General features: G+C 42.9%; 2 protein-coding genes across 2 annotated transcripts; both read left to right on the top strand.

The window, feature by feature from the left end:
• The first annotated feature begins 58,179 nt into the window (after positions 1–58,179).
• On the top strand, positions 58,180–59,084 carry LOC125511366 (ABA-inducible protein PHV A1-like). The gene is made up of 2 exons (XM_048676718.1): positions 58,180–58,672; positions 58,802–59,084. The coding sequence occupies exons 1-2, from the start codon at positions 58,253–58,255 to the stop codon at positions 58,880–58,882; spliced, it is 501 nt and encodes a 166-aa protein (XP_048532675.1). The 5' UTR covers positions 58,180–58,252; the 3' UTR covers positions 58,883–59,084.
• Positions 59,085–60,119: 1,035 nt separating this feature from the next.
• Positions 60,120–61,054, top strand: LOC125511365 (ABA-inducible protein PHV A1-like). The gene is made up of 2 exons (XM_048676717.1): positions 60,120–60,638; positions 60,765–61,054. The coding sequence occupies exons 1-2, from the start codon at positions 60,213–60,215 to the stop codon at positions 60,864–60,866; spliced, it is 528 nt and encodes a 175-aa protein (XP_048532674.1). The 5' UTR covers positions 60,120–60,212; the 3' UTR covers positions 60,867–61,054.
• Positions 61,055–72,089: the final 11,035 nt, after the last annotated feature.

Genomic DNA, 72,089 nt, shown 5'->3' with positions numbered 1-72,089 from the left:
AAAGAGTAATGTTCAGAGAAGGGGTAATCATAATCACGACAATTTTTATAAATATAATCACTACTTTTTATAGCATAAGTATCATCACAATAATCATCATAAGTAGGAGGCATGCCATCATCATTATAAACTTGCCTATCAAAACTTGGGAGACTAAAAATATCATCTTCATTAATCATAGCTTCCCCAAGCTTGGGACAAACATTAATTGCAGCAAATATATTCTCAAAAACATCATCTTCATCAAACATAGCATCCCCAAGCTTGGGCCTTTTCATATCATAAGCATAATCACTCTCATCATTAATAGTATGGATAGCACCAATAGTATAGCAATTATCATATTCTTCCAAGCAAGTGCCAAAAAGATTTTCAAGATCATAAGAAGTATCATTATCTTCCACAATTATATTTTCATGAGGCACAATAGTAATAGGAGGAGCATTATTTGGGAGAGATATATTTTTACCTCTCTTCCTTTTTCTTTTCCTCTTCTTCACCACATCATGTGTGGGTTCAATCCTCTTTTTGGAGCTCCTTATTAATGAGATTGGTTGAATAGGAGGCTCCTCCTCATTACCCGATTCATCATAAGAAATAATAGGAGGGTATTGGGGAGTCTCTTCCCTTTCATTAGTATTCTCTTCATCTTCTTTTTTTTGTTTTCTTTATGTAATTGGCAATATAAGGGTTATCAATACAATTCACCGCACAATACATATAAATTTCCTCTAGATCAAATCCAAGAAGTTTATAATGGGCAAATTCTGGAAGATAATTAGTTATACATTTCATTTCTTCGTAACTCATAGCAAACTAAGTTCATTATGATGTGCAAGGGAAATCAAGTCATCGCAATATTTGGACACGATACGATCATGAAACAATTTGCATTGGGTATTGAAATGATCATGTTCATTGCAAAGCTCACAAGTATGGCCAATATAATTTAAAGTTTCAGCACATTCATCTAGCCTTTCTTGCAATGATTTAGTTTCTAAGTACTTATGCCTCTTGCAATATCTACCTTCCCTATTTGGTGTGTTCGTACAAACCCAATGTACTCCACAAAAATTGACATGTTTATAGGAGACATTTTCATCATAACTAGTGCAATCATCATTAGTATCATGGATATTCAAAGAATTCGTACTAACAACATTGCAATCATGCTCATCATTCACATATTTAGTGTCAAACATTTTATGGATTTCTTCTTCTAGCACTTGAGCACAATTTTCCTTTCCATCATACTTACGAAAGATATTAAAAAGGTGAAGCGTATGAGGCAAACTCAATTCTATTTTTTATAGTTTTCTTTTATAAACTAAACTAGTGATAAAACAAGAAACTAAAGGACTCGATTGCAAGATCTAAAGATATACCTTCAAGCACTCACCTCCCCGGCAATGGCGCCAGAAAAGAGCTTGATGTCTACTACACAACCTTCTTCTTGTAGACGTTGTTGGGCCTCCAAGTGCAGAGGTTTGTAGGACAGTAGCAAATTTCCCTCAAGTGGATGACCTAAGGTTTATCAATCCGTAGGAGGCGTAGGATGAAGATGGTCTCTCTCAAGCAACCCTGCAACCAAATAACAAAGAGTCTCTTATGTCCCCAACACACCCAATACAATGGTAAATTGTATAGGTGCACTAGTTCGACGAAGAGATGGTGATACAAATGGTATATGGATACTAGATAATAGTTTTTGTAATATGAAAATATAAAACAGCAAGGTAACTAATGATAAAAGTGAGTGTAAATGGTATTGCAATGCTAGGAAATAAGGCCTAGGGTTCATACTTTCGCTAGTGCAAGTTCCCTCAACAATAATAGCATAATTGGATCACATAACTATCCCTCAACATGCAACAAAGAGTCACTCCAAAGTCACAAATAGCGGAGAGCGAACGAAGAGATTATGGTAGGGTACGAAACCACCTCAAGGTTATTCTTTCCAATCAATCTGCTGGGCTATTCCTATAAGTGTCACAAACAGCCTTAGAGTTCGTACTAGAATAACACCTTAAGACACAAATCAACCAAAACCCTAATGTCACCTAGATACTCCAATGTCACCTCAAGTATTTGTGGGTATGATTAGACGATATGCATCACACAATCTCAGATTCATCTATTCAACCAACACATAGGACCTCAAAGAGTGCCCCAAAGTTTCTACCGGAGAATCACGACGAAAACGTGTGCCAACCCCTATGCATAGGTTCATAGGCGGAACCCGCAAGTTGATCACCAAAACATACATCAAGTGAATCACGTGGTATCCCATTGTCACCACAGATACGCACGGCAAGACATACATCAAGTGTTCTCAAATCTTTAAAGACTCAATCCGATAAGATTACTTCAAAGGGAAAACTCAATTCGTTACAAGAGAGTAGAGGGGGGAAGAAACATCATAGGATCCAAATATAATAGCAAAGCTCGCGATACATCAAGATCGTATCACCTCAAGAACATGAGAGAGAGAGAGAGAGAGATCAAACACATAGCTACTGGTACATACCCTCAGCCCCGAGGGAGAACTACTCCCTCCTCGTCATGGAGAGCACCGGGATGATGAAGATGGCCACCGGAGAAGGATTGCCCCCTCCGGCAGGGTGCCGGAACGGGTCTAGATTGGCTTTTGGTGGCTACGGAGGCTTCTGGTGGAGGAACTCCCGATCTATTATGCTCTCCGATTGTTTTAGGGTACGTGGGTATATATGGGTGAAAGAGATACGTCAGGGGAGCCACGAGGGGCCCACGAGGGTGGAGGGCGCGCCCAGGGGGGAGGGCGCGCCCCCCTACCTCGTGGACTCCTTGAAGCTTCCCTTACGTGCACTTCAAGTCTTCTGGGCTTCTTTCCTTCCAACAATGGGTTCCGTGAAGTTTCAGGTCAATTGGACTCCGTTTGGTTTTCCTTTTCTTCGAAACCCTAAAACAAGGTAAAAACAGAAACTGGCACTGGGCTTTGGGTTAATAGGTTAGTACCAAAAATAATATAAAAGTGTATAATAAATCCCATAAACATCCAAAATAGAAGATAATATAGCATGGAGCAATCAAAAATTATAGATACGTTGGAGACGTATCATTGATTCACCTTCTGTTTTGAGTAAGGTTGCGGCACCTAAAGCTGCTTCTACTATTAATTCTGATATGTCGCATGTTATTGATGATGCCACTTTTGCTATGCATGATACTTATGATGAAACTACTTCTATGCTTGATAGTACTATGGCACTAGGTGAATTTCTTGATGAACAACTTGCTAGGGCTAGAGAGAATGAAATTATTGAAACTGGTAATATTGATGAAAGTGATGATGAAGATTCTCCCCCTAGATATGAATTACCTGTTGTGCCTGAGGGCTATGCTATGGATGAAGAAACTGCCAGAGACTTTATTGCTTGCAATGATAGGAGTGATCTTAAGAAACTATTAGCTAAGCTGAAACAAAAATCTCGAAATGCTAGAATGAAATATGATCCTGCTTATGCTACTTCACCTATCTTTGTTACTGATAAGGATTATGATTTCTCTGTTGATCCTGAGTTAATTACCTTGGTTGAATCTGATCCTTTCTATGGCTATGAATCTGAAACTGTTGTGGCACATCTTACTAAATTAAATGATATAGCTACCCTGTTCACTAATGATGAGAAAACTCGCTACTATTATATCCTTAAGTTATTTCCGTTCTCATTAAAGGGTGATGCTAAAACATGGTTTAATTCTCTTGATCCTAGTTGTGTGCGTAGTCCCTAGGATATGATTTATTACTTCTCTGCTAAATATTTCCCCGCTCATAAGAAACAAGCTGTTTTAAGGGAAATATATAATTTTGTGCAAATTGAAGAAGAGAGTCTCCCACAAGCTTGGGGGAGGCTTCTCCAATTACTTAATGCTTTGCCTGATCATCCTCTCAAGAAAAATGAAATACTTGATATCTTTTATAATGGACTAACCGATGCTTCCAGAGATTACCTGGATAGTTGTGCTGGCTGTGTTTTCAGTGAAAGAACTGTTTATCAAGCTAAAATTCTATTGAACAATATGCCGACTAATGAAAATAATTGGACACTTCCTGAACCAACTCCTAAGCCAACTCCGAATTAAAGGGGTATTCTACTTCTCAGTCCTGAAGATATGCAAGAGGCAAAGAAATCTATAAAAGAAAAAGGTATTAAAGCTGAAGATGTTAGGAATTTACCTCCTATTGAAGAAATACATGGTCTTAATTTGCCGCCTGTTGAAGAAACACACGATCATGATAACCTGACACAGGTAGTAAAGGTAAATTCTCTCTATAGATATGATAAAGCTGAAGTCCCTCCTACTAAGTTTGCTAGCCAATGCTTGGATGAATTTTATAACTTTATGGTTAAGCAAGAAGATTTCAATGTTTATGTTGGTAGATAATTGAAACATAATGCTTATATGATAGAACACTTGAGTGATTATATGGCTAATGTTAAGGGTGAACTTAAACTTATTAGTAAACATGCTTCTATGGTTACCACTCAAGTAGAACAAGTAGTTAAAGCTCAGAATGATTTGCTCAATGAATTGAATAGTAAAAACAATGACTTTGTTGTTAGAGTTGCAACTAGAGGAGGTAAAGTGACTCAGGAACCTTTGTATCCTGAGGGCCACCCTAAGAGAATTGAGCAAGATTCTCAAAGAGCTAATGTAGATGCACCTAGTCCTTCTAAAAGGAAGAAAAAGAAAAATGATAGGACTTTGCATGCTTCTAGTGAACCTGTTGTTGACACACCTGAGAATCCCAATGATATTTCTATTTCTGATGCTGAAACACAACCTGGTAATGAACATGAACCTAGTGATAATGTTAATGATGATGTTCATGTTGATGCACAACCTAGTAATGACAATGATGTAGAGATTGAACCTGTTGTTGATCTTGATAACCCACAATCAAAGAATCAACGTTATGATAAGAGAGACTTTGTTGCTAGGAAGCACGGTAAAGAAAGAGAACCATGGGTTCAGAAACCCATGCCCTTTCCTCCTAAACTATCCAAGAAAAAGGATGATGAGGATTTTGAGCGCTTTGCTGAAATGATTAGACCTATCTTTTTGCGTATGCGTTTGACTGATATGCTTAAAATGAATCCTTATGCTAAGTATATGAAGGATATTGTTACAAATAAGAGAAAGATACCGGAAGCTGAAATTTCCACCATGCTTGCTAATTATACTTTTAAGGGTGGAATACCAAAGAAATTTGGAGATCCAGGAGTACCAACTATACCATGCTCCATTAAAAGAAACTATGTCAAAACTGCTTTATGTGATCTTGGAGCCGGCGTTAGTGTTATGCCTCTCTCTTTATATCGTAGACTTGATTTGAATAAGTTGACACCTACTAAAATATCTTTGCAAATGGCTGACAAATCAACTTCTATACCTGTCGGTATTTGTGAGGATGTGCCTGTTGTGGTTGCAGAAGTTACTATCTTAACGGACTTTGTTATTCTTGGTATTCCCGAGGACAATAGTATGTCTATTATTCTTGGAAGACTCTTTTTGAATACTGCAGGGGCTGTTATTGATTGCACCAAAGGCAATGTCACTTTTCATGTTAATGGTAATGAGCATACGGTACACTTTCTGAGGAAACAACCTCAAGTTCATAGTATCAATTCTATTGGAAAAATTCCATCTATTATTTTTGGAGGTTTTGAGTTTCCTCTACCTACTGTCAAGAAGAAATATGATATTCTTATTGTTGGGGACATGCATATCCCCATTGAGGTAACCTAGTGTTATTCGAAAATTCTCCGGTTCCATGTTATTCGGAATGAGTTTGTTAACAAGACTTGATCAACCTTGTTAGTGGATTCCTTTTGATGAGCATGAGATGGATGAAGTTAGAAAACACAACTCTCTGTACCCTCTTTTTACTTTCTGTTATTTATATTAAATAAAGCAAAATTAGTATATTCGGTCTGTTTTCTGAATTATCCATGCAATAAAAAATACCCCGAAAATAAAAGTTCTCCAAATACCCTGAAATTTAAATATGATTTTTTTGAATATTTGAGAATATCTGGCACTGAGAACACAGCAGGGGGAGCAAGCACCTGGCCACGAGGTTCCAGGGCGCGCACCCCTGCCTCGTGGGCCTACGGTGGCTCCCCTCCACTTATTCTAGCCACCACACACTCCTTCCTCCCAAAAAAATCACCAACCACCTCAAGCACGAGTTTTAGCTCATCTTGCTACCATTTTTGATCTCCTTGCTCAAAGCTCCCTTCACAAAACTGCTTTGGGGGATTGTTCTTTGGTATGTGACTCCTCCAATGGTCCAATTAGTTTTTGTTCTAGTGCTTTATTCATTGCAAATTTTTGCTGCTTAGGTGACCCTATTCTTGAGCTTGCATGTCAAATTTATATGGTCCCAAGTAGTTCTAATGCATGATATATCCTCTAGGCACTTGTGGGAGTAGTTGCTATCAATTTTGTTGAGCTTGGTTCACTTTTATTTTGAAGTTACTAAAAATTTCAGATATTTTCAGAAAAAGATGAAGAGATTTTTGAGGGGCTCATCGAGACGAAGCTCGAAGGATAAGCAAAGTGACGAGGACAAGAGGCCCAAATATAATCTCCCTCACACCGCGGAAGTTCGGCCGTGTGAATGGCCTTGTGATAATTTCTTGAGAGCAGCCGGGATTTTTGATGATTTTTATGAGTTGGCTGAGAATGCAGGCCTCACCGCCTTCCTCCACGACCAACGCGAACAGTATCTCTTACTCACCAATATCTTTGTGCAAAACATTCATTTCCATGCTAGGAGCTCACCACCCTCGGTGGAATTTTATTTATATGATGCGCATAAGGAGATGTCACTTCGTGACTTTTGTCGGATTTGTTTGATCCCTTTTGAGGGCAGTGTAGAGGAACCGCATCGTGACGATGTGGAAGGGTTTATTGATACAATTGCTATAGGGGAAACGAGGAAAGTTTCCGATGCAAGAATCACTAGCATACATTTTCCTGTTTTACGTTACTTTGCAATATTTGCTAGTAGATCCTTAATTGGTCACGGAAACTGTGGCAAACTTAGTGCCCCTGATATTGTTATTTTGTGCCATGCCTTGTTCCGTGATGACACATTTAGTATGGGAGCTATTGTTGCAAAGCTGTTGAACCTTAACCATACTAAGGGCCCATCTTGGGAGGTATCTTTGCCTTGCGCCTCGCTGCACACTTTAACATACCTATTAGGAATTATGAGAAGGAAGAGAAGTTGCTACCTCCTGTTTTTTTAGACTATAAGAGTATGGTAGCACATGATTTTATTGTTAAGAACAAGAAAAAGGAGCTTAACTATAGACTGTTATTTGATAAAAATCACCCTGAGACTATTACTCTGCCTGCTCATTCCATGTTTGACTTATGTGCAGGCAAGTACCTTGTTCCGCTGGAGGCCATTCACACCTACCGGAACCCCACCTCAGCTACAGAGCCAGATCCGGAACCACAATTTGTTCCTTCATGCCAGTCTGTTTACCAGTGGGATCCGGAGGAGATGGCCAGCCAGTGGCAACCTGAGGCTTCATCATAGTATGACCCCAGTTACAACTTTGGATATCCGCCAAGCCAGCCGTGGCCATAGACCAACTTAGGCCAAAAGCCTAAGCTTGGGGAGTACATATTTCTCACCGACATTACATTCCTGTTCACACACACATGCTAGTTGTCGGTGCTCATACTTTTTCATTGTATCATCCATGCTAGTTTATTTCCTTTTTATGCTTTCTTCTTGTGTGTTTGATAAACCTTAAGAAAGACCAAAAAAATTAGTTGTAGCTTTCAGCTAGTTTACTTTCCATGCTTATAGTAGTAATTAAAAAGAAAACCCAAAAAGATTTCTCATTCTTCTTTTGCCTGTTGGGAGCTTTCCCGTGTAAATAGTTTTATCTCTTTCTTGTTCTTTGGGGGTTGAGAGGATAAGACCATGATTAAAATGTTGAGTGGCTCTCATATGCATTATTGTTGATCTAACAAGATCCCATATTACCTTGTCTTCTCTCCTGAATTGAATGCTTGCAGATTCCAGCTTAGTCCAATGCACGTGCACTGTTATTATTATCCACACTATTCGGTCGTGCAAGTGAAAGGCAATAATGATGATTATATGATGAACTTATTGAGATGAGAAAAGCTGGTATGAACTCGACCTCTCTTGTTTTTGTAAATATGATTAGTTCATCATTCCTGATTCAGCCTATTATGAATAAACATGTTTTTTTGATAGACCAGACAGTGGGAGAGGCTCCCACTGTGTTTGCATTACTCAAAATTAGGATACAATGTACATGGTGCAGTTACAGGGTGCTTATCCTCCACTTTGGGAGGGATTAGCAGCTACTTTTTTATGGTGGAAGGGTCAAGGGGGTTCAAAGTTTTGTACAAAGGAGAGAATAAAGTCTCTCTTATCAGTCTTAGTTCTATGCTGGAGGAGGGTAAAATCATGCTTAAAACGTTCAAGCCAGGATAGCAAAGTGGGGTGATGCTTCTGAAGTGCTTGTTGTTCCTCTCTTTCCAGATGCTCCAAGCTGCCTGTAGGAATATTTCCATGAACATGGGTTTGTTCCAATTTTTTGCTGCGTGACTAATCCATTGAAGTCTGGGTCCAGTGTCTTGCCATGTGATCCCAAGGATGGATCAACATTGTTTACTGAAAGGGCATTGGAAGACCATATGTTCCACGTCCTCTTCCATTTGTTGAGCACATAAAAGGCAAGTGTAGTCATCTCCAATGGTGTAGTGTCTCCTATTGAGCATATTGCGTGTGTTTAGGCGATCAGAGAGTAGCAGCCACCCAAACACCTTGATTTTCAACGTCGTCTTCGCTTTCCATAGCCATTGGTATGATTGATGTGCATGCACATCCCTAAAATAGAACTTGTAGTACCTGTTTGCTTTGTATTCCTTTGATCCCCAACAGTATGTCCAGGTGTCATGGGGGATCGGGTCATCATTGTTACCAACATTGGTCATGTTTTGTTGCAGCTCACGGACTTCTTGCAGTGCTTGAACTGAGAGTGGAAGGTGAAACGTTTCATGCAGTGACGTGGAGCCCAAGAATGCTTTAACTGATACATCCTCATTTTTTGCGTAGGAGAACGCGCGTGGATATGTTTCATCCAATGTGTTGTCCAAGCACAGATCCTTCCACATAAGTACCGTGCTGCCATCATGTACATTTGCTTTGGATATACCTCTGTAAATCTGGGTAAGCTTGAGGACATCCCTCCACCAGAAAGATCCGCAAGCCTCCGTGGCATGGGGAATCTTGTTTGTGTAATAAGTCGACCATATGAGCTCCACCCATGGCACATTGTGTCTGTTATAGAATTTATGTAGGTACTTGAGGAGGAGAGCTTCACTTTGTATACACAGGTTTATGATTCCAAGACCACCACACTACTTTGGCTGGCAGACCATGCTCCAGGCCGCCAGCGAGTTACATTTGTCCCCTTGTTCTGTCTTTTTTGTCCATACGCATTTCCTTCTTAGTTTGTCGAGAAGTTCTAAGATCTTTGGTGGCAGTTTGAGAGTGCACAGAGCAAAGATGGCTAGGGATGTAATCATTGTGTTGAGGAGTGAGAGTTTGGCTCCATAGGACATCAATGCGAGTGTGCTTGTCATCCGTCTTTCCATCGTGCAAACTAGTGGCATGAGATCTTAAACCGAGGGCATGGTTGTCCCAAGAGGTAGCCCTAGGTATGTGAATGGCATGGATCTAACATTACAGCCAAAGATAGTAGAGAGCTCATTATAGCAGCCGGCATCACAATTGATTGGAATTAGAGTGGATTTGTGGAAGTTTATCTTCAGTCCAATGGAGGAAGCATAGTCAGAAAGGATGTCTTTAATCGTTCTGGCTTGATCAGGGCAGGCGGGGAGAATGATGATCGTGTCGTCCGTGTATTGGATCACGGGATAATCATTTTGGTTCTGTCGTTGGAATGGAAGATGGATTCTTCGTTGTCTAAAGGCATCATTGATGGCAGCTTGTAGGAGGTCAGCCGCAAGCACAAAAATCAAGGGTGAGAAGGGATCGCATTGGCGCACCCCACATTTACAAAGGAATTGTCTACCTGGGACACCATTTAACAACACCGCCGACTTGCCAGAGGAGAAGATGCATTTAACCTAGCAAAGCCACCTATCATCAAAGTCCATGTGTTCCATAATCGTAAGCATTGCATCATGTTCAATCGTGTCAAATGATTTGGTGAAATCCAGTTTTACGAGGATGATTTTTTCTTTGGAGGCTTGGCACTGGTGGATATACTCGAACGCCCAAGCTAAACAGTCATGTATTGACCGGCCTTTGAGGAAGCCATATTGATTTCGGTGGACAATTTTGAGTATAAGTTTCTGGAGTCTGTTTGCAAGTAGTTTGGTAAGAATCTTGAGACAACAATTGAGCAACGTGATGGGTCTGAAATCAGAGACTGTTTTCGGGGACCGAACTTTAGGAATGAGCATAATAAACCCCTCATTAATACTTTCAAGATTGAGTCCCCCCTCATAAAACTGATTGGAAATCTCATAAAAGTCCTCTTTAATAATATGCCAGTATTTTTTGATGAAGATACCAGAGAATCCATCTGGACCAGGTGCACGATCGGCCGGCATTTCCTTAATGACAACATCAATCTCCTCCTTTGTGAAGGGAACAGTAAGTTGATCTAATCCCTCCACTTTTTTGATGATGTTTTGCAGGTTAAATTTCATTTGGAATTCTCCTGACTTGCCCAATCTCTCTTTAAATGTTTGGTATATGACAGCCTCCTTGCTGGCGTGGTCCTCTACCACCGTACCATCTGATATTTTAAGTGTTGGTATTGTGTTCCTTCTATATCGCTCTGACGCCAAGGCTTTCAGAAATTTGGGGTCTTCATCACCAAATTTGACCCATCGAATATTTGTTGGTATTATGAATAAACATGTTTGCAATGGTAGCTAGAGATTATAGTTGTTTATGCCATGCTTAATTAGCTAGGAGCTTATAATGGTTTACCTTGCGTGCCAACATGCTATTAAAATGGTTGTGATGTGGTATGATAGGGTGGTATCCTCTTTTGAACGATTCGAGTGGCTTGACTTGGCACATGTTCACGCACGTAGTTGAAACAAAAGCAACATAGCCTCTACGATATTTATGTTCATGGTGCATTATATCCTACTCATGCTTGCATTCGGTGTTGATTAATTTTAATGCATGTTCATGACTGTTGTCGCTCTCTAGCTGGCCGCTTCCCAGTCTTTTTCTAGCCTTCACCTGTACTAAGCGGAAATACTGCTTGTGCATCCAATTCCATAAACCCCAAAGTTATTCCATATGAGTCCACCATACCTACCTATATACGGTATCTACCAGCCGTTCCAAGTAAATTTGTATGTGGCAAACTCTAAACCTTCAAATAAACATTCTGTTTTGTATGCTCGAACAGCTCATGTATCAACTAGGGTTGTCTGTATCTTCCATGCTAGGCAGGTTATTCTCAAGAGGAGTGGACTCCGCTCCTCACTCACGAGAACATGGCTGGTCACCGGGATGCCCAGTCCCATGCTTTAAGCAAATCAAATCAAAATAATTGCAAACAAAACTCTCCCGGGACACTAGTTAGTTGGAGGCACTCGTTGTTTCGAGCAAGCCATGGATTGATGCTTGTTGGTAAGGGGGAGTATAAACTTTACCATTCTGTTTGGGAACTGCCTATAATGTGTGTAGCATGGAAGATATCGAGATCTCTCGGTTGTTATGTTGACAATGAAAGTATACCGCTCAAAATATTATTGATATCTATTTCAAAACCAAGCTCTGGCACCTCTATAAATCCCTGCTTCCCTCTGCGAAGGGCCTATCTATTTACTTTTATGTTGAGTCATCATCCTCTTATTAAAAAGCACCAGTTAGAGAGCACCTCTGTCATTTGCATCCATTACTATTAGTTTACATTGAGTATGACTTGATTGAATCTCGTTTACCATGAATTACAATGTGTAGTCAGTCCTTGATCTTTAAAGGTGCTCTGCATTTATGTTTTTTGGTCTCAAAAAGGGCTAGCGAGATACCATCTTGTTATATCATATCATGATTGTTTTGATAAAGTGTTGTCATCCGAGATTTATTATTATTGCTCGCTAGTTGATTATTCCATTGATATGAGTAAACATGAGACCTAAGTGTTATTGTGAATATGGTTAGTTCATAATCTTTGCTGAAAACTTGAATGCTGGCTTTACATATTTGCAACAACAAGAGCAAACAGAGTTTGTAAAAGTTTTTCTTTATCACTTTCAGTTTATCAACTGAATTGCTTGAGGACAAGCAAAGGTTTAAGCTTGGGGGAGTTGATACGTCTCCGTCGTATCTACTTTTCCAAACACTTTTGCCCTTGTTTTGGACTCTAACTTGCATGATTTGAATGGAACTAACCCGGACTGATGCTGTTTTCAGCAGAATTGCCATGGTGTTATTTTTGTGCAGAAATAAAAGTTCTCAGAATGACCAGAAAATCAATAGAGAATTATTTTGGAATATATAAAAAATACTGGAAGAAGAATCCACGTCAGGGGGGCCTCCACCTGTCCACGAGGGTGGGGGCACGCCCCCTGCCTCGTGGGCCCCTTGACACTCCATCGACCTCAACTCCAACTCTATATATTCACTTTCCGGGAGAAAAATCAGAGAGAAGGATTCATCGCGTTTTACGATACGGAGCCACCGCCAAGCCCTAAACTCTCTCGGGAGGGCTGATCTGGAGTCCGTTCGGGGCTCCGGAGAGGGGAATCCGTCGCCATCGTCATCATCAACCTTGCTCCATCACCAATTTCATGATGCTCACCGCCGTGCGTGAGTAATTCCATCGTAGTCTTGCTGGACGGTGATGGGTTGGATGAGATTTATCATGTAATCGAGTTAGTTTTGTTAGGGTTTGATCCCTAGTATCCACTATGTTCTGAGATTGATGTTGCTATGACTTTGCTATGCTTAATGCTTGTCACTAGGGCACGAGTGCCATGATTTCAAATCTGAACCTATTATGTTTTCATCAATATATGAGAGTTCTTGATCCTATCTTGCAAGTCTATAGTCACCTATTATGTGTTATGATCTGTTAACCCCGAAGTGACAATAATCGGGACCACTACCGGTGATGACCGTAGTTTGAGGAGTTCATGTATTCACTATGTGTTAGTGCTTTGGTCCGGTACTCTATTAAAAGGAGGCCTTAATATCCCTTAGTTTCCAATAGGACCCTGCTGCCACGGGAGGGTAGGAGAAAAGATGTCATGCAAGTTCTTTTCCATAAGCACGTATGACTATATTCAGAATACATGCCTACATTACATTGATGAACTGGAGCTAGTTCTGTGTCACCCTAGGTTATGACTGTTACATGATCGATCGCATCCGGCATAATTCTCTATCACCGATCCATTGCCTACGAGCTTTTCATATATTGTTCTTCGCTTATTTACTTTTTCGTTGCTATTGTTACAATCACTATAAAACACCAAAAATATTACTTTTTCTACCGTTACTTCTGTCACCGTTACCACTACTATCATATTACTTTGCTACTAAATACCTTGCTGCAGATATTAAGTTTCCAGGTGTGGTTGAATTGAAAACTCAACTGCTAATACTTGAGAATATTCTTTGGCTCCCCTTGTGTCGAATCAATAAATTTGGGTTGAATACTCTACCCTAGAAAACTGTTGCGATCCACTATACTTGTGGGTTATCAAGGCCCTCCAGAAGAGAGAGCCTGACCCTCACCCAAGGAGGGCGCCGGGCGTGCCTTCCTATGCGAGGGAGGGACGCGTCCCAGGTGTGGGCGCCGATCCTGAAGTGGCGCCATTGGAGACGCCGCTCTCCTGAGGCCCTGTGCGGAGTAGTTGCTTCTTCTTCTTGGGGACGGCCTTAGGAGGGTACTGTACACCCTCGTTGTCGGGGTCTTCGATCGCTGCGGCTTGGAAGGCGCGCTCCAGGGAACACACCACATCTCTTTCTTCGTAGGGGACCGTGATGATTCCGCCGCTTCCTAGCATCTTGAGGACGTTGTAGCCGTGGTGGGTCACTTCCATGAACTTGGCTAATGCTGGGTACCCAAGGATTGCGTTGTACGGCAGACGGATGTGGGCGACGTCGAAGTCGATGAGCTCAGTGCGGTAGTTGTCGCGTTGACTGAAGGTGACTGATACGTCCATTTTGCATCATGCTTTTATATCGATATTTATTGCATTATGGGCTGTTATTACACATTATGTCATAATACTTATACCTATTCTCTCTTATTTTACAAGGTTTACATAAAGAGAGAGAATGCCGGCAGCTGGGATTCTGGGCTGGAAAAGGAGCAAATATTAGAGACCTATTCTGCACAGCTCCAAAAGTCCTGAAACTTCACGGAAGATGTTTTCCACATATATAAAAAATACTCAGCGGAAGAAACTCACCAGGGGGGCACACCTTGCCCACGAGGGTGGGGGCATGCCCTACCCCCCTGGGCGCGCCCCTACCTCGTGGGCACCCTTGTGGCCCTCCGGTGGCCATCTTCTGCTATATGGAGTCTTTCCATGGGAAAAAATCATGAGCCATCTTCTCGGACGAAACTCCGTCGCCACGAGGAACCTTGGCGGAACCAATCTAGGGCTCTGGCGGAGCTGTCCTGCCGGGGAAACTTCCCTCCCAGAGGGGGAAATCATCGCCATCGTCATCACCAACGCTCCTCTCATCGGGAGAGGGCAATCTCCATCAACATCTTCATCAGCACCATCTCATCTCAAAACCCTAGTTCATCTCTTGTATCCAATTCTTGTCTCTGATTGGTGCTAGTAGGTTTCTAGTAGTGTTAATTACTCCTTGTAGTTGATGCTAGTTGGTTTAATTGGTGGAAGATCATATGTTCAGATCCTATATGCATATTAATACCCCTCTGGTTATGAACATGTTTATGCTTTGTGATTAGTTATTTTTGTTCCTGATGACATGGGAGAATTCTTGCTATTAGTAGTCATGTGAATTTGGTATTCGTTCGATATTTTGATAAGATGTATGTTGTCTCTCCTCTAGTGGTGTTATGTGAACGTCGACTACATGACACTTCACCATTGTTTGGGCCTAGAGGAAGGCATTGGGGAGTAATAAGTAGATGATGGGTTTCTAGAGTGAAAGAAGCTTAAACCCTAGTTTATGCATTGCTTCGTAAGGAGCTGATTTGGATCCATATGTTTCATGCTATGGTTAGGTTTACCTTAATACTTTTGTTGTAGTTGTGGATGCTTGCAATAGAGGTTAATTATAAGTGGGATGCTTGTCCAAGTAAGGGCAGCACCCAAGCACCGGTCCACCCACATACCAAATTATCAAAGTACCGAACGCGAATCATATGAACGTGATGAAAACTAGCTTGACGATATTCCCATGTGTCCTCGGGAGCGCTTTACATCATATAAGACTTTGTCCAGACTTGTCCTTTGCTACAAAAGGATTGGGCCACCTTGCTGCACTTTGTTTACTTTTGTTACTTGTTGCTCGTTACAAATTATCCTATCACAAAACTATCTGTTACCACTTATTTCAGTACTTGCAGAGAATACCTTGCTGGAAACCGCTTATCATTTCCTTCTGCTCCTCGTTGGGTTTGACACTCTTACTTATCAAAAGGACTACAATAGATCCCCTATACTTGTGGGTCATCAAGACTCTTTTCTGGCGCCGTTGCCAGGGAGTGAAGCGCCTTTGGTAGGTGGAATTTGGTAAGGAAAATTTTATATAGTGTGCTAAAATTTACTGTCACTTGTTACTGTGGAAAGTAATCCTCTGAGGGGCTTGTTCGGGGTATCTTCACCCTGACAAGTAGAGAAAAGAGTTGCTCCTCAACCTACTCAACCTACTGAAAATGAATATGAAAATGAAAATGCTTGCTTTGAAATTCCTGCGGGTATAATAGAAAAACTGCTAGCTAATCCTTTTCTAGGAGATGGAACAAAACATCCTGATGAACGTCTGATATATGTGGATGAAGTTTGTTGATTATTTAAGCTTGCAGGTGTACCCAGAGATGTTGTTAAGAAGAAGGTCTTCCCTTTATCTTTGAGGGGAGATGCATCGACATGGTATAGGCTATGTGATGATATGAGGTCTTGGAATTACAAACGATTGAAATTGGAATTTCATTAGAAGTTTTATCCTATGCATCTTGTTCATCGTGATCGCAATTATATATATAATTTTTGGCCTCGCGAAGGAGAAAGCATCTCTCAAGCTTGGGGAGGCTTAAATCAATGTTATATTCATGCCCCAATCATGAGCTCTCAAGAGAAATGATTATTCAAAAATTTTATGCTCGGCTTTCTGGTAACAATCGCACCATGCTTGATACTTCTTGTGCTGGATCTTTTATGATGAAGACTATTGAATTCAAATGGAATTTATTGGAAAGAATTAAACGCAACTCCGAGGATTGGGACCTCGACAATGGTAAGGAGTCAGGTATGACACCTAGTTTTGATTGTGTTAAATCTTTTATGGATACCGATATTTTTCGTGAATTTAGCACTAAATATGGACTTGACTCTGAGATAGTAGCTTCTTTCTGTGAATCTTTTGCTACTTATGTTGATCTCCCCAAGGAGAAGTGGTTTAAATATCATCCTCTCATAGAAGTAAAAGTAGCTGCACCTATTAAAGTTGAAGAAAAGACTATCACTTATAATGATCCTATTGTTCCTACTTCTTATGTTGAGAAACCACCTTTCCCTGTTAGGATAAAGGATCATGCTAAAGCTTCAACTGTAGTTCGTAAAAGCAATATTAAAACATACACACCTCCTGAGCAAGTTAAAGTTGAACCTAATATTGCTATTGTTAAAGATCTCTTGTCTGATAATATTGATGGGCATGTTATTTATTTCTGTAATGAAACTGCTAGAATTGCTAAACCTTGTGATAAAGATAAACCTAGACCTGTGGTAGGCATGCCAGTTATTTCTGTTAAAATAGGAGATCATTGTTATCATGGCTTATGTGACATGGTGCTAGTGCTAGCGCAATACCTCATTCCTTATACAAAGAAATTATGCACGAGATTGCACCTGCTAAAATAGAAGATATTGATGTCACAATTAAACTTGCCAATAGAGATACTATTTCACCAATGGGAATTGTTAGAGATGTTGAAGTCTTGTGTGGGAAAACTAAATATCCTGCTGATTTTCTTGTTCTTGGTTCCCCACAAGATAGCTTTTGTCCCATTATATTTGGTAGACCCTTCTTGAACACTGTTAATGCTACCATAGATTGCAAAAGAGATGTTGTTACTGTCGGTTTAGATGATATGACTCATGAATTTAATTTCTCTAAATTTAGTAGACAACACCGTGAAGAAGAATTACCTAGTAAGGATGAAATTATTGGTCTTGCTTCTATTGTCGTACCTCCTAGTGATCCTTTAGAACAATATTTGCTAGACCACGAAAATGATATGTTTATGAATGAAAGAAGGGAATTAGATGAAGTATTCTTTAAACAAGAACCTATTCTGAAAAATAATTTACCTGTTGAAATCCTAGGAGATCCCCCTCCACCCAAGGGTGATCCCGTGTTTGAGCTTAAACCGTTACCTGATACTCTTAAATATGCTTATCTTGATGAGAAAAAGATATATCCTGTTATTATTAGTGCTAACCTTTCAGAGCATGAGGAAGATAGATTATTGAAAACTCTGAAGAAGCACCGTGCTGCTATTGGGTATACTCTTGATGATCTTAAGGGCATTAGTCCCATTCTATGTCAACATAAAATTAATTTGGAAGAAGATGCTAAACCAGTTCGTGATCATCAATGCCAGCTGAATCATAAAATGAAAGAAGTGGTAGGAAAGGAGATACTAAAGCTCCTTGAGGCAAGTATAATTTATCCCGTTGCTGATAGTCAGTGGGTAAGTCCTGTCCATTGTGTCCCTAAGAAGGGAGGTATTACTGTTGTTCCTAATGATAAAGATGAATTGATCCCTCAAAGAATTATTACAGGTTATAGTATGGTAATTGAATTCCGCAAATTAAATAAGGCAACTAAAAAGGATCATTACCCCTTACCTTTTATCGATCAAATGCTAGAAAGATTATCCAAGCATACACATTTTTGCTTTCTAGATGATTATTCTAGTTTCTCTCAAATACCTGTGTCAGCCAAAGATCAATCAAAGACTACTTTTACATGCCCTTTTGGTACTTTTGCTTATAGACGTATGCCTTTTGGTTTATGTAATGCACCTGCTACCTTTCAAAGATGCATGATGGCTATATTCTCTGACTTTTGTGAAAAGATTTGTGAGGTTTTCATGGACGACTTTTCCGTCTATGGATCTTCTTTTGATGATTGCTTGAGAAACCTTGATCGAGTTTTGTAGAGATGTGAAGAAACTAATCTTGTCTTGAATTGGGAAAAGTGCCACTTTATGGTTAATGAAGGTATTGTCTTGGGGCATAAAGTTTCTGAAAGAGGTATTGAAGTTGATAAAGCCAAGGTTGATGCTATTGAAAAGATGCCATGTCCCAAGGACATCAAAGGTATAAGAAGTTTCCTCGGTCATGCCGGTTTTTATAGGAGGTTCATTAAGGACTTCTCAAAAATTTCTCGGCCTCTGACTAATTTATTACAAAAGGATATACCATTTGTCTTTGATGATGATTGTGTAGAAGCATTTGAAATACTTAAGAAAGCATTGATTTCTGCACCTATTGTCCAGCCACCTGACTGGAATTTACCCTTTGAAATTATGTGTGATGCTAATGATTATGTTGTAGGTGCTGTTCTAGGACAAAGAGTTGATAAGAAACTAAATGTTATTCAATATGCTAGTAAAACTCTAGACAATGCTCAAAGAAACTATGCTACTACTGAAAAAGAATTCTTAGCAATTGTATTTTCTTGTGATAAGTTTAGACCTTATATTGTTGATTCTAAAGTAACTATCCACACTGATCATGCTGCTATTAAATATCTTATGGAAAATACAGATGCCAAACCTAGACTTATTAGATGGGTTCTCTTGCTACAAGAATTTGATTTGCATATTGTTGATAGAAAAGGAGCTGAGAACCCCGTTGCAGACAACTTGTCTAGGTTAGAAAATGTGCTTGATGACCCACTACCTATTGATGATAGCTTTCCTGATGAGCAATTAAATGTCATAAATGCTTCTCATACTACTCCATGGTATGCTGATTATGCTAATTACATTGTTGCTAAGTTTATACCACCTAGTTTCACATACCAGCAAAAGAAAAAGTTCTTCTATGATTTGAGGCATTACTTTTGGGATGACCCACATCTTTATAAAGAAGGAGTAGATTGTGTTATTAGACGTTGTGTACCTGAGCATGAACAGGAACAGATCCTATGCAAGTGTCACTCCGAAGCTTATGGAGGACACCATGCTGGAGATAGAATTGCACATAAGGTACTCCAATCTGGTTTTTATTGGCCTACTCTCTTCAAGGATGCCCGTAAGCTTTTCTTATCTTGTGATGAATGTAAAAGAATTGGTAATATTAGTAGATGCCAAGACATGTCTATGAATTATTCACTTGTTATTGAACCATTTGATGTTTGGGGCTTTGATTATATGGGACCCTTTCCTTCCTCTAATGGATATACACATATTTTAGTTGCTGTTGATTACGTTACTAAGTGGGTAGAAGCTATTCCAACTAGTAGTGCTGATCATAACACTTCTATTAAAATGCTTAAAGAAGTTATTTTTCCAAGATTTGGAGTCCCTAGATATTTAATGACTGATGGTGGTTCACATTTTATTCATGGTGCTTTCCGTAAAATGCTTGCTAAATATGATGTTAATCATAGAATTGCATCTCCTTATCACCCTCAGTCTAGTGGTCAAGTAGAATTGAGTAATAGAGAACTCAAATTAATTTTTCAAAAGACTGTTAATAGGTCTAGAAAGAATTGGTCCAAGAAACTAGATGATGCATTATGGGCCTATAGAACTGAATATAAAAATCCCATGGGCATGTCTCCGTATAAAATGGTCTATGGAAAAGCATGTCACTTACCTCTCGAACTAGAACACAAGGCTTATTGGGCTATTAAAGAACTTAATTATGATTTTAAACTTGCCAGTGAGAATAGGTTATTTGATATTAGCTCACTTGATGAATGGAGAACCCAAGCCTATGAAAATGCCAAGTTGTTTAAAAAAAAGTTAAAAGATGGCATGACAAAAGGATACAAAAGCGTGAGTTTAATGTAGGTGATTATGTATCGCTATACAACTGTCGTTTAAGATTTTTTGCAGGAAAACTTCTCTCTAAATGGGAAGGTCCTTACATTATCGAGGAGGTCTACCGTTCCGGTGCCATAAAAATCAACAACTTCGAAGGCACAAATCCGAAGGTGGTGAACGGTCAAAGAATCAAACATTATATCTCCGATAATCCCATAAATGTTGAAACCAATGTTATTGAAACCGTAACCCCGGAGGAATACATAAGGGACACTTTCCGGAACGTTTCAGACTCCGAAAAGGAATAGGTATGTGGTACAGTAAGTAAACCGACTCCAAAACAGTTTTTAAGGCAATATTTCTCCGTTTTGGAATATTTAGAAAAATAGAAAAATAAGCAGCAGTCCGGGAAGGACACGAGGGCTCCACGAGGGTGAAGGGCGCGCCCTACCCTACTGGGCGCGCCCCCCTACCTCGTGGGTACCTCGTGTGCTCTCCGGACTCCGTTTTCGTACACGACACGTATTTTGGTCAGTAAAAATTCATTATATAATCTCCCGGAGGTTTTGACTCCCGTATCACGCAAAAATCTCTTGTCTTTGTTTCGAGCTATTTTCTGTCAGGGTTGTCAAGGCCTGGCATTATGTCGTCTCCCTCCTCCTCCAACCATGAGGGCAACGATGCTTGGCTAATGAAGATAGAGCTGAAGAGATAAGAACCCATGGAGGTCAACAAGGATGAAGGGATCAAGAAGGCCATGGAGGACCAAGTTCCGACAACAGAAGACACCCTTCAACTTGATCACAATCTTCTCACCCCAACAGAGATCGAAGCTTTCAAGATGATTGAGTTAGCTCGTATACAAAATAAGTATCTCACACGTGAAAATATTTTGTTGAAGGAGCATATCATCGCACTCAAGGGCATTATCCGCAAGTTAGAAGACCTCCTACGCTCGATGTGCGACTATCCATCATCGACAACCCCACCTTCTTCACCAACAAAGGAGACATAATCACATGGGTATGGGCACTCCACTTGGCAACTGCCAAGCTTGGGGGAGTGCCCCGGTATCGTATCACCATCACTTTTATCTTTACCGTTTTTCTTAGTTCGATCCTTTTGGTTATATCTTGATCTAGTAGAATAAAAGTTCTTAGTATGATCTAGTTGTGAGTTTTGCTTTATTATCCTTCTATGTAATCGAGTCCGTGAGCTATATAATAAAGATTAGTGTTGAGTCAAGAGCTTGATTATTTTGCCATGATCCTAAGTGAATAAAAGAAAAAATAAATAAAAAGAAACAAAGAGATCATGTGAGTCTTATGGAGAGTAATGAGCTCACAAAGTTGTTGAGGGTTGACAAACACAGTTTTGGTCATCGTTGCAATTAGTAGGAAGTAATAAAGAAAGAGGGGTCTTCACATATAAATATACTATCTTGGACATCTTTTATGATTGTGAGCACTCATTAAAATATGACATGCTAAAGAGTTGACATTAGACAAGGAAGACAACATAATGGGTTATGTTTTCTTACATCCGAGATGAATTATATTGTCTTGGATCTTCCAACATGATGAGCTTGCCTTTCCCCCTCATGCTAGCCAAATTCATTGCACCAAGTAGATATACTACTTGTGCTTCCAAATACCATTAAACCAGTTTTGCCATGAGAGTCCACCATACCTACCTATGGATTGAATAAGATCCTTCAAGTAAGTTGTCATCGGTGCAAGCAATAAAAAATGCTTTCTAAATATGTATGATTGATTGGTGTGGAGGAAATAAGCTTTATACGATCGTGTGATATGGAAGTAATAAAAGCGACAGACTGCATAATAAAGGTCCATATCACAAGTGGTAATATAAAGTGATGTTCTTTCGCATTAAGATTTTGTGCATCCAACCATAAAAGCGCATGACAACCTCTGTTTCCCTCTGCGAAGGGCCTATCTTTTACTTTTATCTCCTACCTTGCATAAGAGTCATGGTGATCTTCACCCTTCCTTTTTACATTTTATCCTTTGGCAAGCACAATATGTTGGAAAGATCCTGGTATATATGGCTAATTGGATGTGAGTTTTCATGAACTATTATTGTTGACATTACCCTTGAGGTAAAACGTTGGGAAGCAAAGCTATAAGCCCCTATCTTTCCCTGTGTCCGATTGAAACTCCATACCCATAAGTATTGCGTGAGTGTCAGCAATTGTGAAAGATTATATGATAGTTGAGTATGTGGACTTGCTGAAAAGCTCTTATACATTGACTCTTTCCTATGTTATGATAAATTGCAATTGCTTCAATGACTGAGATTGTAGTTTGCTAGTTTTCAATGAAGTTTACGATTCATACTTGATATTGTGATTGAATTATTACTCTAGAATAAGAGATTATATGACAAGAATTATATAAGTTGATGTTCTAAGAATGATCATGATGCCCTCATGTCCGTATTTTATTTTTATCGACACCTCTATCTCTAAACATGTGGACATATTTTTCGATTTCAGCTTTTCGCTTGAGGACAAGCGAGGTCTAAGCTTTGGGGGAGTTGATACGTCCATTTTGCATAATGCTTTTATATAGATATTTATTGCATTATGGGCTGTTATTACACATTATGTCACAATACTTATACCTATTCTCTCTTATTTTACAAGGTTTACATAAAGAGGGAGAATGCCGGCAGCTGGGATTCTGGGCTGGAAAAGGAGCAAATATTAGAGACCTATTCTGCACAGCTCCAAAAGTCCTGAAACTTCATGGAAGATGTTTTCCAAATATATAAAAAATACACAGCGGAAGAAACTCACCAGGGGGCACACCCTGCCCACGAGGGTGGGGGCGCGTCCTACCCCCCTGGGCGCGCCCCCTACCTCGTGGGCCCCCTGGTGTCCCTCCAATGACCATCTTCTGCTATATGGAGTCTTTCGATGGGAAAAAATCATAAGCCATCTTCTCGGACGAAACTCCACCGCCACGAGGCGGAATCTTGGCGGAACCAATCTAGGGCTCTGGCGGAGCTGTCCTGCCGGGGAAACTTCCCTTCCGAAGGGAGAAATCATCGCCATCGTCATCACCAACGCTCCTCTCATCGGGAGTGGGCAATCTCCATCAACATCTTCATCAGCACCATCTCATCTCAAAACCCTAGTTCATCTCTTGTATCCAATTCTTGTCTCCAAGTCCGGGATTGGTGCTAGTAGGTTGCTAGTAGTGTTAATTACTCCTTGTAGTTGATGCTAGTTGGTTTAATTGGTGGGAGATCATATGTTCAGATCCTATATGAATATTAATACCCCTTTGATTATGAACATGTTTATGCTTTGTGAGTAGTTACTTTTGTTCCTGAGGACATGGGAGAAATCTTGCTATTAGTAGTCATGTGAATTTGGTATTCGTTCGATATTTTGATAAGATGTATGTTGTCTCTCCTCTAGTGGTGTTATGTGAACGTCGACTACATGACACGTCACCATTGTTTGGGCCTAGAGGAAGGCATTGGGGAGTAATAAGTAGATGATGGGTTGCTAGAGTGACAGAAGCTTAAACCCTAGTTTATGCGTTGCTTTGTAAGGGGCTGATTTGGATCCATATGTTTCATGCTATGGTTAGGTTTACCTTAATACTTTTGTTGTAGTTTTGGATGCTTGCAATAGAGGTTAATCATAAGTGGGATGCTTGTCCAAGTAAGGGCAGCACCCAAGCACCGGTCCACCCACATACCAAATTATCAAAGTACCGAACGCGAATCATATGAACGTGATGAAAACTAGCTTGACGATATTCCCATGTGTCCTCGGGAGCGCTTTACATCATATAAGAGTTTGTCCAGACTTGTCCTTTGCTACAAAAGGATTGGGCCACCTTGCTGCACTTTGTTTACTTTTGTTACTTGTTGCTCGTTACAAATTATCCTATCACAAAACTATCTGTTACCACTTATTTCAGTACTTGCAGAGAATACCTTGCTGGAAACCGCTTATCATTTCCTTCTGCTCCTCGTTGGGTTCGACACTCTTACTTATCGAAAGGACTACGATAGATCCCCTATACTTGTGGGTCATCAGTGACAGGGAGGCAGACTTGCCCTATCGGGGTGGTGGAGCCATCGGTCATTCCTGAGAAGGGCTTGGTAGGCTGTAGCTGATCGTAGGGCACTTGAAGGTTGTCGAATGTCTCGAAGGACAGGACACTGAGCCCCGCGCCGCCGTCTATGATGGTCTTGGTGACTTGGACATTGCTGATGACGGGTGAACAAAGCATCGGGAGGACGCCGGCGGTTGTTGCGCATTTGAGATGGTCCGCCGAGCTAAAGGTGATGGCGTACTTGGACCACCTGAGCGGGCGCGTGGCCTCGAGCCTGGGGAGGACCGCATTCACCTCACGAGCAAACTGCTTGAAGATGCGCTGGGAAGCCGAGGCCTGAGCACCGTCCAAGATGCAAGCGATAGCGCGCGGCTCCTGGAAGCCCCCAGCCCCCTCGTCCTGATGATGGTCATCGTTCCTTCTTGGTGGTGGCGGTAGAGGAGGGAGGTCGGGATTGCCCTGAGGACGGTCCTCGCGAGGCTGGTCGCGCCAGGCGCCCTCACAAGGCTACTCCTGCCAGTGGTCCTCACGAAGTCGGTCGCGCCACTCCTGGTGGGGGCCACGGTCATCCCAGCATCCTCCACTTCGTCCTCCTCCTCGGTCGTAGCCTTGGTCGTTGCGCTCGGGGCGTCGACTGAAACATTCATCTCAGATGGCCCTGAACTCTTGACAATCGTTGGTGATGTGGTTGTGTACGTCGTGGAAGGCACAGAACGGACGGCTGCTTTTGGACGACTCGGGGTGGTCCCGGCCGCGCTTTGTGTCCGGCTCTGCCACGAGCATGGCTACTCCCTTGCACTTCACGTCCTTGACCTTGGCTTTCTTCTCTTCTGGGTCAGCAGCAGGGAGCTCGAGAAGGGAAAGGCGCCCTTCCTCAGCTCTTGCGCACTTGGTCGCCATGTTAAACAGCTCCAGAGCCATGCATAGCTCCTCGTGGATGATGAGCTCCTCCTTCATCCTGACGTCGCGCACGCCATTGGAAAACGCTGAGATGATGGCCTCATTCGTCACCTTGGGGATCTTGAGGCGAACGCTATTGAAGCGCTGGATGTACTTCTGCAGGGTCTCTCCCTGCTGTTGCTTGATGCGGCGCAGGTCACCCACGGCCGGAGGGCGGTCGCGAGTGCCCTGGAAATTGGCGATGAAGCGGTCGCGCATCTCACCCCAGAAGGAGATTGATCCCGCGGGCAGGTTCAGGAGTCACAAGCGAGCACCATCCTTGAGAGCCATGGGAAACCAGTTCGCCATGACTCTTTCGTCGCTGTTGGCCGCCTCGATGCTCAGCTCGTAGAGCTGCAGGAACTCCGCGGGGTCGGGGGTGCCGTCGTAGCACGGAGGCAGATCCGGCTTGAACTTGCCTGGCCAAACGACGATGCGCAGCTCGGAAGTGAAGGCTCGGCAGCCTGCTGTGGTCACCGGAGCCCGTCGTGGTGGAGGAGCTTGGTCTTGGTACCCACGCACCGCCACTGCAGGCGGCATGCGATCTTGACGTGGTGGTGCAGGGAGTGCAGGAGCGTTTTCCTACGGTCGGGGAACTTCTTGGCAGCTTCTTTCTTCGTGCATGGGCACGCGGCGTGGCGGATCGCGCCGTGGGACCGCGCGTTTCGGGGCGAGGACGCCTTCTTGGTGCAGAGGAGGCGGGGGTGTTCCATGTGCCGCGCATCTCGGCGCGAGGGCGCTGTCTTGATGCAGGGGTGACAGAGGTGCCCCGTGAGCTACGTCTCCCGCGGCCGGAGGCGGGCGAGGCAGCGAAAGGGATGGTGTAGGATAGCCTCAGCAGCGCTGACAAGCTCAGCGATGCGATCCAGCCAGTCCTCGTAGAAGTCGTCGACCGGGCAGTAGCGCAGGAGCTCGCGTGCCATGAGCAGCGCGGCCTGCGCGTCCGTGGGCGCGCAACGAGCGTGGGACGATGAGCCGGCCGGAGTCAGCGACGGGGTGGCAGTGCGGCCATCCCGCCGCACGGAGGGGTGCAGTGATGATGCTTGCTGCTCGTTTGCTGCCGAGCCGTAGCGGCGTTGGCAACAGGTGATGGAGAACGGCGGGGAGGTCCGCCAACGGGCGCCGTCTGGGCGACGCGAGCGACCAGGGCGGCTCGGCGCGAGCTCGGCGAGCGTCTGACATGGACGTGGTGGAGTCACGGAACGTGGATCGACGGAAGGAAAGCTTCAGCGCACCCCTATCTGGCACGCCAAATGTCGGATTTCGGGTGCTGACAAAACTCTTAAGGTTCGAACACTGGGGCGCGCATTAAGATCTTTCCCCCCAGCTCACGCTCTCGCAACGATCTCAGAACCTAACTCGCCGAACCCGAAGAACAAAGGACACAGGGTTTATACTGGTTCGGGCCACTGATGTGGTGTAATACCCTACTTCAGTGTGGTGTTATGGATTGCCTCTTGGGCTGAGGATGAACAAGTACAAGGGAAGAACAGCCTCCTGAGGAGAGGTGTTCTTGGACTCGATGAGCTTGTGTGGTTGAGGATGGAATGGATCCAATCCAAGATGAGTTGGCTCCCAGATCCGTTGCCTCCTACTGTGGTGGCTAGTCCTATTTATAGAGGCCATGGTCCTCTTCTAAATGTAGGCGGGAAGAGATCCAACAACAGCTAAATTTGAAGGGAGACAACTAGTATAAGTTATCCCGACAAAAGGTGGTCTTCGTCTGCCAAAGGCTCTGGTGGTGACGCCGGCCTGGGCTCCACGATGACCTCCGTCCTACTGTCCTGCTGGTTTTGGTCTTGTTGAACCGATATGGAAACCTTTGTCTGATGCCTCGGGACTCCTCGCATGCGCCTGCCGCTTTAGCACCAAAAAGAAAACAAGGACACTGCGCGCATTGGCGCCCGCCTGGTCTTGGTCGTCACGGCTTACGTCACAGGAACCTCGCGAGGTGCCCCTCACCTTGATCTCTTCGTCCCTCGCGAGCCAGCCTAGTAAGGCCGCCCTTGAGAAGGTTTTGCGTCATCCGCCTCGCGAGAGTCTTAAATGTATGCTGGTGAAGATGGATCGCACAGACCTGTTGATGTAGCCACACCATGAACCGCAGACAGACAAGTTTAAAAACCCCCCGTACGTACCAGGACGCCGACAGACACCGGGGCAGTAAGCTGTGACCACCACTCAGCAAGGAGGAGCGTGCCATCAGGCGTGTAGCGATGAGACGCAGCGGCAAAAGGGTATTGTACCAGACCTCCCGGGCAAAGGGGCAACCAAGGAACATGTGCGGATATCCTCATCGATTTGGCAACATAACAGGCGAAGAAGGTCATTATGAATTATATTTATTACGTAGTTGTTTCCCCACACCGCTGTAAGTACATAGAGCAACGGCTATGCACATGAAGGATTCGATTCATACATGGCAAGTCATCCAGACCATTGGATTGCCTCGTTTTCTAAATCTGTATGGTTTCTAATTATGTCTTGCACAGGTCGCGTGTCACATATCGTATATACTCCCTCCGTTTTAAAATAGATGAACCAACTTTATACTAATTTTAATATTTTTTTGCCAAAAATATCTCTTGGTTCTCGTTCACCGCACTAATGAACCTGGCTAATGTTGAGGGGCATGCCAGGTTCACGCCAAAAAAAAGCATATGAGCAGCATGTTAACGTTACTAATTTCTCTTGGTTTAGAGATTTGGCTTGCCCTTCATTAATACCTGACAGACCCACGGATAAGATTCTGGTTCACTATGAATGTCAGTTCACTATGATTAAAGCATATGAGTGGAATTGACGATGGATTGGTGTTGCTATGTTTGCATGCTTAACTTATAATTCCAGTTCATTATGCCATTGTGAAATTGTTAGATGAACCTACAGTTACGACAGTTCTAATTCTTGCAAGGCTAGATCGTATTAATATCATATTATAGTTACACTGTATTTTTGGATTGACACGTCTTGCAGGATATACATTTATCCTCTCCTGATGCCGTTGCATTAAATCAGCATGCCCAAAAACTTGTTGCCTAGTACTACACTGGAGATCGTCCTTGGAGTAGGATTCAACCTGGCAGTCGGGTCGAGCTATCTTAGACTCATTAAAAACATTAAGGTGTGCATCAAGGACGAATACTCACGATAGCCACGTCATCATGGGGAGAGAGATTCCCATTCGTCATGGGACTGGTAGGCACTGTTCTGTTCAGGTCGTGGGCGACGTATTCCTGGGATCCTTCCCCACGAAGGCAACGCCGCATCGACCCAGATGCCGGCCTCCCTCGCCCCCAACCCAACCCCCGCCGGCGACCTTCGTCTCCCCCAGCCCAATCCTACCCCGCTCTCCTTTCTCCCTACGCCCCTACCTTCCTCCCTCCTTGATGGAGCCCGAAACTCTAGCTCATCTGTTCCATGGTTCCGGCCATGGATGGGGAGACCACGGACGCGGCAGCCGCCGTCCCACCCCGCACCTATTCCGGCGATGACGATGCTGAATCCGCATCAGCAGCAGCCGATCTGCACCCAACAACGACGGCTGCAGCTCGATGGAGGATGTAGGCTAGCCGCATCGCTGGGTCCAACCAGGGCGTGGCACACCTGGAACCTCGCTGCCGCGGTGGTGCAGAACCAGCGCCCGTGGCGGGCAACAACAGCAGCGAGTTCCAGCCTCCATCTCACCTTCCCCGCCCCCATCGCTGCTTAAGATACTCACTTGTTCCCCTCTCCCTCATGCTCCGCAAATCCCCGATGGCATATGAGAAGGGAGGATAAAGAGACAGGGGAGCTCTCGGGGAGATGACTGCTAAATCGCAGCTACCACAAAAAACACAGGCCAACACCTCGGACATAACCCATGCACCGGCCACTGTGATTTCGCATATGGAATGTTCTAATCACTAGAGTGAAAGGCAAGCTCCAGACTTGGTAGATGATGTGAGGGATGGTGTATACCGCAACACATTGTAGAGCTTACCATATCCACTAAGTCTATATTTACTACCAAGTGCAGGCAGAGTGAAGAACTACAATCTGAAGAAAGCAAGCATCAACAAGGTTGATACTGCTACTCTATTTGATCATCCACTTTGCCACAGTTTGGGCTAAGCAAGGTATGATGGTAACTTCTAGCGCTTGATTCAAAAATGCTCATTTGCTATACATCATTTATTTTCTATTTTGAATCTTATTATATCTAATCAGCCCAGTATTTTTTTTTCAAGATTCTATAGTTAACACAAAATCCAATCTCAAGAGTAAGCAATATAGTACGTATACACTAACTGTCTGAAATGTGCCTTATGGTAGCTTCTAAGAGCGGGGATATGTGCATATATGAAGAAACATATACCGAACCATTCAACTCTGTTACTGAAACCATTCCAAGAACCCTTTTCTCTTGCACTATTTCACATTAGCACAGAAATCTCTGAAAAAGGCCAACTACATATGGAATCCCTCAGTCTCTTCTAACCTCCCTTGTCTACTGAATGTGTTAAAAGTAGAGGCTATACTCTGTTTCTAGACAAGTATGACGATAGGGTCAGTAGTGCCATTGCAAAGTCTGTAGCATGTAAAGTGTGTTATTTTGCCTGTCTAAACTGGTTAGACAAAGTTCTTTTTTCTCAGATGATTGCTAATAGTGCCTACACAACCCTTTATCCTCACCATTGCTGGTCCGACTATTACATACTCCATCCGTCCCATAATATAAGAGTGTTTTTTACACTACACTAGTATAAAAAGCGCTCTCATATTATGGGACGGATGGAGTAATATACTTCTGAACTTCTCTAATTGCATTTGATGAATTACTGAAAGGTGGTTGGACACTAGGGGAGCAGTATTCCAAGAAATTGATTTCTTCGTCTGATTTAGGGTGGTCTTCAGAATCTGACAAGAAATTGATGTAAGATTTATTTTCCTATTTTTGGAAGTTCCTGATTTGTATAACCATAATGCTCTTCTCATTGTACATGCAATTGAAGGTCCAACATGATTGTGCTGATGCTCTCTCCTTTGTAGAGAACCATCCCGATGTTTGGGGTTTACTTACTTGGTACTTAGTATTTTCATTCCATGGGTATTACATCCTCGTTGTTCTGGTCGATGCGAACAAGATCCTTGACGTTTTTTGAATCAAATAAATGATTGTTTCTTTCTTCATTGGCGGCTAGATCGTTTCATGGTTATTTATTATGAAATTGTAAGTTGAATGGATGACTCTGTTGTAGCGGGCCATCTCTGAAGTACAGTTGTGGTCAATCCGCACATGACCGAGTTGATCTGCTCTATGGCGAATTAGTTTACCTTTGTTTCGGTGGCCAGAAATAGTACTATTAAACTATCGATACATTATTAGGGGCTAGAACAAGGCATGTACTATTTGTTCCCTTTGGATTGGGTGATATCTGTGAACCTTTACCTCTATGCATTTTCCACAGGTTTACAACACAAGATTCCTGACCAGAAGGGGAACAAGGCAGCAATCACCAAGTAAGTTTTGCTCTGACTTTCTTTTGCAGAGTTAATTGGTCTTAAACTTAATTTCCAGGGATGCTGATGAAGCTTCTTAATCGGCTAGATGGATTTGATGAGGTTGCCATGGTAAACTAACATCATCAAGTTTTTTTTTCTCTAGATGCCTTTATGCCATAAATGCAAAGGAACGGATTCAATCGAAGTAATTTGCTAGCTAATGTGTGTGTGATATGCACTCTAGCTTTCCTTGCTCTTGGGGAAAGTATAGGTGTTTCAACATGAATTTTGCAGATAAAATTTATTGTTCATCATTGCTTCATTGCTTCTCTGAATTTACTGGATGTTGATTCACATTACATTTTATTTACTCCCTTATCTAACGTATCACATTTTTTAGAAGGATTTTTTTTAGGATTGTAGGTTTTGTTCTGTCTTATTGTTGACATGCCAACATAATTACCTGATTGTCTGATAGGCTTGAATTCTTACGATTTCCTTCTTACTGTGTTTGTTTTATTTAATTTTGTGAAAATCTGATTTTATCCTAACCTGATACATCTTGATCACTGATGCCGAGAAGGGTTCATCGTCCCAATCAAGGTGAGTAAATCGACCACCTCTTTGGTGCTTTTGCAATTGGTAATGTGCTACTTGTGGCTTGAGTGGCTTCAGTTCAGTGAAGAACACAACTTATTTGCACTTCCTAGAATATAATTATCCTTTGTGATTTTGCTACGTATTACCTGCGGACTTGATTGATTTCAGGTTAGGAACATGATTAGGCTGTTGCATTGTGCATGACCATGGGAAGACACTGTTTCCCATCATATAGTTAGTGTGATGGTACAATTTCCCATGCAGTATAAGCTGGAGTGTGAGCTTTGCCTATGCCCTTAGTAGCTTACAAAATTTCACCTTATTCCACTTTCATGGTACTATATTGCCATCATGAAGCATGGTCATTTGGTTAGGAGTATTTGTTTTACAACCTCGGGTTCACATTAGTTGTTTCTCTTCATGGCGAGTTAGCTTTATCGGTGTCATTTTCAGCTCGATGGTCATGAATTAATTGTGACTTCCTATCTACTCACACTTAACTTCAACAATTGCTTGTTTTAACCATAACTTATTATTCAGATTGTCTTTGATGTGTGAGTTTCAGCAACATACACAACATTGCACACTATTATGGAACGGAGGGAGTATGTTCTTTTATTACTAATCCCACTTTCCATGTGCATGCTAGGCAAGTTGCCTTTCAGGTCCAGTGCATCACTAGGCGATTATACGTTGTTTTCGGTTAGATCAACTTGCATCAGTCGCTGCTCGGTGTGTGAAAGGGGAAGTTCAGAAGTAGTGGGGAGTGCAGCTGACTAAAATCCATATAGCAATTGTGTTGGGTACATCAAGATGAAGATCAAGAGATTTTTTTTATGAAATGCATCATGTTGTTTCTGATGTGAAAATGGATTATATGAGGCCTCTGGAGGACTTTGAAAGGTGTTCTTTTTATTTATTTCCTTAGTTGTGGCCTCATGAGATCCCTTTCTTTAGCCAAACTGAAGCACTTCATGTTAGCTTGTCTTCATTTTTCAATTAATTGTAATGCATTGTCTTACTCATTTATGCTCCCCGGGTGATGTAGCACTGGCTATGACGGTTCTGAACTCAAATAATATAGTATATATATGTTTGCTCGATCTGGAAATAATTTATCTTAATGTTATAGCATACGTTCATATATTGATGTAATGAGTGAGACTAAGAATAAAATATGACAGCCAAATGCGCTGACACAAGATAATGCGCACAAGCCCGCCTCAAATGGCGCCACCATGTGGCACCCCATCCTCTAGTGCCCGATTATTATACTGGTGCACTCAGCAGAGAAGGAGACCCACGCCCGTACCCGACGGGTCACCCAACTCACCCAACCCAATAGGGCACCCATCCGGTCTAATATTTTCATTTATTTTAAAATTTCAATGAACCGCCTGCATACTTTGCGTTTGGCTCCATGTTGCGTTTCCCCTGTTCCCACGAGGCAACGCTCTTCCGCCTCCTTTTATAGCGAAGCTCAACCCACCCTGCGCTCAAGCAAGCGAGGTGGTACTAAAAGAGCTCCTCGCATGCTCAGTTCGTTGCCATGCACGCACAGCACATAACTTGTCCATGACCTTCAGCCATTGGAGGCCCAATAGACCCATTTTTGGAATAAAAATGATACATATAACTCAGCGATGGGCCTTATCATTCTGGATCGATCAAGAAAATACAAATGGCAAAGCAACCATACATGCATACTCTCCATCGCTACGGCAGCGTTCCCTAAAATAAATAATGCTACTGCCAGCGTTGGGTTGTTCTAAAGAAATTAATTAACACATCTTCAGCAAAACGTCTACACATCATATAAAATAGAATATATATTTTAATCACTAGTATTAATCGGGTGACCCATCGGGCAACCCACGGATAGAACCTTGTGCCCATACCCTACCCATGACTAATCGGGTTATCCACCGGGCTTACCCATGGGTTAATACGATGACTCATACCCTACCCATTAGGGTCGGGTGTCCATGGACGCGGCTGCCCATAGTCGGATTGCCAGGTTGATAGGATGGTTGAAGAGCTTATCTGAGGTCCTCACAAAAAAAGAGCTTATCTGAGGTGGCTCCTTTTGTGCAAATTATAGTTTTTATTTGTCTTGATTAATGTTATTGGTTACTTAATATTATCTTCACCATTACAGATTTCTGGTGGGTCAGATGGAGAACAAGAGTCTTAAAGTTTTTTTTTAGAAAAGGATAATGACCCCCGGCCTCTGCATCTAAGCAACGCATGCAGGAGCCTGAAAGAATCCCTCCAAGGTTTGTATATATACACATATCAAACAAAAAAGATCCAGAGACATATTTTTTATTCCAAGGTCCAAGTTAAGTTGTATAAGGAAGGACAGACCATCTAAGCACAACATTGAATTAATTCTTGAATCTTATCTAAGCACCAAGGTCCAATCCTTTTTGCTCACCATTGTGTAGACTCATGAGTTTTCATCTTATCTATGATATGCCCTGGAGATCTTGCTTTTAACTGAATCATGAAACAGTAAAATAATGGTGGAGTGCTATCTTTTTAGAACCAGAGTTCATGCCCACAAGAACGACAGCACTTGATGTGAAATATGTTAGCAATTTCTGAAATTCCTGCATATCTTCGTGGTAACACTTGTTTACTACAAATTATAAAGCTGCCGAACATCATATAGAGCACACATATATGGTCTGGAGCCATTAGTCTCACGTACCTTTATTGCACAAACTTGTGCACTTGTTTTCTGTGACCTGGAGCTAGTTATTCTATAAACATTCCTTCAATTATTCAGGATCCATCTTGAAAATCGTAAGTAATTTATGGAATTTAGTTGTCAATTACAGTAAAAATTGAACATCAGTTTCATTTGCTTTTTTTTGGGTTCCCTTTCTTTTGTACATGATTTCAGCTTCGATAGATGCATAATCCATTTGAACATGTTCTTTCAATAAAACTAGTTTATTTTTCTCCCTTAAGGTATCTCCAATGCCGACCCTCAAACCACCCGCAACCGTCTAGATCGCGCAGTCCGGACATATGCAACACGGTCCCATATCGGTTCGTTCGGTGGTCCGGACGCTATTTTCCGCAAACCAGAGACAAAGTGAGGGTGGGGGCCTTTGCAGGCTTCCGGGCCGCTCCCACGTCTGTGTCTGACTAACCTAGCCCACGAAAAAATCCTTTCCTGCGCCCCCGTCCCTTCCCGCCCGAAGCGGTCAGCGCCGCTCCATAGCACCAGTGTCGCATGCATGCCGGCTCAGAGCGACACAATCTCTCAGAGTGCTCCAGCATTGAAACGGCGCGCCGGCCGAGAGCGCCACCCTCGCTGCCTCCCGGTGCATGTGGTTGCCCCACATTCAAATGATAGCCTGCCCGTCCGCCTGCCTACATTAAACACACGTGCAGCTGCGGAGGAACAGCGAGCCAGTGCCACCCGTCCATCCATCTGCCGTCCATCATTAATCACGTCGCCAGTTGCCCTGCCACCCCCCCCCCCCCCCCCCCCCCCCGCAATATAACAGCAGGCCCCGCCATACCCGCTTACATCATCCTCCGCTCCATTTCTCCTCTTTGCACCACTCCCGCCATGGCATCCTCGAGCTCCAAAGCCGTCTGGGACAACCTCGCATCTGAGCAGAAAAAGGAGATCGCCACCATTGCAGCAAGCTGGCAGGCCGGCAGGCAGATGGAGGGCAGCGCCGCAGACGTCCCAACGGAGGACGCGGCCAAGGACGAGCCGGTGCCACCCTCCTTGCCGTTCCATGCCGGCACCACCATGGGCGAGGCTCGTGCTCACTACACCGACATGGTGCAGGAGGAGCGATAAGCCGCGTTCTGGCAGGTACAGGCCGACCAAGCATGCAACCTCCGCCTCCTCGACGAGCACAGTGCACAGAGGAGCTTCTCGCCGCCGGCACGACCATAGTGTCGGACGTGGACGTGGCCGAGCAGGAGGCGCTGGCCGACTCCTACCGCATCGCCCGTGAAATCCGCCGCGACCGCTGGCGGTACATCCAGTATGAGGCAGATTTATAGGCCGCCTTCAAGGAGATGGAAGAGTTGGCGGATGAGGTGTTCGGCAAGAGCGGCGAGGGGGGAGGACATCGCCAGCTCTGCCATGGTGGCACCCCGCCGCCACGGCCACAAAGCCAGCACGTCTGCGAGCACCACTGACAACGAGGAAGAGTAGCGCATGGGAGGTCGCCGACGCTTGTATCCCATGAAGGACACCGCTCCTCCCCTCCCGTTGAAGCCAAGCTTGGCGGGCTCAACATTGTCAGTCGATTAGCCGCTTGATGGCAACGTGGAGGCACGTAGCTTCAGTTCCCGGGGCTCATGCATGCGGACGAGGCGGGGCTTCATTTTTCGGGGCTCATGGCCGGCTAAAGACGGGGAATAGGCGCCAAAGGTCATTTTAGTCTAGATTTAGAGTTCGGTCTAGTTGATATCTCTAAATGGAATGAATTTACTCCGGTTTAGATGAAAAGCCTTCGGTTTTATGTAAAAATCATCCATGTATGAATAAATATTGTCTGGTGCATTCAAATATGCATCAAGTATATTCATTTTCGTTAAAATTCTTCCAAAATGTAACCAAACATATGCGGACAGTTTTGGATGACCCTTCCCTCATCTGTGTCCGCGGACTAGCCTCCTATCCACGGACAAATACGGTGTCTGATTTGGGGGTCATGGTTGGAGATGCCCTTAGCCATCATAAGGAAATATTTGAACCGAAAAAGTGTAAAAAACAATTCAAATGTACATCTACATTAAGTTGCCTACTAATCAGTCTGTAAGTTAGAAGTTTCATTTAAAACCCTGTTAGGCTTCTTCCTCTATTATTTTATAAGAGCAAGTACAATAATGAGTTTATAACCCTCTTACATGACACTTTTGCCTATATGGAGGAGAGAGACAAAAAATGGTGGGACTGGGCTCTCATGCAAGAGTCTAGCAATATGTGTACTCTTAGGCAAACGCAATAAATATGAAGAAAAAGATAGAGAGAAGGTGAAAAAAATAATACACTTATAACCAACCTTATAGCTAACCTTGTATAAGTGATGACTATATATGACATGGCAATACCATATAGCCAGCAGTTGGCTATGCCATTAACCATGCTCTAAACAGATTTGGTCATAGAGATTGTACGTTCAGTAGAATGGAGTTAATTCTGCAGTGAAGTTTAGATTGTTTTAGTTCTTCTAGATGTTGCTTTAGGGCATCTTCAAGGAAGACCCGTAAAACACCAGTATATGTCCGACCATACACATTTATTCACTTTTGCAATCCAATGATGACCTGTAGCAATCTGTGAAGCTGGCCGAACGTCCAAATTCCGATATTTTGGAAACAAACAGGGGTAATTTGACCGGAGTCCGGACATGCACTTGACCAATCACATGCATGTCCCTCTCTTCTCCCTCTCCTCCCAATCGGACATGCATTATCCCCCTCTTCTCTCTCTCCTCCCAATAGGACGCTAAACCACAAATATCCCATCACATGCATGGTCCCTATCTAATTTTACTCCTCCCAGACGGATACTTTGTAATTAGTGTTGGATGGCTCCCTCCCGTATCAAGTTCGCGGACCACGTCCAGACATAAAATTGGACATGTACCGGAGGAATTTGCGGGTCGGCGTTGGATGCGCTTAGGTTCTCACCCCATAATTTTTTATAAGGATATATCTGTGGCAAGATATATTGCTGCCTCCTTTTGCTAGACTGCTCAAGGATGAAACATCTTCGAATAGCATGAACTCCAAATCTTTGAGAGGCCAGATTGTGCTTAGAAGATGCAGATTCTAGTAGTTTTCATATGAAAATCATTTTGTGCGTATAAGCTTTCGTTCCAGAGTGCCAGTCTACTCTCATAAAACGCTACTGTCCCCCCCGCCCCCCCCCCCCCCCAATGATTAGAGGAAACACTGAAGAATTTTTTGTAGGGGCTAAGATTAAAGAAAAATTAGTCATTAGCCCCCTCCCCCAAACAATCATATTTTCTGCTCTACCCCCCTGCCGTTCTCTACTAGCTCCGCCACTTGTGAGGTCCTCCTGCTATTAGATCCTACAGGCTAATGGTTATTTTACTCTTGTTGTTGATCTTGATCTGATAAATGATTAAATGAAGAGCCCTGCTTCGGTATAAACCCTCTCACTAAACATATAAAGGGCAATGTGTACCTTTTGACAACCATGGTGGATACGTCGTACACTTCCCTATTCCTATTTAATTTCAAGTTTTCAACCTTCAAAAAAATAAGTGCGTGAAGTGAGACTGGGACTTGAGGGAAAGCAACCTTGTTGTGCATAGTTACTTCCTTTTTCCTTCTTCTTGTGCATCTCCTCTATCTATTTTCTTTGGATTTATCTTTTTTGTCCTTTTATTTTCCATTTGCTTAAATTCGTGTTTTCCTAAATCATGAACTTCTTCAAATTCGTGAACATTTTTCTAAATCCATAAAAAACATCTTAAATTCACAAACTTTTTTCAAGTCTATGAACATTTTTACAAAACGTTGAACTTTTTTCAAACTTCTGTGAACTTTTATTCCAATCGATCAATTTGTTTCAATTTTGTAAACTTTCTCTAAATCCGTAAACTTTTTTTCAAATATATGATTTTTTTTCCATTTTCTTAATATTTTTCAAATTTGTAAACTTTTCTTCAAATCGATGAAATTGAAATGTGCACAATTCATGAACTTTTTAAATTTTAAAACTCCTGAAATCAAAATATTTAACATAATTTTTTTAAAAGTCATTTCTTTCAAAATTACTCAGAATGTGAATAGTTTTTTGGATTTGTGAACCATTTTCGAAAACTGGAACAATTTTTGAATCCCAAATAAAAATTTGACAAAGCGAACATTTTTGGAACATACAATTTTTTCTGAATTTTTTAACATTGATTAATAAATATGAACTCAATTGCATCGTGAACAAAATTTGGAAATTCTGAATTTTTAGAACATTGATTAATAAATATGTAAAAAATTGAAAATTCTTAACAATGTTTTTGAAGATGAAATATTTTGAAATTCTAAACATGAAACATTTCGAAATTCCAAACATGAAATATTTCGAAATTCCAAACAAAAAATGAAATTCTGTATTTTTTGATTTTATGAAAAAATAAAATATAAATAGAAAAACTGAAAGGTCAAAGAAAACAAAAAGGAAATAAAAAAGAAACAGAAAAAAAAAATATGAGAGAACATAAAAAGGAAGAAGAACGCAATTCAAGAACCTTCGGAAGGTTCCCAAGACCGGAAAAACCAAGCTGGCAAGGCTCCTTTTTATATCCACTAGCGCTTGGGCCAGCCCAACAGGCTCTCGACGGGAGCGATGCCGTCGCCTAGTTAGGCCAAGGCCTAAACGGGTTTTTTTCTCTATTTTTAGGGTTTCCTTCTCTTTTTTGTTAATTCATTGTTCTCCTTAGAGTGATGCCGTCGCCTAGTTCGGCCAACGAGTAAGCTGGGGTTTTTCTATTTTTAGGGCTTCCTTCTCTTTTTTGTTAATTCATTGTTCTCCTTATTGAACTCTATTAGTGTTTTTGAAACCTGTTCGACAATTTGAAATATTGTTTGGAATCCCAAAGTAATTGTTTAAATTATAATTTTAAATTCTTTTTCTGTTTAAGTATTTATTAAATGCTTTTAAAAAGCATTTTCAGTGTTCATTTCTATCCCTTTGTATTTCCTAATAATGTTAACAACCTAGAATAATAGTTTTAAGCACCCATGTAATTATGATTTCAAATACCATTTTCTCTCAGACCTGGCGGATGCCTAGCATTGGCATGCCCACCTGCTGGCAAAAGTTGGGGTCGCTTCAAGAATGTTCAAAAAACATCATGTTCAACGTAAGGTGTTCGGGTAGGCCAAAAGGCTCCGTTTAAGTGCATGTTGTTTCTTAAAATCCGTAAAATGAGCCCAAAAAACATCATTGGCTTGTATGACCAATTCAAGGAACCTTGCCAAGTTGTTTTCTTTTTGTGACAAATTTCACATTTTTTAAAGGTTTCTCGATCAAAAAGGTCGATAAATGGACGAACCTGTCGCAACTTGCATACGGTGTCACAAATCATTCAAACCATGCTTGCAAAAGTTTGGGTCATTTAAAGAATGTCCAAAACTAGACCATGTTCAACACACAATGTCGGATAAGGCCAAAATGCTTCGTTTGAGAGCATGTTGTTCGACATCCTTAAAAAGGCCCAAATTTTTTTTCATGGCCTTGTATGACTAATTCAAGGCACCGTGTGAATTTTATTTTATTTTTGACAGAATTTTGCATTTTAGGAGTTTTTCAGCCAAAATAGACCAATAAATAACCGGACGTGTCACAACATGCATACGGTGTCAAAAATCGCTCAAATTTGACATGGAAACCTACCATGGGCATGCCCACTTGCTTGAAAAAGTCAGGGTCATTTATCCATACTTCAAAAAAACACCAGTTAAGAGGAGTGTGTCAAACTAGGCCTGACGGGCGTATCCGAAAGCATGTACTTTTTACTATATTGAAAGCTTTGTTATTTGCAATTTCTGCCATTATCACTCAACATGCACATTTTCCCATGTCCTAGCCATTTCTAGAGTTTTGTCAAAAAAATTGGAATTTCAAAATATATGAATTTTTTAATGTGAAAACTTTTGCAAAATAAAATTCTCAACAGTTGCTAAAAAAATTGAACACAAATTATAAAGCACGTACTTTTTTCAAATCTACCAACTTTTGTTGAAAGCAAACATTTCATAAATTTCTGACAAAAAGAATTCAAAACCTGGAATATGTTTTGGAATTTCACAAAAAAACTAAAATTGTTAACAAAATTTGAAAACAAGAACATTTTTTGGTATTCCAAAAATATTTGAAAGTTTTTAGCAGGTTTCAAAATGAATAATAAAGTTCAAGAAGCAAAAAGTGCATTAACAGAAAAGTAGAAGAAAAGGGGGAAATAGAAAGAAAAAATGCTTAGGCCTTAGCCCAACTAGGCGACGGCATCACTCCCTTCGACTGGTTGTTGGGCTGGCCAAGTGTTCGTGGATTTGAAATTTTCCTCAATTTAAAAAAATGTTTACTAATTGATTTGTTTGTGCAGATTTTCAAAAAAGGTTCACTAAAAAGTAAGGGAAATTTCGTAAATTTGAAAAATATTCACAAATTTGAGAAAAGTTCACGAATTTGATTGTTTAATTTTAAAAAGGTCACGTGTTTGAAAAAAGAAAGGATAACAAAAAGAAAAGAAAAACCCAAGTAAAAGAGGACAAAACCCAGTTCAAAAAACACGAAAAAAGTGGCCTAAAAGTTCACGAAGTTACATTTCCACATAAGAAGCAAAAAAGGAAAGCATGTGAACATAACAACTAACCTATCTCGGTTGGTTACTAGAACTTGAAGTAATCCTTGAGGGTTGGAGTTTGAATCTCCCGTGGTGGACATTTCTTGAAGATTAAAAAGAAAGAGTGGTAGTGGTCAATACTAACTGCACCGTGTAAATGCTCCCTGGCCAAGTTTGTGTACTCGTCGGGGTTGAGTTGAGGGGGAAGCCCGTGCACTAATTGGGCTTTGAGGTGGCTATACATGAAAAAAGCTCGCTTTCTACTGAGGTCTGTTCTATCCTAAACCATTCCAGAATATTATTTGTTTCATATGAAGATTCCAAAAGCACAAAAAAAGTTTGTCGAGCCTTGTACTGGCGGTATGTTGATAACCCACAAGTATGGGGGACCGCAACAATTTTTGAGGGTAAAGTATTCAACCCAAATTTATTGATTCGACACAAGGGGAGCCAAAGAATACTCTCAAGTATTAGCAGCTGAGTTATCAATTCAACCACACCTGAAAACTTAATATCTGCAGCAAAGTGTTTAGTAGCAAAGTAATATGATAGTAGTTGTAACGGTAGCAAAAGGTAACAATAGTAAAAGTAATGTTTTTGGTATTTTGTAGTGATGATAGCAATAGCAACGGGAAAGTAAATAAGCGAAGAACAATATATGGAAAGCTCGTAGGCAATGGATCGGTGATGGAGAATTATGCCGGATGCGGTTCATCATGTAACAGTCATAACCTAGGGTGACACAGAACTAGCTCCAGTTCATCAATGTAATGTAGGCATGTATTCCAAATATAGTCATACGTGCTTATGGAAAAGAACTTGCATGACATCTTGTCCTACCCTCCCGTTGCAGCGGGGTCCTTATGGAAACTAAGGGATATTGAGGCCTCCTTTTAATAGAGTACCGAAACAAAGCATTAACACATAGTGAATACATGAACTCCTCAAACTACGGTCATCGCCGGTAAGTATCCCGATTATTGTCACTTCGGGGTAACGGATCATAACACATAATAGGTGACTATAGACTTGCAAGATAGGATCAAGAACACTCATATATTGATGAAAAGATAATAGGTTCAAATCTAAAATCATGACACTCGGGCCCTAGTGACAAGCATTAAGCATAGCAAAGTCATAGCAATATCAAACTCAGAACATAGTGGATACTAGGGATCAAACCCTAACAAAACTAACTCGATTACATGATAGATCCCATCCAACCCATCACTGTCCAGCAAGCCTACGATGGAATTACTCACGCACGGCGGTGAGTATCATGAAATTGGTGATGGAGGATGGTTGATGATGACGATGGCGATGGATTCCCCTCTCCGGAGCCCCGAACGGACTCCAGATCAGCCCTCCCGAGAGGTTTGAGGGCTTGGCGGCGGCTCTGTATCGCAAAACGTGATGAATTCTTCTCTCTGGGTTTTTTTCTCCCCGAAACACAATATATAGAGTTGGAGTTGGAGTCGGAGGAGCTCCATGGGGCCCACGAGGTAGGGGGCGCGCCCCCACCCTCGTGGACAGGTGGTGGGCCCCTGGCCTTCATATTTTTCAGGTATTTTTTATATTTTCCTTGCTCCATGAAGTTTCAGGTCATTCCGAGAACGTTTGTTTCTACACATAAATAACACCATAGCATTTCTGCTGAAAACAGCGTCACTCCGGGTTAGTTCCATCCAAATCATGCGAGTTAGAGTCCAAAATAAGGGTAAAAGTGTTTGTAAAAGTAGATACAATGGAGACGTATCAACTCCCCAAGCTTAAACCTTTGCTTGTCCTCAAGCAATTCAGTTGACAAACTGAAAGTGATAAAGAAAAACTTTTACAAACTCTGTTTGCTCTTGTTGTTGTAAATATGTAAAGCCAGCATTCAAGTTTTCAGCAAAGACTATAGCTAACCACATTCGCAATAACGCTTAGGTCTCAAGTTTACTCATATCAATAGCATAATCAACTAGCGAGCAATAATAATAAATCTCAGATGACAACACTTTCTCAAAACAATCATAATATGATATAACAAGATGGTATCTCGCTAGCCCTTTCTGAGACCGCAAAACATAAATGCAGAGCACCTTTAAAGACCAACGACTGACTAGACATTGTAATTCATGGTAAAAGAGATCCAGTCGAGTCACACTCAATGTAAACTAACAGTAATACATGCAAATGACAGCGGTGCTCTCCAACTGGTGCTTTTTAATAAGAGGATGATGACTCAGCATAAAAGTAAATAGATAGGCCCTTCGTAGAGGGAAGCAGGGATTTGTAGAGGTGCCAGAGCTCGGTTTTGAAATAGAGATGAATAATATTTTGAGCGGTATACTTTCATTGTCAACATAACAAACAAGAGATGGCGATATCTTCCATACTACACACATTATAGGTGGTTCCCAAACAGAATGGTAAAGTTTATACTCCCCCTTCCATCAACAAGCATCAATCCATGGCTTACTCGAAACAACGAGTGCCTCCAACTAACAAGAGTCCCAGGGGGAGTTTTGTTTGCAATTATTTTGATTTAGTTTGCATAAAGCATGGGACTGGGCATCCCGGTGACCAGCCATTTATCTCGTGAGTGAGGAGCGGAGTCCACTCCTCTTGAGAATAACCCGCCTAACATGGAAGATACGGACGGCCCTAGTTGATACATGAGCTATTCGAGCATACAAAACAGGATATTTATTTGAAGGTTTAGATTTTGGCACATACAAATTTACTTGGAATGGCAGGTAGATACCGTATATGGGTAGGTATAGTGGACTCATGTGGAATAACTTTGGGGTTTAAGGGATTGGATGCACAAGCAGTATTCCCGCTTAGTACAGGTGAAGGCTAGCAAAAGACTGGGAAGCGACCAGCTAGAGAGCGACAACAGTCATGAACATGCATTAAAATTAATCAACACCGAATGCAAGCATGAGTAGGATATAATCCACCATGAACATAAATATCGTGAAGGCTATGTTGATTTTGTTTCAACTACATGCGTGAACATGTGCCAAGTCAAGTCACTTAAATCATTCAGAGGAGGATACCACCCTATCATACCACATCATAACCACTTCAACAGCATGTTGGCACGCAAGGTAAACCATTATAACTCATAGCTAATCAAGCATGGCACAAGAACTATGATCTCTAGTTATCATTGCAAACATGTTTATTCATAATAGGCTGAATCAGGAACGATGAACTAATCATATTTACAAAAACAAAAGAGGTTGAGTTCATACCAGCTTTTCTCATCTCAGTCAGTCCATCATATATCGTCATAATTACCTTTCACTTGCACGACCGAACGATGTGAATAATAATAATAGTGCACGTGCATTGGACTAAGCTGGAATCTGTAAGCATTTAATAAACAGGAGAAGACAAGGCAATATGGGCTCTTTTGTCAGATCAACAATAATGTATATAAGAGCCACTTCAATAATTTAATTATGGTCTTCTCCTATCGACCCCCAAAGAAAAAGAAAAGAAATAAAACTATTTACACGGGAAAGCTCCCAACAAGCAAAAGAAGAACAGGAAATCTTTTTGGGTTTTCTTTTTAATTACTACTACAAGCATGGAAAGTAAACTAATTAAAATCTACAACTAATTGTTTTGGTTTTTTTAAGGTTTATTAAACACACAAGAAGAAAACATAAAAAGGAAATAAAGTAGCATGGATGATACAATGAAAAAGTATGAGCACCGACATCTAGCAATGAGTGTGTGAACATAAATGTAATGTCGGTGAGAAATACGTACTCCCCCAAGCTTCGGATTTTGGCCTAAGTTGGTCTATGGCCACGGCTGGCCTGGCGGATATCCATAATAATAATTGGGGTCGTACTGAGATGAAGAAGAAGACTCCGATTGCCACTGGCTGGCAATCATCTCCGGATCCCACTGGTAATTAGACTGTCGTGAAGGATCAACTTGTGGTTCCGGCTCTGGCTTCATGGCTGGTGCAGGGTTCCGGTAGGCGTGAATAGCCTCTAACGGAACAAGGTACTTGCCTGCAGATAAATCAAACAAAGAAGGAGCAGGCAGGGTAATAGTCTCAGGATGATGTTTATCAAAGAACAATTTATATTTAAGCTCTCCTTCCCTATTCTTAACAATAAAATCATGTGCCACCATATTTTTATAATCTAAATAAACATGAGGCAACACTTTTTCTTCCTTCTTATAATGCCTAATAACTATGTTAAAATGTGCAGCTAGGCGTGAAGCATAGATGCCTCCAAAGATGGGGCCCTTGGTACGGTTCAGACTTAACCGTTTAGCAATAATGCCGCCAATACTAACAGAATTATCACCGTATAAACCATGGAGTAAAATAATAATATCAGGGACACTAAGGTTTCCACAGTTTCCGCGACCAATTAAACAACGACTAGCAAATAATGCAAAATAGCGTAAAACAGGAAAATGTATGCTAGTGATTCGTGCATCGGAAACCTTCCTTGTTTCCCCTACAGTGATAGTATCAACAAACCCATCCACATCCTCGCGATGTGGTTCCTCTGTCTTGCCCTTGAAAGGGACTAAACAAACCCGACAAAAATCATAAAGTGACATCTCCTTATGCTCATCATATAAATGAAACTCCACCGTAGGTGGTGAGCTCCTATAATGGAAATGAAAGTTTTACACAAAAATATTTGTGAGTAAGAGATACTGATCGCGTTGGTCGTGGAGGAAAGCGGTGAGGCCTGCATTCTTAGCCAATTCATGAAAATCTTCATAAATCCTGGCTGCTCTCAAGAAATCATCGGAAGGCCATTCACACGACCGAACCTCCGTGGTGCGAGGCAGATTATACTTAGGCTTCGGTGCCTTTTCCTTCGAACTTCTTCTCGATGAGCCCCTCAAAAGTCTCTTCATCATTTTCTGAAAAATTCTGAAATTTTTAGTAACCTCAAAATAAAAGTGAACCAAACTCAATAATATTGATAGCAACTACTCCTACAAGTGCCTAGAGCCTATATCATGCATCAAAACTACTTTTGACCATATAAATTTGACATGCAAGCTCAAGAACAGGGTCACCTAAGCAGCAAAATTTTGCAATGAATAAAATACTAGAACAAAAACTAATTGGACCAATGGAGGAGTCACATACCAAGGAACAATCTCCCCAAGCAGTTTTGTGAGAGGTGCTTTGAGCAAGGAGATCGAAAATGGCAGCAAAACGAGCTTGGAATCGGATTTGAGTTGGTTATTCGTGTTTGGCGGAGGAAGAAGGAGTGTGTGGGTGAAAGGATAAGTGGAGGAGGGCCACCGTGGGCCCACGAGGCACGGGGCGCACCCAGGGGGGTAGGGCGCGCCCTCCACCCTCGTGGGCAGGTGGTTGACCCCCCCTGCTGTGTTCTCGGTGCCAAATATTCTCAAATATTTCAGAAAAAAATCATATTTAAATTTTAGGGCATTGGAGAACTTTTATTTTTGGGGAATTTTTATATTGCACAGATTATCGGATAACAGATAGAAAAATACTATTTTTTATTTCATTTAATATAAATAACAGAAAGTAAAAGAAGGGTACGGAAGGTTGTGCCTTCTAGTTTCATCCATCTCATGATCATCAAAAGGAATCCACTAACAAGGTTGATCAAGTCTTGTTAACGAACTCATTCCAAATAACATGGAACCGGAGAAATTTCGAATAACACTACACTACTAGGGAAAAGCCTAGCAGCAGCGCGGGTTTTAGGCCTATCAGTAGCGCGGGGCGATGCGCTGATAAGGCGCTACAGCTAACGTATAGCAGTAGCGTGCCTCCGCCCACGCTACTGCTAAATCGACTTAGTAGTAGCGACTTCCCAGAGGAGCGCTACTGGTAATTAGTAGTAGCGCTTCTCCCTGCCCGCGCTGCTACTATTATTTCGTATTTTATTTCATGTTATATTCGTACACCTTTACACAAGTTTTCATACAACAGGAATTTAGAAATTGTTTTTACATCACAATGAGTTATTACATCACGGGGTGAAAGAACCATGGACTAGTTTCAAGTGGATGGACATCCACTTGAAACTAATCCACGGTTCTTTCACCCAATGATATAATAAATATCATCATCATCATATCATTAACAACTTATCATCATAATACATCATTGTCATATAACACCTCCTCAAGATCATCGTTTTCATCAATGAGACATCACATAGCAAATTTGTCACTAGTCGTAATCACAAGTACTCCTCATCATCAACTCTAACGCATTGTATCACATAATAAACATATTGTACCTCATAGGACCTACTACATTCTCTTAGGACCTACTATATTCTCTAAGGTAAAATAGCAAAAAACAAGATAGCTCCTGACTGTCCATTATGGAGAATGGAGATTATCCTGTCTCCAATTCTTGCCTTTCGCTTAATGTTACTTCCAAAAACCTCCTTGCGAATGTTCAAACATTTTTTCCATTCTTTGATTAGCATGTGTTCACTGGTTTTAGAACTCTGATATGCACAGGTGAGCTCCTTAGATTGACCTGGCTATATGTTCAGAACTGCAAGGCGACCATTCTGATACATCAGATGAGGCACACAATCCATCGGGATTTTTTGTTGAAAAACATAGTAATAACTTCATAGTTAGCAATGATGTACTAGTTTTAGAAGTATGCAAAATATGCACGGATGTCGTAATAGTAAAAAATCTTACCAGGGTATCTCCATAGAAGTTACCGTGGTTCAACACGTGCACTAGTGGCACGTATTCACCATAATTTGGAGGAGTTCGATAATAGGTATTGTAATTCTCAAGATAAGTACAATAAGCAATCAGATGACTTTTCTCCTTATAAGTTGATTCGGAGCCATCAGTGTAGTGGGTTTTGTCTACCATCTTTTGCACATTCTTTGAAGATTCAAAATAAGCTGTCAATGGAAATAAGCTGTCAACTATTTTGAAATAAACAATATAAATTTGTTAATAACTATATTTGAGAAACTCACATTGCAGAAGAATCGGAAGCGTATCAACAAGGACCCAAATGTCCATATTGTCTTGCTAGATGTCAGGATCACCAAGATCCATCGTGACAATCATACCCTCATAAAAACCATACATTTTGCAAAGTGCTTCCCAATTTTGGCAACCAAAATGGGTTACGCTCTGAGAATTGTACAGGTTTACTTCAAAATCGATATCATGATGGGTCCTTAGGTGTATTTTCTTTGTTTGAAAATTTTCATGGTCTTCAAAACCCATCCTCTCCAACACATAGCGTCTTGCATGGCATGGGATAAGCTAGTCGAATTGTAAAAGATGAAAATTAGATGTTGAAATAGTTGAAGTCATGCTTAATTACGAAAAAAACACTTGTTGTTGCGTACCATTTAAACATCGAAGGTCTCCTCGAGTTTAATGCTGAAGCGCCGATCTTCGTCCAACTCAACGAACATGTCGCACATACCTCGATTGTCGTGGCACCAGCTGCACTCCCCCAAGAGACTGTCGTCGTCCGAGTACGTCATTTCCTACGTTCATAATTCAAAGATTAAACTTGTACAATTAAATATATGTACTAAAAACCCTAAATTAGATTATTATTTTTCGAGAAAATTCAGGCCACTCGATATTTCCTACATATTCTAGCACAAGTCATGCCAGAATTCACGGAAAAATCCGGCATGACCTTTGCTAAAAAAGGACATATCGAGCGTCTGAAATTTGCCGGAACGAAAATTAATCAACACTCTGGCAAAACATAGGCCACTCGGAGGTGTAAACTGAACATGAATGGCCACTTGGGCAACCACATATCCTATTTGAGCAAATATGACATGTTCAACTAGTTTTATTAATTCAACTAGTTCTTACTAAATATAAACTTACTATAAATAGAAAAAAAACTAGTTCTTTCTAAAAATAAAATAGTTCAACTACTTATATTAATTATCTTACTAAAAATACATTAGTTCTATTAATTCAACTAGTTCAACTAGTTTATTAATTTACTTACTAAACTAGTTCAACTACAACTAAAGTAGTTCAACTAGTTTATTAATTTACTTACTAAAAATAAAATAGTTGCTTTAACTAAAAAAATAAACTAGTTCTATTAATTTTCGTACTAAAAATAAAATAGTTGTATTAACTCAACTAGTTCAATTAAGCACTTACTATGAATAAAAATAAACTAGTTTTTACTAAAAATAAACTAGTTCAACTAGTTATATTAATTTTCTTACTAATTCTATTAAACACTTACTAAAATTTAACCCTAACTAATTTGATGAACTCTAAAATTTAATCCTAACTAATTCGATGAACTCTAAAACTAATTCTACTTAACAACTACTGCCATAATTAGCATCTAATTTGATGAACCCTAACTAATTAGATGAACTCTGAAATTTTAACCCTAAGAACCCTAGCTAGGCAGAGGTAGGGGAGGAGGAGGAGGAGGGCGTGCTCACCTCTGGCGCGGTGGAGTTAGGGAGAGGGGCACGCGGCGTCGAGGTTGGGGACGGGGTCGGGCGGCGGGCGCACGGCGGAGGGCGGCGATGTAGGGGGGTTGTCGAGGTCAGGGTCGGGGGCGGCGTTGAGGTCGCGGTCGGGGGCGGGGGCGGCGTCGAAGGTGTGCGAAGATCGACGGGTCGCGCGCGGCGGCCGACGACGATGCAGGGCGGCGACAGCGGAGGAGTAGGGATTTGGGGGAAGTGGCCGTGGGGGAAGAACGAACCGCGCGGTTAAGTTAAAAGTAGCAGTAGCGCATTCCAGGAAGTGCGCTGCTACTACGGTAGCTATAGCGCGTTTCTTAACAAGCGCTACTGCTATTCCTTCGCATTTTTATTTGTTTTCCTTTTAATTTTATTTTCATTAGCAGTAGCGCCTTTGTTCGTAAACGCGCTGCTACAAAACAAGTAGCGGTAGCGCGGTTCCACGTAGATCGCTACTACTATGTGTAGCCTATCGGCTAAGCCGTGGGAATTTTAGTAGTAGCGCTTTTGTACTCGGGCGCGCTACTGCTATAACTGTATCTGTAGCGCGGTTTAAAATACCGCGTTGCTGCTAATTAGCACCAGTGTGCGTTTTTATCCCGCGCTACTGCTAATGTTCTGTGTATAAGGTTTTCCCTAGTAGTGCTATGTTACCTCAACGGGGATATGCACATCCCCAATAATACGAATATCATATTTCTTCTTGACAGTAGGAAGAGGAAATTCAAAACCTCCAAATATAATCGATGGAATTTTTCCAATAGAGTTGATACTATGAACTTGAGGTTGTTTCCTCGGAAAGTGTACCGTGTGCTCATTACCATTAACATGAAAAGTGACATTGCCTTTAGTGCAATCAATAACAGCCCCTGCAGTATTCAAAAAGGGTCTTCCAAGAATAATAGACATACTATCATCCTTGGAAATATCAAGAATAAAAAAGTCCGTTGAAATAGTAACGTTTGCAACTACAACAGGCACATCCTCACAAATACTGACAGGTATAGCAGTTGATTTATCAGCCATTTGCAAAGATATTTCAATAAGTGTTAATTTATTCAAATCAAGTCTACGATATAAAGAGAGAAGCATAACACTAACACCGGCTCCAAGATCACATAAAGCAGTTTTAACATAGTTTCTTTTAATGGAGCATGGTATAGTGGGTACTCCTGGATCTCCAAGTTTTTTTGGTATTCCACCCTTAAATATATAATTAGCAAGCATGGTGGAAATTTCAGCTTCCGGTATCTTTCTCTTATTTGTAACAATATCTTTCATATACTTAGCATAAGGATTCATTTTGAGCATATCAGTTAATCGCATACGCAAAAAGATAGATCTAATCATTTCAGCAAAGCGCTCAAAATCCTCATCATCCTTTTTCTTGGATGGTTTGGGAGGAAATGGCATGGGTTTCTGAACCCATGGTTCTCTTTCTTTACCGTGTTTCCTAGCAACAAAGTCTTTCTTATCATAACGTTGATTCTTTAATTGTGGGTTATCAAGATCAACAGCAGGTTCAATTTCTATATCATTATCATTACTAGGTTGAGCATCATCATGAACATTATCGTTAACATTATCACTAGTTTCAGGTTCATTACCAGATTGTGTTTCAGCATCAGAAATAGAAATATAATTTGGATTCTCAGGTGTTTTAGTGATAGGTTCACTAGAAGCATGCAAATTCCTATCATTTTTCTTTTTCTTTCTTTTAGAAGGACTAGGTGTATCTATATTATTTCTCTGAGAATCTTGCTCAATTCTCTTAGGGTGACCTTCAGGATACAAAGGTTCCTGAGTCATTTTGCCACCTCTAGTCATAACTCTAACAACATTATCATTATTCTTGCTATTTAATTCATTGAGCAAATCATTTTGAGCTTTAAGTACTTGTTCTACTTGAGTGGTAACCATAGAAGCATGTTTGCTAATAAGTTTAAGTTTACCTTTGACATTAGACATATAATCACCCAAGTGTTCAAGCATATTTGAATTGTATTTCAATTGTCTACCAAAATAAGCATTAAAGTCTTCTTGCTTAGCCATAAATTTATCAAACTCATGTAAGCATGGGCTACCAAACTTAGTAAATGGGATTTCAGCTTTATCATATCTATAGAGAGAATTTACCTTTACTACATGTGTCGGGTTATCAAGACCATGAGTTTCTTCAATAGGTAAAGGGTTAAGATCATATGTTTCTTCAACAGGCGGTAAATTAAGACCATGTATTTCTTCAATAGGAGGTAAATTCTTAACATCTTCAGCTTTAATACATTTTTCTTTCATAGAATTCTTTGCCTCTTGCATATCTTCAGGACTGAGAAATAGAATACCCCTCTTCTTCGGAGTTGGTTTAGGAATAGGCTCAGGAATTGGCTCCGGAGGTGTCCAATTATTTTCATTTGTCAACATATTATTCAATATAATTTCAGCTTCATCCGGTGTTCTTTCCCTGAAAACAGAACCAACACAACTATCCAGGTAATCTCTAGAGGCATCGGTTAGTGCATTATAAAAGATATCAAGTATTTCATTTTTCTTAAGAGGATGATCAGGCAAAGCATTAAGTAATTGGAGAAGCCTCCCCCAAGCTTGTGGGAGACTCTCTTCTTCAATTTGCACAAAATTATATATATCCCTTAAATTAGCTTGTTTCTTATGAGCAGGGAAATATTTAGTAGAGAAGTAATAAATCATATCCTGGGGACTACACACACAACCAGGATCAAGAGAATTAAACCATATCTTAGCATCACCCTTTAATGAGAACGGAAATATTTTAAGGATATAAAAGTAGCGAGTTCTCTCATCAGTAGTGAACAGGGTAGCTATATCATTTAATTTAGTAAGATATGCCACAACAGTTTTAGATTCATAGCCATAAAAAGGATCAGATTCAACCAAAGTAATTATATCAGGATCAACAGAGAATTCATAATACTTATCGGTAACACAGATAGGTGAAGTAGCAAAAGCAGGGTCAGGTTTCATCCTAGCATTTAGAGATTGCTTGTTTCATTTAGCTAATAACCTCTTAAGTTTGTATCTATCTTTGCAAGCTAAAATAGCTAAATAGCTAAAGAAGCTTCTTTATCAAAAACATAACCCTCAGGAATAACAGGCAAGTCTTCATCGTCAATTTCATCAGTATTATCAGATTCAATATTTTCAATCTCTCTAGCCCTAGCAAGTTGTTCGTCAAGAAATTCACCAAGAGGCACAGTAGTATCAAGCATAGAAGTAGTTTCATCATAAGTATCATGTATAGCAGAAGTGGCATCATCAATAACATGCGACATATCACAACGAATAGCAGAAGCAGGTTTAGGTGTCGCAAACTTACTCAAAACAGAAGGTGAATCAAGTGCAGAGCTAGATGGCAGTTCCTTACCTCCCCTCGTAGTTGAGGGATAAATCTTGGTTCTTGGATCTTTCAAGTTCTTCATAATGATAAGCAGATAAAAATCCCAACTAACTCAAGGAATAGAGCCATGCTCTCCGGCAACGGCACCAGAAAATAATCTTGATAACCCACAAGTATAGGGGATCACAACAGATTTCGAGGGTAAAGTATTCAACCCAAATTTATTGATTCGACACAAGGGGAGCCAAAGAATACTCTCAAGTATTAGCAGCTGAGTTGTCAATTTAACCACACATGGAAACTTAATATCTGCAACAAAGTGTTTAGTAGCAAAGTAATATGATAGCAGTGGTAACGGTAGCAAAAGGTAACAATAGTAAAAGTAATGTTTTTGGTATTTTGTAGTGACGATAGCAATAGCAACGGGAAAGTAAATAAGCGAAGAACAATATATGGAAAGCTCGTAGGCAATGGATCGGTGATGGAGAATTATGCCGGATGCGGTTCATCATGTAACAGTCATAACCTAGGGTGACACAGAACTAGCTCCAGTTCATCAATGTAATGTAGGCATGTATTCCGAATATAGTCATACATGCTTATGGAAAAGAACTTGCATGACATCTTGTCCTACCCTCCCGTTGCAGCGGGGTCCTTATGGAAACTAAGGGATATTAAGGCCTCCTTTTAATAGAGTACCGTAACAAAGCATTAACACATAGTGAATACATGAACTCCTCAAACTACGGTCATCGCCGGTAAGTATCCCGATTATTGTCACTTCGGGGTTAACGGATCATAACACATAATAGGTGACTATAGACTTGCAAGATAGGATCAAGAACACTCATATATTGATGAAAACATAATAGGTTCAAATCTGAAATCATGACACTCGGGCCCTAGTGACAAGCATTAAGCATAGCAAAGTCATAGCAATATCAAACTCAGAACATAGTGGATACTAGGGATCAAACCCTAACAAAACTAACTCGATTACATGATAGATCCCATCCAATCCATCGCCGTCCAGCAAGCCCTACGATAGAATTACTCACGCACGGCGATGAGCATCATGAAATTGGTGATGGAGGATGGTTGATGATGACGATGGCGACAGATTCCCCTCTCCGGAGCCCCGAACGGACTCCAGATCAGCCCTCCCGAGAGGTTTTAGGGCTTGGCGGCGGCTCCGTATCGTAAAACGCGATGAATTCTTCTCTCTGATTTTTTTCTTCCCGAAACACAATATATAGAGTTGGAGTTGGAGTCGGAGGAGCTCCAGGGGGCCCACGAGGTAGGGGCGCGCCCTATGGGGGCAGGCGCGCCCCCCATCCTCGTGGACAGGTGGTGGGGCCCCTGGCCTTCGTCTTTTGCAGGTATTTTTTATATTTTCCAAAAAGTTGCTCCGTGAAGTTTCAGGTCATTCCGAAAACGTTTGTTTCTGCACATAAATAACACCATAGCAATTCTGCTGAAAATAGCGTCAGTCCGGGTTAGTTCCATTCAAATCATGCAAGTTATTGTCCAAAACAAGAGCAAAAGTGTTTGGAAAAGTAGATACGACGGAGACGTATCATACATACACAGGCCGCGTTTTGGTGGGCTCTGCAGAGGCGACACATTTTGAGAAAGACCATACTACCCTTTATTATGAAGGGGTATGGAGAGATCTCATCCGTTAATGTATTCAGAAGGATTGTACCAACGCAGTATTAAAATGACGCAACACGAAGCGTCTTAGATGCTGTCAGTGGCCTATTTACGATGATGTTTTTAGCTTTATACTGGGATGTCTGGCAAAAAATAGAGCAAAGTGGTCGCCTCTTTGTAGTCTTCTTTTGCATTGTTGCACTCGAGCATGCTATGACATCTTTTGAGACAAAAATGATAAACTTTCAATGAAATTGGGGCCCTTGTGTATATATCTAAATGTTTGCTTTAGAGGTCGGTTGTACTATTACGTGGTTAATGGGTCAGTGCTCTAGAAGCTAATTAATTGTCCACCCTCTGTCCGAAAAACCTTGTCTCAAACTTGTCCCTTAAATGGATGTATGGTATCTACCATTAACTTGGGGCAACATACATCCATTTGAGGGACAAGCTTTTTCGGACGAAGGGAATACTTGCGTTGTATAATTAGCAATAATGCTACACGTACGGGCACATTCTACCCCCCCCCCCCCCCCTCCCTCTGAATTTCATGGTGGGCCCGTGCGTCTTGATCAATCCCTAGCCAATCAATGTTAAGCAACCTGTAAATCCCTCGTAAAACTCTGCACCTTGCCTCTATGGTTCTCTTTTTATGTGTGACTGTCACAACCTAGTGTTCTTCACATTAGTTATTAAAGTGTTTTCTTTTCATTAAACCGTGGATGTGAAGATGCCAAACATCATACCTAAGAGGTGGCGTGTCAAGACCAGGTGAAGCCTCCTCTGCCTGGTGTGCACTTTCTGAATGGCTTTAGATGATTTTAACTCTCCGAGTAAATCAACAAAACTTTGTTTTCTCTTATAAGGGTATGATAAGGAAAAATACCTGCAGTTTTATATCAGGTAAATCAATAATTTTTATCCATAACCTATGTATGGTTTTTGGAGCACGAGTACTAGGCTTTGAATTCTCAGTTCTTTATTTATTTGGTGGTTTTGCTGAAGCGGTACGTGTAATTTAGAGTACAGGTGCATCATTCAGCAGAAATACCTCTGTGGTCAGCCACTCGCCTTCTGCCAGCGATCCGGTGGATCCCAGTTCTAGCAATCCATTATTCAGCTCCTCCCGGTCCTTCGCATCGGGACCTCGATTGTGGTTGGATCTGGCACCGCCACGCTGTTTTGGTTCGATAGATGGGCTGGGGACTCCCCCTTCATGGCTCGCTTCCCTGATCTATTCTCCATCGCGGTTGATCCGCGGATTTCTATAGTGGTGGCCCTTATTGACTTAGGGCACCTCGCTTCCGGAGACCTTTTGGACCGGCGAAAAATGATGCGTGGCAGGACCTACTTGACTGCATTGCTTTGCACGACGGATCTGGAGATTGGAGAGGACCGCACCAGGTGGCGGCTAGAGCCATCTGGACAATTCTCCTCTAAATCTCTCTACCAGGCCATAGCCCCTTCGCCGGGCCCTGAGGCTCCCACCACCATCTGGGCGATCCGGCTCCCCTTGAAGATTAGGTTTTTCTTGTGGCAATGGATTCACGGCCGCCTTCCGTCCGGCGTTGAGGTCCGGTGATGGGCGATGCCCGCTCTGCAGGCCTGAAGAGGATACGAACCATATCTTGTTCATCCGTACGTCCGCGCAGTTCCTCTGGAGCTGTTTCCGCAAAGTAGTGGGTAGAAGATGGGATCACACCAACTTCCCCGCTCTATTCGCCGAACTTCAGGCGTTACCACCCGCGTCTCGCCACATTTTGTGGTTGACCATCGGGGTGCTAGCTTGGACGTTGTGGACTATTAGGAATAAGCAATTGTGATTCAGCATGTCCCTCTTCGTCGCGCTACTGACACTTTTGTTTAAATGGTCTGGTTACTTGCAGCTTTGGCGGCCGCTTAGCCGCCCCAGGGAGAGAGATGCCATCACCTTCATCATCACCCAGCTTCGCGCGATGGCTCTCCGGATGGCTCCACCTCTTTCCCCACGACCACCAGAGCCGGATTAGATCTTCTCCCTCGCCGCCGCCGCCGCCACCACCGCCGTTTATGTGTTGTGCATCCTTCATTTCTGTGTTGGGCTTGTTGTGATGTGCCCATCGCTGAACCTTGGGTAGTGTTAGTGTGCGTGTGTGTTGGACCTTGCCTACGGTGGCGTTATGTGTGTGTGTACTATGTTGACTTTGTGCTCGGTGGTTTGCTTGGCGAAAGCCTTTTTCGGTAATTTAGAGTACAGGGGATGTACGATTTTTGTTTATGAAAAAGGGCGTACGATCTTTGTGTGTAAGTTCGTTATAATTTTCGTGTTGGTTGAATCGTGCTCCCAGTTAGTCGGGAGCTCGTGTAGAGTTCATCTCTCTCTTTCGCATAGACCGGAGTGCCATATGAATGTGCTATAAGCTTGCTATTATCCTAAATCCCTTGCCTTGTACTGTCCTCACGAACCACGCGGACATGGGCCATTTGGAGTTGGACCACCTTGGCCAGAACGAGCTGGCTGCAGTCACGTCGGCGACGTGTACGCGACGCCACGTCCAAGTGGCCCGTTCCTGTCTCACCATGTGTCCGGACCGATAACGGCCAACGCGAACGAGTGGTGCCGGGAGACGAGAGGATGCCTCCCACGTCGGCCCTCCATGTCGACCATGCAAATGCCATCCACATGTTGTCCTGTGCTACGCCCAGAATTCACGGAACGCGTGGGTGCCGGGAGACGTCGGCGATCCATGTCGACCACTAGCTAGCTGCATGGCTCGGATGCCAAGCTAAAGGGCTCAATTTTTGGTTGAGGTGGTGGGCCTTGCTAAATGTTATAGCCGTACAAAAATGATGCCGCTTTTTGCAGGAGTTTTATTCTCCACTATTGTTATATTCTTATGCATGTATCTGCACCATGCTGGTCTTTATGGATCCGATATATGAAGAGGTTGCACATGTGCAGATTCACGTTTTTTGGCAATGCTGGAGGGGAGATTTGCGAAACGGAGGCAAAAATTTTACCTCATCTCATTAATAAAGAAGAAGAGTTGCCTGGTTAATTAGCAAAACCCGGCTAGAACCGTCACAACAACCCGCACAGGGCAACATCGGCCGACTTAGACACGTGTGTGATGTGCATTTGTCCGATCCAATATATGGGCTTGACCAAGGCCATTTTATATGAATGGTTTAAATTTTAGAGTTTTGCTTTGGTAAGCTAAACTCAATTTTTGTTTGTTTGACCATGTGCATTCTCGACTTCTCGTATGCAAAGGCGGAGAGTGGTGGAGACAAGGGGTGCCAGCCAGCCCCGGGCCCAGGTCAGCATGCTATTTTTTTTTCACTAGAACAGTGAGTACTTCTGCTAAAGCAGTGTATTAGCTTTGTGTTTCATTGGTTTGGTCCTCCCCAAGCTAGTTTTCCACACTGAAGGCGGATAGTTGAACTTGAGTTCCGACGATAAATGAGTAAAAACCTGTATTATCAAAAGAATATGTTGTGTTGGTTTTTGCCTACAAATGAGCTGCTGACTTTCAAGTTTTCCAACAACATCTGTACTGATCAAACATGCTACTACATGAATTCATTATATATCACGTGTAAATCCTTTCAGAAAAAAATTACATCTAAGACACAACATTGAAACTGACACATTCACAAAGGTCAAGACGAAAAGAGACACAATCACAGGAAGTATGGCATGACTCCAGAAAAATGTCTTAAATGCACATATTAATGGACAGGTCTTACGTGAATGTGTTGTGCCGACATACCGTTGTGCGTATATACAGCTGAGTGGACAAGTGGCCACAATGAGATACCCTTGCTACAAAAATATCTCATATAATGCCAACATACTTGGAAAGCGATGTATTCTCTTCAGTATCAACCTCGGCTATGGGGCAAATGGCCTATATAAAGGAAGAACACACGTCTCTCCACCACAAGCACAAGGAAAGAACACCACAAATTAGTACGTACCAACACTCCATCAACTTCAAAAATGTCTGGTTGGTTTCAAGAGAAGTCCGGCGACGCCACCAAGACGGCGTCCGAGACGGGGCAGACCATTCAAGACCGCGCCGTCGAGGCAAAAGACCAGACCGGGGCCTTCCTTGGTGAGAAAAGCGAGGCTGTCACGAAGGCTGCCTCCGAGACTACCGAGGCGGCTAAAAAGATGGGCGGCGAGGCCATGGGGAAGGCGTCCGAGACGGTGGAAGCCGGTAAGGATCACGCCGTCGAGGGCAAAGACCAGACAGGCAGCTTTTTCGGCGACAAGACTGACGCTGTCAAGAAGACGGCCACCGAGACTGCCGATGCCACCAAGGAGAAGTCCACCGAGGCCGCCCAGCATGTCCAGGACACCGCTGCACAGTACACCAAGGATACCCCGGTCGCCCCCAAGGAAAACGTCTTCCAGCAGGTGAATCGATCACTTTGCAAACTATTCAAAGACAACACAAAATTAACCATGTCAACGAATTTTTTGTGTGGCCTTCTGATCTGTTCATGTTGAATTTCTTGAAATGAATGTTTGTTTGTTTGTTTCCAGGCCGGCGGGAATATGGTGGGTGCCGCTACAGACGCCAAGGACGCTGTCATGAACACGCTCGGGATGGGAGGAGACAAGTGAGATGCGGGTGGTGCCACCAAGAAGACCACAAAGGATAATAGGCGCGTCTGCGCTTGCTTGCCCTAGCCCTCCTTCTGTTTCGCTATTCCCTCAATATAATTTATTCCAGTTCCATGGCACTAATTTACACGTGCTCCTTGGTGTAACTTTGTATGATGTATCCGACCGAGGTATGAATATATTTTCCACCAATCATAATCAACACGAGTGATTTGGATGTTGCACATTTCCCGTAAGAAACATTATGTATAATCATAATGAGCATGAGTGATTTGGATGTTGTACATGTTCTCATATGAAACACCATGACGTCTACACGAGTACCTCCCCCAACAAACACACACGCACATATAGCTCCCGTTGAACATTAAAGTCCTATGAGTTTGAACATCGGCAAAACCACTATAGGCGCCTCGTAATTGGTGGTGGCAGATGCTTTGCCTATCTATCGAGAAACACGATGGGCGGAGATAGTGAACCGATGGTGATTTTTTTTTTTGAAAGTTGAACCGATGGTGATTGACGACACCTTGTCGAACTCGACTAGTAATTGCGAGTACATAATAAATAAGTAAAGAGCCTAGCACTAGTAATTGCGAGTACATAATAAATAAGTAAAGAGCCTAGCGACCGATCAAAAGCAATAACAAAGTCATCAGTACATAAAGAAGTGAAAGGTTTCTTCAGCCAGGCAAGATCCAGAGCAGAATCCTGCTCAACAAGTCAGCAGCATGGATAATTTGTGGTTCATTGCAGGAGTGCTCCCATCGTGTGCATCTTATTAGGGAAACTATCTATGGGGCTGATCGTTCAGATATTGAATAACATTCCACAACTGCGATAGATCGATAATCAATGTAAAGTTAACTGACGGACGCCGCTAGCAGTAAATTAACTGACGGACGCCACACAAGCAGCACCAGCAGATATTTCCGATTCCCCTCCACTCAGCCCAGCTCGCAGCAGACATGTGGTTCACCGCCGGGCACGCCGATCCAGTAAATAGTTAAGCCCCTCTTTTGGCTGTTCACTCTATGGCAAAACCACACAGTATTGATGGACAGATTCAAGGCAGTGTGGTTGTGCCGACATGCCGCTAGGCATCAATGCTGCACAAGTGGTCGACAAGGATATGTCCTTGCAAGGAAAAAAATATCTTGATGCCACGAGACCGATCTGTATCATCTTCAGCTTGGCTTTCGGCAATGGTGCCAAGGGCGCCTATATAAAGGAAGAGAGCACGAGTATCTCTCTCCACAAGAAGCAAGTGAAAAGAAAGAAGAAACAACACCACAAGCCACCACGTACGTAAGCTTTATCACCTTCAAAAATGTCGGGTTGGTTCGGGGGTAAGACGGACGCCAAGGCCGACGAGGCCGCCAAGACGGGGCCGTCCGTCCAGGACCGCGCCATCGAGGCGAAGGACCAGACCATCAGCTTCATCGGCGAGAAAAGCGAGGCCGTCACCAAGGCGGCGTCGGACACCGCCGACGCGGCCATGAAGATGGGGAGCGACGCCATGGGGAAGGCGTCAGAGACGGGGCAGGCCATCACGGACCGCGCCATCGAGAGCAAGGACCAGACGTTCGGCTTCTTCGGTGAGAAGACCGAGGCCGCCAAGAAGATGGCCGCCGACACCGGCGACGCCGCCAAGCAGAAGTCCGCCGAGGCCGCAAAGTGCGTCGAGGAGAACGCGGCGAAGTTCACCGGGGAACCCGCCGCCCCCAAGGAGCCCACCGGCAACATGTTCCAGCAGGTGAGTCAGTCGCTTGCAAACTAGTCATACAACACAAAGTTAACCATGTTGAGGACAATGTCCATTGGCCATTTGAGCAGTTCATGCTAGGTTTCTCAAGACTTACGTCTGTCTGTTTCTATGCAGGCCGGCGGGCAGGTGATGGGTGCCGCTACGGGCGCCAGGGACGCCGTCATGAACACGCTCGGGATGGGAGGAGACAAAGCCGACGTCGGCAGCGCCAAATGAAGACCGCAAAGCGCAAAGGAGGGCTAGCCCACTTTTCGTTTCGTCATTCCCTCCGTATTCCTTTATTTCCGTTCCAAGAAACTGATCTCTACGCATGCGTCGGTGTAACTTCGTCCGGTGTATGCAAAGATGCTTTGAATCTACAGACTTGCTAATTCTCATCTGATGAATATATTCTTCACATATCAGATTCTTGTTTCAAACTATGCATGAGGCCAGCAAGTTATTTTAATGGGTGTGTCTAGCTTTGAGTTGACTGAGATTTAATAAATCTCAGTCAAGTAACATAACATGTAGTAAAGAAAAATAAAAAAACAAAAAGAAAATTTGCATGAATCTTAATGCAAGATCTTACGAATATAGTATCGATTGAGACATATCTTGTTAGAATAAATCCGAGGCGCTCTGTCAATCTATCGAGGACCAAGCAATCACATAAAGGCAACACCGAGATTTGTTAACGTGGCTACATCTCCGGGGCCTGACTACGGGCGCTCCTCCCCATGACACCGTCCACACCGGCCACCCGGGCGCCGGCACACGCCGTCGGCTCCCCCTTGCGCGCCTGTGCTATTATGTTGGCATAGGTTACATCGTGTGTCTACCCCGCTATATATGAGAGTCCTAGGATACAAGTGTCCTACTAGGACACGACTTCACATCCTATGTAAACACAATACAACTCATAGTCTAACTGTAACCTACCTTGTACATAATATTCGATACAACTTCAACAAACTCCACCTTGACGAATATTCTCCACCACCTTGGATTCGTCCATGCGTCAAACTTTCATGTACATTGAACTTGAGTTTATCTTATGAGTACCGCTGCTACTCCAAAGACTCCATGTGACTCCACCTGCAACTTGTAATCCCTTCTTTCTTGACCACAGTCAACACTCGAGCAAAATTAAGTTCCTTGTTACTCTAGTTTGTGCTCCCAACTTTCAGAGTATCCGTCAACGTCATCGTGCACCGATCACTGACCTGCTTGAAAGTGAACAACTCACATATTGGATGCCACACATAAGAGTTACCTGAACTCAACACCACCGCTCCTTTCTTGACTGCCTGTCTGAAACTTGAAGGAATTTCACCATTGCTTGTAGTCATCCCGAGTCAAATTCGCAGTTGCCTCACCACATGTATGACCACCAGAGCCCTGGCCCGTCTACATGCCCCGTGCGTACCGCACGCCTCGTCGCTATTACCGCGTCGAGCCTCTGCTGTCTCAGTCGAGTTTCAAGGGTCGTGAACCACAACTCAACCCCCACTGCAGAGTAACACCGATCATCACCGACCGATGACGAGGTTCACGCTTCCATCAAACCACTGGGCTCCAGTCCAAACTAAGTGTCCCTTGCTTTTCCCCTTGCTGAATAGGCTTCGACTCTCTGTCGACTTACGCCGTAGCCGCTCAATCCAACTCCACCTTCAACATGACTCCATGATAGATGATCAGTCCACCCCTGCGCCTCATCGACTTCAAGCTCCGTGCATACACCATCTTGAATCAATCCCGCGACATAGTCTTGTCAAAGCCACACAAGCCCTCAGACCTGCGCAGCGTGTTGCCACACCCAGAAGTCGGTCACCATCAACAGCACGCACCTATGTCGTCGTCGTCGATCCCACCACCGTCTTCTGAACTTGTCCGACTGCATGACACGCTCAAGGCTTCCAAATCATCTTCCGCGAATTCTAATCCATCACATTATAATTCCATCATAGCTGCCATGATTTTCTACAACGCCTTCAAGCATCCCTGTCGTGCCAACAAATATTTCACCCATATCTGCCATAACCCAAGGTTTTCAGTTCTGTTGAACTTCTCCACCTCAAACCCGATGCCCGATGGCGTCACGATTCTTCGTACGGCTGACCTCGAGAAAAAATAACCAAGCTTCTGCACGCAATGCCCAAGTACATCAAGTACGTGTACTAGTACTAGCAAATTTAATCGATAAATTGCTTTAGTCTTCACATGATGGCTCCTGACTCAACTCGCGATGCTGCTGTTGCTTTGTCCTGCCTTCCGATGGATGCACCGTATCGCTTGATGAATTTCTCTTTCTGCTGACTAATTTGCGTGCCTATCCGCGTCATACATAAAGATTCGGTCTTCTTTTTTTCCTTCCAAACAAATCTCACGATGAACTTTTGACTGCACGATTGTCCCGTATCGCTCCTGCGGCTTGAGCCAAGTGAAGTTTGATTTAAACCTTGACGTTGTAGAGCTCGTCTAAAATGAACCCTCATCTTTAAATCCCTGAAGTCCATACCCTGTCTTTTGCAATCCCGGTCGCTTTAAACCTTAAAGCTGTATCCAAACAGGAAATTTCAACATGACACCGGGAAAGGCCGGGATGGACTGAGGTAGGCAAGACATTTGTGTGGAGCCCACTTGGCAGTGAGAGAAAGAAATAGCACAGTGACACAACACGGACATCTAAGTACGTTCAGGCAGCTGGTAACCAGCTGTACGAAGAGGTTGTCTTGTTGAATTAACATATACGTATACTGTATAAGATTATATTATCCACAAAGTACACACAAGCACACAAAAAAGGCAGTGTGTGTCAGCTTCCTGGTGACGACCATGGCACGACGCTTTCTGCAGAGATGGAAGCCGGCGACGTCCATGTCCACGGGGTTCCTACCTGTTCAGCGCACGCACAAAGGCGTCGTCGGGAGAAGACGATGCAGCGTTGTGGCCACTTCGCGCGCTCACGGATGGGGGAGCTGACGTCCATGCACCGGTGAAGGCAGGGTGTGACGACACGACGCGGTTGCAGGCGCGCGACAGCTCGAGCGATGCAGGGAGCCGACGAGACTGCCGAGCTCGCCGGGCGGGATCCTGCCGGAAAATCACGCGGTGTATTGTAGCCTGCACATGGAGAAGACAACTGTCATGGTGCTGCAGAGGTGGTTGGCGTCGAACGTCATGAATGGCAGACATCTTCACGCGAGCGGCTAGCATGGTCGAACGGCGGCGCCGACGATGTCGAGGCTGGTGCCTCCAGCGACCATGTGCGGCGCCGTTAGCTCCTTCTTTTTCAACCTGGAGCACGACGTTTCCCTGTTCAAAGATGGCAGAGCGCGAGAGCAAGAGCTCGGACCCTTGCTCGTCCCTCGTCTCATGCTCCCATTGCACCTTGCTCCTACCAACAACCAGCTCAATGCACCACATCTCCGGAACCCACTGCCGCAGCATGAACCAGCCAGGCTAAAGTCAGCGCACCACCATGCGGTCCCTGACGACACGACCTGCTGTCTTGCACTTGGATTCGAGATGGCAACGGCGGAGGCGCTCGAGCGAGCGAACGACCTGGGTCACCATCGGCATTTACACACATCCATCGATCCATGCAAATGAAAAACAATTCATACATGCGTGTCCTCAAACTCAATTTAGTCAGCAAACCAGGCCTTTCCCTGCCACGTCACCAAATCCTCCCTTTGAAAGGCATCAAGGTTAAAAAAATCCGGGATCAGAAAGGACAGGGTACAAACTTCCGGGATTTTGAGGTGAAGGTTTGTTTTATACAACCTCTACAACGTCAAGGTTTAAATTAGACTTCGCTCTCCTGAGCCATACCACGGCGAATCGGCCTATGCCTCAGGTTTGCGAGCACATGCTCACGTCTGCAGGCCTACCGGGCCTCGGGAGCAGCCACCAGCGCCCACGATGCACGCGCCAGAGCCCGACTCAGCTTGCACAACCTAGCCTGCCTGCATGTGCCCTATTGTGCGGTCGCCACACAAACCGATCTCGCCGAGTTCGCCGACTCAACGCTTGCTTCGAGACACCACCGCTTCCAATCAATTAGCCGTTTCCGATTGCTCTTCCCATCGATTGCATCGTCAGACGAACTCGTCTGAACACCAATGCCTTCGATTCATAATCTCTGGATCAACGCACACGACTTCCGAATAACCTAACTCTAATACCATTTGTTAGAATAAATCTGAGACACTCCGTCAATCTACCAAGGACTAAGCAATCACACAAAGACAACACCAAGATTTGTTAACGAGGTTCACCGATATGGCTACATCCCGGGGTCTGACTACGGGCGCTCCTCCCCGTGACACCGTCATAATACCGCACACCGGCCACCCGGGCGCCGGTACACGCCGCCGGCTCCCCCTTGCGCGCCTGTACTATTATATTGGCATAGGTTACATCATGTGTCTACCCCCGCTATATATGAGAGGCCTAGGATACAAGTGTCCTACTAGGACACGAATCCACATCCCATGTAAACACAATACAACTCATAGTCCAACTGTAACCTACTTTGTACACAATATTCGACACAACTTCAACATATCTAAGTCTCAGTGATTGAGATTTAGTACCACTAGAAGAAGAGAATGTATGAAATCTCTAAGAGATATATTTTCCTTGCGGGGAAAGTCTCTAAAAGATATATACAGTGAATAAAGGACCAAACAACAAAAAAATGACCCCGGCCAAAAGACGTACTTCCTCTATAAATAAATATAAGATCTTTTAGATCACTTCTATATTTCTTCACAAAGGAAGTAGAGAATAAGTTTTACAACTCTAACCACACAAAGCCTCGAAACAACTAGCACCCACTGAGAATTAGAACCTATGTGAGATTCAGAATTAAAGCCATTCGGCGTGAATGATGAGCTATATAAAATACAATGAACAATAGAAATTCAGAATAAAAAGAGAATTAAATGTGAGCATGTTGGAGTCGAATAAGAGCATCTACAATCAGGGACCCCACTTTCTCCCTATATGTCCAGTGGGACTGCCCAGTTAGGAGAGAAATAAAAAAGGCTACCAATCAGGCCTCCCAATTCCCTCCCATATATGGGGGGTGTCTGGCATCCGGACACATCCATTGCCACGTCAACCCAAATTTTGCCCAATCCATTTAGGTCTCACTTGTAGTCACCTTCTCTCTCTCTCATTTTGGAAGAGGGGTGCGCATTGCCACTATGCCAGGGACCGAATCCCGATGCCTCCCCGCGGCCACTACTCATTGCGCCGGAACACCACCATCGGTCGTCGGCGAGTGCCGCCGCCGACAAGCCTGTGCCACCATTGCCTATCCTCTCCCTTTGTCTTCTCATGTACCTTGCCTCCCATGTGCGTGCTCCTGGCCAGACATGATACTACCCCATGCGCCGCCCTCCGCCACGCCCCGCAACCGTCCATCAACCTATGTCCACTCGCAATCACCGCACCCCGGCCAAGTCTGGCAGCGTGCCGGCGGTGGGTGCTGCTCCGACACATGTGGGCTGGGCCAGCGTATGCCTGTCGTTTGTGTGGCGTTGAAACGTGCTTTGGGGGTGCTGCACACGACCCATTAGATGGAATGCCAAAATGGGAAGGACAATTTGAGGGTTATGGTTGTATGGCCGAAAAAGTCAGGGTTCAAAGCGGACAGGCTTGGACACTATCTAGACATGTCCACGACAATATAAGAGCATCTACAGCCGAACTTGGCAAATTTGGCCCCTCAAACGCCCGCGGACGCGCCCGGGCGCGTCTGCGGACACTGATCGGGCACTCCTCAAATAGTGCCGTCCACATCCATGTATCTCATATCCGAACCCCTATATCCATACTAAATCATGCAACGTCGATCGAACTACGTAGATCAGCTGACCAGACATAGAATCAGACATAGGATAGCACAATAGTTCACCAAAAGATCACGAACGGCCGTTCATAGGTCCACCAAAGTTCACATAAACAACAAACAACTTATACTACATCTAAAACTTGAAATAAAATTGAACTTCATCACTTCCGGGCCGGCCCTTTCCCCTTCTGGTCGCCGGCGTAGCTGTAGCCATCGGCGGCTGGTGGTGGATCATCAGATTCGTCGAACAAGGAGTCATCGTCGTCGGGCGAGGAGGAGGCGATGATGAGGCCCTTGAGGCGTTGGACGGCCCGGTCCTACTGGCGCCTGAGCTTGGCCAGCCGACCCGCCTTTATTGTCTTCTCCTTCGCCTCCTGCTCGTACTGCTCGATGGCAAGCCGTAGAGCCTTCGCGTTTTTCCAGCGGAGCCGCTGAGCATCCGTCTCCGCCGTCGTACGCGATTGGCGGTAGACCCACGTGAGGAGCCGCTCGTCCTCATTGGGCTCCGCCGGTACCCCACGGTGGCGGTGGACAGAGCTCTCCGCAGCGTTTCTCTCCCTTGCCCGCTGCCTCTCGCGGCGGGCGGCGCGCGCCCAGGACTCCGGCGTGTGTGTCCGGGCCGGCTGGGCGGACACAAGCACCCACTGCTGCCCACGAGGGGGGGCAATAGCCGGCATGGACAGGGAACAGCGTAGGGGAGGCACGAATTGTGCAAGCCGCCTGTCGGAGCTGCCCCGAGCCGGGAGGAGCCAACGTCGGCATCCGAGCTGCACCGACGGGGAAGCTACGGCAGCGGCGAGGCTGCAGATCCGGAGCTGCCCCCGGTCCCCACCTTGGACCACTCCAAGGTGAGTGCGGAGGGCAAGGTCATACTCCGAATCCAGCTCGTAGTCGGAGCAGCTGTTCGAGCTCGACATTGCACCGGATTCGACCTAAATCGGTGCGGGGAGATGAGAGGACGGAGCGGGAGAGGAGAGTGAGTGAGTTAGGGTTTCGGAGCGATGAGCCCGATGGAGTTTTTTGTGAGACATCCGTGGGGTCGGTGCTGGGCCGGGCTTGTGAGGCGGACGCGTCCGGGCTTGCCCGGGCTGCCTCATATCCGTTTGAGAGCCCATTTGGTCGGTATTTTGTGACCGGTGAGTGACCGGACGGCCTGCCTGGATGTTCTTATGAGACGGATATAGGGCGTCCGGCTATTGGTGCTCTAAGGTGTCAAATTAGTAGTCCATTGTGTTGTAGATGCTCTAACCGTGGCCGGTGGCTGGAGCGAGGGTCCCTGCTATAGTCACGTTGCTGGGCGACGTCGCCCTCCTACGCGACGCCACGGCCAAGTGGCCCGCTCCTTGTCTCACCACCTGTCCGGATCGATAACGGCCAACTGGAGCGAGTGGTGCGGAGAGGCTATCGAGAGCGACGTCACCCACGTCGGCGCTCCATGTCGGCCACGCATATGTGATCCATGCACGGCCAGAAGTCACCAGCGATCCGGGCGATCACGGAGGAAGTGACACGCGCGCACGAGGATTTTTACTGCCGATTTGTGCACGTACTAGTACGTAACAGCTGACGTACACGGCATAGAAAAAAGCAGGACGGAGAAACGTGCATCCGATGGCGTAGATCGTGATCCAGAAAAGGTACTGGTACTAGTATGCGTGGTGATTGGACGCACAGATCGTGACCCATGGCGAAAAGAGGTCTAGAGAGTTACACAGTTGCCAGGTTTTGCCACGATTGACAAATTATGATGGATGGTGACTGGCTAACAGCTCCTCGAACTCGACTAATAATGCCACTAATGAAACTAAAACAGCAAGAAAGTCAGTACATAAATTAATGAAAGGGTTTGCTCCGGCCAGGCAGATCCAGAGCGGACGACGTGCATCTCAGCGGCATATGCAGCACGGACCGTTTTGGTTGGTCGCCGGAGTGCACGATGTGCATCTCATTAGGGAAACTAACTATTCATTCAGTGGCGCCAGATCGTGAAGATCATAAAATATCCGTGTAGGTAGATATTCGATGTAAGTTAACTGACGGACGCCAAACGTAGATATGCCTTGATTCCCCTCCACTATGCTCAGAGAAGAGAGAAGACATGTGATTCATCGATCCGGTGATAGTTAACCCCTCTTTTGGCACGAATTTACCGCTCAATTCCGTGGGCGCCGATGTGTATCACTCCATTCTACTTCTAGCTAGTGAGCAGAGCATCATCCGAGAATAACTTTGCAACTGATTTCTTTAGTTTCGCAACTGGAGTACTACTGAGCACCAAGCAACAAGAGTTCTGTCCAGGAATCTAAGGCCTCATTTGGTTTGTAGGAATTTTATAGAGTTAATTAGACCGGTGATGCTAGAAATTGGCACAAACAATCACTTTGATGTCAGAAATTACGGTATACATCAAAGTGATGTAAAAACTTGACTCGGATGTGCAAATACACGGTTCTTATCCCGTCTATATACGGAATCTGCGTTGACTAGGCACATGAGGCCCGTTGTCAGCCACCAGACCTGAGAGAAGGGGGAACTGTTGCTACTCCCTCCGTCCAGGTGCATAGGACGTCTAACGAAAAATTAGTATTCCAAATATATAAGTCACTATGCATGGAATAAGTTCCTCATTCTTCACAATCATTAATTTTTATTTTGCATGCTAACATTTTCATTGGTTGGCGCATTAAATGGGTATTGCATGTTGCGATTTAGGAATTAATGGCATGGGAAACCAACGTTGTGGTTGGCCCCTCCCAATTTTCCAAGTCGGCCAAATAGGAATTATTATTGTCATTGATTTTTGGTTTAGTCTTCTCCATCCAATCCCCACACACCTAGATTGCGATGCATCACCTTAGATGCCCTATGCACCTGGACGGAGGGAGTAGGTTTTTTCAAAAAAAAAAACTTGGATTATCTTTCAAAAAGCACATGGCATTTTTTACCTCTATGACTAGTGGGCCCCGCCTATCAGTACAGAGTGAAATCAACAGGTAAAAGATGGCAACCAAGTCTCCAACTAGCGTAGCACGCAACCCACTCTAGCCAGTCTTCACATCTTCACACGTCTGCAATGGATAAGTAGGATTAATGTACTACTTCCTCCGTTCAAAAAAGCTTATCTCAAGTTTGTCTTTCAAATGAATGTATCTAATATTAACTTAGTGCTAGATACATCCATTTGATAGACACATTTTTTCGGACAGAGGAAGTAGAACAAAGGCCATTGTGAAGCTGAAATGGGTTGCGGTCAGTGCGGCCGATTTTGCACCTATTCATTTGTCTAGAAATTTGTGTATGTAAATTATAATCTCAGTAATTCAAATAACGGTTGAAATATTCATGTATAATAAATATTGTACATACAAATGAATTAACTTATTTTCAAAAGGTACTCATATATTTTTAAAATTTGGGATTCATAATATTAATTTAATTATACAAACATTTCAATAATTATACACGCATTCTATAGTTCAATCTTTATATAATTACAAAGATTCATAATTTATAAGTTAAACTTTTTATATGAATGATTGTCTCTAATATTTAAATTATATAAGTTTCTTAAATATAAGTCATGAGTACAAACTGTAAACAAGGGAATATTCATAAATATTTAATAAATGTTTTCATTCACCATTTTGTATAATTTAAATATAAGTTGCGAGTGTATAAGTTTTTATATTCATTAATTTTTTATTTAATATACATTTTAAATGTCCATATCAAATAAATATTTTTATATAATACATGGGTATTTAAGATGTTTTTCACTAATCATGGTTTGTATGCATAATATTTATAACACACAAATATTTGAACATAATTATTATTACGTGCTCCCTCCGATCCAAATTATTTGTCACTCAAACAAATGTATCTGGACATATTTCAGTGATAGATACATCCGTTTGAGCGATAAGTAATATGGATAGGAGGGAGTACATGTTTTACAAATAGATTAAAAAAATAGCGCGTGCAAAATGGGCCGCACTATCTACGGCCCATTCAAGCTCCACATGCGTCCTCGTTAAAGACTCGGATAACTATATGTGTAAATAGCATTGTAATATAAAGTGCGGACCTGATAATTCACATACAAATACAATGGTAACATTGACCAGGGGAACCTTTTTTTATTTCCTACATAACTTCAGTGAAAATCCACGATAACTTACACATCACACACGTGGTAACTTATGTAGCTAGGCGCAGTAACCTTTGACATGAGTACGGATTTTGCATCGGACCGATAGTTGAGCTACAAAATATTTTGAATTTTTAAAACAGGGGAATTTAGGATGACATCAGTTTTTTATCTTTCTAATGTATGCATGCATATAATTAAAAAAACGAGTGCATGTGGGAGAAGAGTGGGTTGTTCTAATGCATGTACATATACATGTAACTAGACCATGTAGGCGCGCGTTGCCACGCCCGTCCAATTTCAATCAATTATAAAACAATACAAATATGAAATAAAATTTGTAATATAAAATCTACAAAACAATGAGCCTGAAATGAATCTTCACACTATACAAGAAATTAAAAGAAAATGCTTTAAAAGTAGTCATAAACAAAAATTTGTAATTTATTCGGAGGTTAAGTAATTTGTGCGAGAAGGCGTTCCGTACCCTGTACTCAACCTTTGGCTCCATCTTCCTTTTGGCAGTGGACATCATTTCACGCGTGCAAGAAGCCAAGAGGCGTACAAGCTGCCGAATGTATAAGCGTTTTTATGCGGCGGTATAAGTGATTGTCGAAACTAAAGAAATGACAAAAATCAATGACCCTGCTGAATTTAAGCTCGTTTAATCTTTTCTTATCTAATGTAGCAGAAAACAATTTGCATTGAAGTGCATCATGTAAGCCAAAGAAGAGATCAATAAGCACAAACCTAGATGGAGAAAAGATACTGGAGCGCTTGATGAAAAAATGTTTTCCTTGCATCAAAATAGATTTTGGAGGGAACTTGCTCTGCTGAAAAAGGTAAATTTAATATGAGAATAACTATATTCAAATTCAAAAAATAACGAGATATTTCCACTGTTGCTTTCAAGTATGGGTCAAAGCTACAATTGTACCGCTGATCTACGGTTTAAACTTTGTTTTTATATCTACCCCTGCTTAATACAGTGAAGCCAGAGGTTGTTGGGTCTTTAGAAAAATCGACAACCTGGACCTTCCTGGAGTAGGATATGATGATCAATGAACATTGTCCCATAGGCCATAGCGAGGTACACCTACGTGGCAATGTCATAAAAACCAAGGTAGCCCAGTTGTTTGGATGCGCCCCGGACCTTGAGACGCCACGCAGTTCCCCAAATGCAGCATATTATAAACGAAATCGACATCTATAAACGAGATGATGCGAGAGAAACGAGAAGCAACCATTGCCCATTTGAGGTTGGCGGGAAAAAAATGGGAGAGGAGCAGGAGATTGGGACAGAGTGGACACAAGTCCTCGAAGGAGGAGGACCATTTTCGGTTGCTTCTTGGAGCAGCGGTCGCTGGTACTATGGGTCCATGGCTCCTTTCTTCCTTCTCGATCTCCCTAGGGGCTCCACTTTCACATCTTTCTCTTCCATCAT

The sequence above is a fragment of the Triticum urartu genome, chromosome 5, assembly GCF_003073215.2.
Source record: "Triticum urartu cultivar G1812 chromosome 5, Tu2.1, whole genome shotgun sequence".
Classification (NCBI taxonomy): domain Eukaryota; kingdom Viridiplantae; phylum Streptophyta; class Magnoliopsida; order Poales; family Poaceae; genus Triticum; species Triticum urartu.
This window is presented reverse-complemented; position numbering and strand designations above follow the sequence as displayed.

Bases quoted from the DNA above. Each gene is read 5' to 3' on its own strand.
- LOC125511365 (XM_048676717.1), top strand. From the start codon at position 60,213: ATGTCGGGTTGGTTCGGGGGTAAGACGGACGCCAAGGCCGACGAGGCC. The intron at 60,639-60,764 runs GTGAGTCAGTCG...GTTTCTATGCAG, and splicing joins CCGGCAACATGTTCCAGCAG to GCCGGCGGGCAGGTGATGGG.
- LOC125511366 (XM_048676718.1), top strand. From the start codon at position 58,253: ATGTCTGGTTGGTTTCAAGAGAAGTCCGGCGACGCCACCAAGACGGCG. The intron at 58,673-58,801 runs GTGAATCGATCA...GTTTGTTTCCAG, and splicing joins AGGAAAACGTCTTCCAGCAG to GCCGGCGGGAATATGGTGGG.